The sequence below is a fragment of the Emydura macquarii genome, unplaced genomic scaffold, assembly GCF_026122565.2.
Source record: "Emydura macquarii macquarii isolate MOO-44397 ecotype Brisbane River unplaced genomic scaffold, CSIRO-AGI_Emac_v2 contig_3343, whole genome shotgun sequence".
NCBI classification, from domain to species: Eukaryota; Metazoa; Chordata; order Testudines; family Chelidae; genus Emydura; species Emydura macquarii.
Window position 1 is genome coordinate 5445001 of NW_027133480.1, and position 69803 is coordinate 5514803.

General features: G+C 39.5%; 2 long non-coding RNA genes across 2 annotated transcripts; one reads left to right on the forward strand and one right to left on the reverse strand.

Moving 5' to 3' along the window:
• Positions 1-19521: 19521 nt before the first annotated feature.
• Positions 19522-21524, reverse strand: LOC137143597 (uncharacterized). Its single transcript, XR_010917215.1, has 3 exons — positions 21392-21524; positions 20095-20328; positions 19522-19726 (listed from the first exon to the last, which is right to left on the reverse strand). It is a non-coding gene; the product is annotated as an uncharacterized lncRNA (long non-coding RNA).
• Positions 21525-21753: 229 nt separating this feature from the next.
• LOC137143585 (uncharacterized) lies at positions 21754-38808 on the forward strand. Its single transcript, XR_010917208.1, has 4 exons — positions 21754-21885; positions 24044-24239; positions 38161-38277; positions 38479-38808. It is a non-coding gene; the product is annotated as an uncharacterized lncRNA (long non-coding RNA).
• The last annotated feature ends 30995 nt before the right edge of the window (positions 38809-69803 follow it).

The window sequence follows — 69803 nt, forward strand, 5'->3', positions numbered from 1 at the left end:
AGCTTGTTTGTAGGGTGCGTATTGTCAAGAAGCAACCTCCCACAAAACCTGAGTTTCCCAGACTGATGTGAGGCAAGGAACAGCCTGTGAGAGAGATTCTTAAAATCTAGATTTATGTTTAGCATGGAGGGCAAGCATATTTAAAAGCACCCGTACAGCAGTCTGGAGTCTGAATAAAATAGTCAAAGTTCATTTTTGAAGAGGGGCAAATGTCCCTCCGTGCAATTCATAAATTATGATAGAGATGATCGTTGCCACATTAGAAACCTAGCTATGTGTCACTGCAGAGTGTAACGGTGGCAGGCGTCCTGCTCATTTGACGTTTAACTTGTATTTAGTGGTTTTAACTTTTGAAATCTCAGGCGGCGTCAGAGAGGCCAGAAGCGTCTTTAGCGAACAAAATCGGTCGGAAAACAAACAAACAAAACAAAACACATTTTCCTTCAGAACAGCTTGTCCTAATGAGAAGCTCCGAAGTGACTGGGTCTCATCTGAGCAGGTACATGACATGTCTAAATTCTGCCTGGGATCGTTCTGGGAAGCGTGGCGGTACCAAATTTTGACCTTAGAAAAGTTAGTCAGGCAGAAGGTGTGTGGATTTGAATGAGATTTGCATGCTGCAGCCAAGACCTCCCGAAGTAACGGCCCTCCTCCTTATAGTGTGTGAAGTATTCCTTTTGTGTGAATTTACGGGGTGAGGCTTCAATGATCCCCCACAAATTTGCATTTAAATAGCGACATCAAGCGATTCGCGTGCCACACACCAGTGGGCTCCCAGATGTCAAGCCGAAGTCAGTCAGATGGCCATTGCCCAGCTGTCCTCCTAAACATCATACCAGAGCATGCAATGACCTTAAAGGGACAGAGCCCTCCCTTGCTTTTCCACTCTCCCGGCTTCAGAATCAGAAAGCACTTTTGGTTTATTCCTTCAGCATAGCCCAGTGTACAGACATCGCCTTGTAAAAGCTTAAAAAGGAAATCTCAACCTCTACAATAAATCAAGTGTAAGATTCCTTTCCTCCTTCTCCCAATGTTCTAACAACACACAGCGTAATAACACATAATCACACACTGTACATGAATCTCACAGATTAAAATTGATAGCCTCATTTCCAGAGCTGTTATAGGATTCTCCTCAACTTTATTATTTTTTTCCTCGGGACAATTCTCTTGGGACTATTATCTTAATCATTTCAAATTTTTGTCCCGAAAGAAAACGTTGCATTCCGCTGTTTTAAATCATACCACTCTGAACACGTATGTACTTGCTAGTAAATTGCAACACTGGTCTGCATGGTGCTCACATCCCTTTCCCTTCTAGGAGTGTGTGAGAGCTTCCTTTACCAAAGAAACTTTTTCAGTTGAAAATTCGGATGGGAAACTGCAGAAGTGATGACCACACTAGTTTCAGTCTTGTCCTTGGCTAATTTACGATTGCTTTCTTAGAGGGGCAAGTACAGAATCAGATCAAACTTGCCAACATCCATTTTTCAATTTTATTGTTTTAAGGCGCCTTCATTATGACCGTGTTTTGGTTACAGTAGGTGTAATTTATGCCTGATTTAACCGAAACAAATCTGTACTAACTCTTGTTTCCTGTGTTTCAGAGGAGTTATAAATTTGCGTTGCAGGTATTTTGAATATAGCAGTGGAATTCCCATTTTGGGGTGGGGGGGAATTGGTTGATCGCTGACTATTTTAGAATGTAGTGCCCTGGACATTCGAGGGGAAATACTTAGCTAAGGTGTGAATTAATATAGCAGGTTGCAGTTTTTAAGAAATCGACATTGCAGAGAGAGGCTGAACTACTACTACTCCGGCAGCTCCGGCACAAGGTGTTAATGTCGCAAGCAACTAGGTTAGGCAGAGGGAATCATTCACCCAGCCACCAGAGCTGTTGGGCTCCGGGCTGCGGAAGACGTGTTCTCTTGCTGAGGGCGCAGAGGTTTGGCGGCCCCTCAGCCCACGGTTACCATCTCCTCTCCGGGAGAAGCGACAAGTACAGAGATGCTGAAAAGGTTTCAAGAAGTGGAACTGCATCCGACCTGCCCGTGTCTGTGTTTCTTCACTAAATCAAAGCCCACCACTTCCCCCCAACAGCTCACACAGCACCAGCACAAAGGGCAAAGTTACAGGGACAAACCAGGAGAACGGTTTAGAGTGGACATGGGGGGGGGGGGGTGTTAAAAAAATCCGTATGCTAAACCATCCCCGTAAAGCTGCCTGTGCTAGACAGGTTAAACGTGAGCACGGCTTTGAGAAACTCTCACTATTTGTTTTCTCTGATTAGCCTCGCAATTTATTTATTTATTTGTTTGTTTGTTTTAGTTGTTCAGATATTTGACTTGGATCCAGATTCTTAAACATCCAGAGCTCCAGGCAAAAGCCGAATGAAAATAGGTACGGACTGTGTATATACTTAATCAAATAAGCCTCTCCCTATGAAATCCGGAAATAATAATCATCATAATTAATAATAAGAGACAAAAATAGGTTTATCTAGCTACACTGTGTGTGTTCTAAGTGTCAAACATTTCTCTTTTCTTTTTGGTGTGCCAGATCGAAAAAAATAGAACTTCTTTATGTAACTAGTTTACTTAATTGTAACGTAAATTGTATCCGAAGGATGTTTAAGATCCATAAGAACACACGTTTGTTTGTTTGTCCCTCCCCTACCCGCCACCTTGGATCCGGAAAAAAGGGCCCGAGTTAATTGCGATGATGGGATATCAGCGAAAGGTAAAGAAAGGCAGGCACCTTTAAAAATATTAGGTAAGTTTCATTAAACAAAAAAGTCTGCACAAGGATATTTAATTCTGTAAGTAAAGAATTTCTAGTGCAGAGAAATCGTGAGAAGGTGGTGAAGTTTGATAAACAGCGCCTCCTGGGGTGGGGAGAAGAGATTTTCATCGCAAATAAGATCTAGATCGCAAGGAAAAACTATCGTACTTCAAACTGTCATATTAAGGATAATGAAATTATATGTTTATCTACCACTATTTCAGAAAATCTCATCTTTATTTGCCTGCAGTTTTGGCTTTCTTTTAATAGGTCTTCCTGATCATTTAACTCTACTTAACAAACGGGACATTTGAGAGACCTGTGTAAGCAAGATATGTAAAGTAATTGTAACATTTTTATATTTTCTTATATTGCACAAACACCTTTGCCAACAATATGATTATTCTTTTTCTTCTAGGTGTTAGTATAGCTGGGCTTTTAAAGTATTGTTCATACCTTTACCTACAACTCACCTACAACTAACGTCAAAATATATAAAAAGTCATTTTATTTGGCAGATAACTTGCATAGTATGAGAATACAGTTACTTATGAGTAAACAGACTGTTAATCTAGGTAATGATATTTTACATCAAATAACGTTTAGAAGTGGGCTTCTGGTGCCACGATTATATTGTCTGAAACCAGAACGTTTTTAAATTAAAAAACCCACCAATTTATTTTTTAAACTTAAACTTTTTCTATAGCTACATCGTGTGGATGACTCTGGCGGTTATGTGTCAAGGGGAGAGGGCTTTCTTTAAAGATGAAACTAATCATGTGCGTTGATTGCAAATAAAAATCAGTATGGTGAAACATCGACACAGAAGTCCGTAGCCTTTAAACTGGTTTTCACAATGAAGACTGAAAAGCAGAAATCAAATATAGAAAGGCAGATGAGAACGGCCGGGTTAGGAGGTGAACTCCTGAGAATGGAAAGATTGTTTCACCCGTGCTTATAGTAAAGTTTCGCAGCATTTTAAGACGTGAGAAACATTGCCTTGCTTGACACACTGCTGTGCCCCTGAAAGAAACAGCACCGAGGCAGTTCATCTGTATTTATTTTAAGGACCGTTTGTCATTTTCACCATATGAGCACTGCACGGTACATACCTATATATTTGTAAACCGAAAGAACTTTCATAAAAGAAGTTTGCAAATCGACCAGCTCTCCTTATGCTGCAATAAAAATATAAACTGACCCAAACTGAACAAACAAGGATCGATCAGACAATTTCAGATATTATAATTGGCTTTAATTAAACACACTTCGTTCTAATTAACTCTGAAATTTTAGCATGCTTTGGGACGTTGGTGTCTGATTTGATATTGTCAGTCCAGATGTCCTAATAAAATTCAATCCTCCACTCAAGACTTCAATATTCACTAAGAACAAAATGCAAATTAAATGTAAAACCTAAAGTATCGCCAAAGGTATAATCAAGAAAGATGTCTCAAAACTTCTCACTTTTTATTACGCAGTAGTTAGAAAATGCAGATTACATCCTAATAAGACCTCTCCTGAATAATATAAATCTTAACTCTTTCATGGTCGAGGATTTCTCTCGCTGATGTTCTAATCTAAGGGGGATTGGTAACATAATACCCCCAACACACAGTACAATTGTAATGGCACAATGATAACGTTTAATAAAAAGTATGTCCGTTTAATTCAGAAATGAATAAAAAGTCCTGCATAATCTGGCACCGTAATTTTTGGATTTGCTAATGTTGCACTGGGTTAACAAAAGTTTCAGCTATGAACAAGTACTTTGCAGCCAGAGCCAAATGCCCAATTGCTGTTCCAGACCATTATGTAGGACGTATACTATTTCCTTTTCCGTCCACCTAAAGGAAGTTGTGCAGTGGGCAAACTCCTGGCCCTATAGAGAGTTCAGCCAGCTCCAGTAATTAAATAAACTGGCAGGGGACACTAAAGTGATATGACAGTAAGTCAAAGAATGAAGATAGTACTCCTGCCCTTGAAAAAAAATGGGAAAAAGAACTCCCTTCTTTTAGTACCAGAGCTTTTCTTATACGTAGAATTTCTTTGTAAGCAATAGCTATCTTTTAAATAATTAAAACCTTAAAAGCAGGTCCATGATCTACAAAGTTACACGCCAGCCTCTCTTTGTAAAGCCTATTAGAGATACCATTTAATGGCTATTGGACAGTTTACCTTGGTAAATGTCACTTACTTGTTTTACTCCAGGTTCTTCCAAGATGAGATTCTGTATTAAATCAGAACCTCTGCTAAATTTACAGACCAGAATAAGTACTGCTAAAAAAGAAAGCTATTCCAACATTAAACATGTGTATGTTTTCCATACTAATGGAGTCACTTAAAGCTGTTGCTAATTTAACTTTTTAAAAAGGCCACACTGTGGTGATTTGCATTTTCTTTAGGATATTGAAATGAAGAGAAAACTGCTGGGCGGTTAGGCTGCCCAGAGCATAGCTGGGGGCCATGCAGAAATAAAAACAGATAAAGAAAAGAAGAAAGAAAGAAACTGGCTTCTCTTCTAGACTATTAATAAGCAATTTGTCCCGCTGAAATTTACATTGCTAAGAAAAACGTGTCCAAGCGTTTGTCTGCTGTTTGAGTTCTGTCAGCACTGTCCAGCCTGTGTGGAGGATGGATACATTTTACCACAAAGCTGATTTATGATAACGCTTGAACTTTCAGTGCTTATAACTGTTAGGCAGGTCCAGCTGCACCAGGCGACGCTGACCATTTATTTGCGTATACAGGATCACCTTGTGTTTTCCTGGTATCTTTCCTTTCAAAGTGGACTTCTAATTCCACTGTAAATGTTGGCTGGAAGCACAGATCGCACTTGATGACTAGCTGAACAGTTAGTTTTCAATTCAGCTCTGAATGCTAAACATGGAACTGGTTTCTGAAGTTTATTTAAAAATCAATTTAGAAGTTGTTGGGAAATAAATACGTTCTAGTTTAGGTAAACAACAAGTGCTGAGAGCGACGTTTCTCTCAACAAAATTTCCCTCTTGTAGCAGAGAAAGGAGTTTGTTAAACTCTAGAGTGGGGACGGTGTGCCATCTACAGGACACTTCCATTTGCATTTACAGCAGGGATGGTAAAACCTGGGTTTTCACATCATACCCTTCTTATATTTTGATTGCTATTTAAGTCACTTATAAAAATTACTTGAATGTTTCTTGGTGCCATTTTGCTTATGAAACATTGATTACTTGTTATTTGAACTTTTAAACACTATATTAAAACTTTAAAAATAATAAAGGCTTCAGCCCTGTCTGCAGTTTTGAGACATTAGATTAAAAGATATGAAATGTAAAGATAATGCAATTTGATTTGTTAGTCTAACTCTGCGATTTGAGAGTTGATGTCCCCACAGACTAGGCTAGCTTTTCCCCTTTATTTATTTTTATTAAAACATCAATCTACTCTGGAGCTGGGTGAACTCCGTTTCACCTAGAGAACATAAAATTCTCCATACCAAGGAAATAAGCACCTTTCATAAATCAACAGTATTCCTGACAGATCGATCAATTTTTGGTTGTTAATCCGAAAGGAGGAGTTTTAATTGCTTCTTGCGTTTTAGTTCTGGCACCTTGGCGTTTCAGCCCCTTCGGTACTTGACTCTGTGTTCTTTGCTTTTGTTTGGGGGAAAAAAGACAGATTATTCGGCTAAATAACCGAAACCACTGATCAACTGAGCGGCATTCCCGATTTTGTACACAGGATTCAAAACCGCTCTGGTTCATTATATCCCACCTATCCTCCGAAATCATCCAAACAAAGTAACAGACCGTGCGTAAGCGACTAATCGTGCAAAGACATCCGCACAGAAATGTGCACTTAAAATAATTGGAAAGTAACTGCGAGGTGAGACGTCCCATCTAAATATGCACGTATAACCTGTTTGATGTAGGTAACAAATGGACATCGAGTAGCATAACTCTGCTGCCCTGTTTGATCAACCTGCCCCCGCCTAATTGTGCTCAGCGCAGCCCAAGGAATGGCTCAAAGTCACTCGTTGCAGCGAGGATTTGGTGTGTCCTTTTACCCGTCCACGCGCACCGTCTTACCACGCGGAGAGTGCAACTTTCCCTGTGACTTCTGCAGAATCAGACCTGAATTTGAGACCCCGCGGCGACACCACACACAGACACACACACACACACACACCCGGTAGTAATGGGACTGGGAAACCCAATCGCTTACCTTGCACGGCTAATTAGGCAGTAGGCAGGTTTTCCTACCGAACGCCCCAAACTCAGACAGGAGGAGGACAGAGTTTATTGTGGCGGGAACTGGCTGGGATGAGAACGGTGTGTGATCTAGGCTATTTAATACATTACTTACCCTACGACAAGCTCGGGAAAGCTCTGTGGGGCAAAGTGATGTGCGGCGCGCAGCAGTGCGCAAGCGTCCCGCCCCCCCGCGGTTTAAACAGGAGGGAGGCGGGAGCGAGAGGCTAGAGGGATTGGGCATAAATGGGGGAGGCAGGAGGTTTGGAAAGGCGATAAAACAGCCCGAAAAAAAGTTTAGGGGAGCCTGCCCTGTTAGAGGGGAAAGAGAGAGAGAGAGATGCCTTGCAATTCCCGCCCTTGAGCTGTGTCAGCTGGGAGAGGCGCGGAGCGAGATCAGCACCAGGACAGCAGGTTATAGGGATGTGACAGCGGGACCTGTGCCTCTGATTCGTGCCGCTTCCCTGGGGAGACGCTTTCTCCCACTCTCCCCAATTGGAAGTGGCTGCTGTGAGGCGGCGAGGGGGAGCCCTGGGGAGCGGCACTCAGCACAGGCAGTCTGCAGTCCTCGCTCATGGAAGATCAGGCAGGCAACAGACAAGAGGCATCCTAGATGCCAGCGGCAAGCGGGGCGATGGCGGGACTTCCGATGGCAGGAAATGCCCGTTCACAAGTTTCCTAGATGAAACACTGAGACCAAAGGGGCAAATCCCGATCCCCGCTCCCGGCTCTGTCTCAAGATGTGACCATCTGAATGAGGAAGAGAGCGAGATGTCGAATGGCTCACTGAAACACATTGCAAAATCATTCAGCACCAGAGGTAGGGACCTCAAAACCTGTCTAAAATTCATATAAACTGAGGAGGTCTGGTCCTCCTCCCCCCAGAGGAGCAAAGCTCCACACGTCAGTCAAACCTCGACATCTGGGTCAGTTGGGCAGATTTCTTCGCTGAACTGGTTTAAATGCTATGCTCTAACTCGTTTTTAATAATAGTTAGAGAAGATATGTCTCGGTCACACGGCCCCGGTATGCTGGTTCCCTCCCAAATTTAATCTGCTGTCCGATGAGCGCTTCAATTTAAGGGCAACGTTTGCGGAATAATAGCATTTATTAACGTAACACGCGGGTTCATTCTTTCACATTTTCACACGTCTGCGTTGGTGGTTTGATTACGCTTACAAAATCCGTGCAGAAAATGTACTATCCTAGCAAGTTTACACTGGGTACACACAGTTATCCAAAGTTACCACTAAGCCACTTTCAATAAAAGCATTAGGAGACATTTGTATGAACGTAAATTGGGTCGTTGCATTGCACGATTAATTCAGACAGAACAATTGAAGTTTTATGGGCATGCACACAGACTAAAACTGTTTTTACTAATACTGGCCTCATTGAATAATCAACTAGTGGAATTTACCATATGGTTAATCATTAACATTTTACTAGCCCCCATATCGTTTAGCCCATAGGAGCATAATGGTGGCATACAAGGAACCTGCTGTATCCCACCATTTTCAGCTGCCTCTTGCTTCAAATATTCTCAATCCTCCAGTGCAACCAAACTGTTTTATTAATCAACAAGGTTAAGAAAAAATACCTGAAACGATTGTAAAAAGAAAGTGGAAGCTTGACGTCATGGCAATGTATTAGTTACTGTACTACAAGTGGAACACAAGTGTGACCTGACAGTAGACAGTGACCTGCTAGTTATTTGTGCTTTATAACCATTGTATGAACCCATGGGAAGGTTTACAAAAAATCACGCTAATCAGGGGTGTACCCAGGATTCCCGCGCGCCTGCTACTTACCTTCTTTTGTTGCCCTCTGCATATTTTGTTTACATTTCAACAAATTGCATCCCAGGGAGAAGAAGGAGTCTGTGCAGAGCTAGAAGCATCATTGTCTTGAAGACAATATTTTCTGAATCAATGGTGATGATAATCTAGATACAATATTATATTTTTATGGATTAGGTTCTAATCTAATCTAGCCCTGTACATCAGAAGACCTCCAACCTAAAGACATTTGCTGTACCCCTTTAGAATGTGGTTCTATTTCGGAGCTTGTGATGAAACTCGGTAGGATAAATGAAGTATGCAGCGGCATGGAAAGTTTTAAAAACCATAGTTACTTGTTCTTCATCTGCAAAGAAACCAGAAGTCTTTAGAACTAAAAGGGATCGATCCTTGAGATGTTACCATATGATTAGTGTCATGCTTCAGTGAAATTCGTCTCTCTGACTTAAGAGACAATTAAAGAGACAAGGAGGGTGAGGTGACATCTTTTGTTGGACCAACGTCTGTTGGTGAGAGACAAGCTTTCCAGCCACATAGATCTCTTCTTCAGGTCTGGGACAGAAGATCTCTGTGTGGCTGGCAAGCATGTCCCTCTCACCAACAGAAGTTGGTCCAATAAAAGATTTGCCTCACCCACCTTATATCTCTAACATCCTAGCCCCCAGGGGCATACAACTACACAGCATAAAACATTAAGAGACAATGCTTTTCCTCTCTTTTCATCTCCTAATCAAATGCTCAACAATTCATGAGTATATTTATCTTGTAATTGATTTATTAATAACTATTTTAAACTGTTTAACTACATTTTAATTATTGCGTTTAAGAAAAAATGCATAAAGACAGTTATTTTCCTTGTAAACATATTGTTTTTCCAGATGTAAATTTTCTTCCCAAAGTAAATATTAAAGGTGATGAATTCTCACATTCAAAATGTTTTAAAGAACAGCAAGTTTATTTTTACAACTTTTTCTTTAGTCAGTTAGCGTGTTTTCAGCTTTCAGTAACATTAAACACATGAATTTACCAGTCTTAACTTCCAACAAAACATAGGGGAAAGCAAAACAAAACATCACCAATAACAAGTAGATATTGGTAAAGCTCTGTTTTAACTATTTCATTTGATTTAGTTTACCACCTACTTCAAATGGAGTTGAAACTGAAAATTTTTGGGGCCATGAAAATGACAGAAAAGCAGTGTGGAGTTTGAAAGCATCTTTCTTTCACCAACAGAAGTTGGTTCAATAAAAATATCACTTCACCCCACTTGTCTCTCTCATAAAAAAGGATGATGTTCATAAGCATTGGAAAAACGAGAGTCCTGTGGCACTTTAAAGACTAACAAATTTAATTTCTGCAGGCATAAGCTTTCATGGGCTGCAACCCACTTAGTCAGATGCAAGAAATAGAAATCAGATAGAGGGTATATATATACATCCAAGGGTAAGGAACAACAATAGGGAGGGTAGGTGTTAGCAAAGTCCATTCAGTTAGAGTAGATGAGGCCTATTCACAACCATTGATTAGGAGGTGAGAATGTGTGAACAGTGACAATTATTTTTTGTAATGAGATAACCATTCCAGGTCCATATTCAGACCCAGTTTGAGTGTGTCAAGTTTGCATATGAATTCCAGCTCTGCAGTTTCTCGCTGAAGTCTGTTTTTGAAGTGTTTTTGTAGAAGTATGGCAACTTTCAAGTCAGCTACAGAGTGTCCTGGGAGATTGATGTGCTCTCCTACTGGTTTATGGATGTTACCATTTTTTATGTCTGATTTGTGTCCATTTATTCTTTTGCGCAGTGACAGTCCGGTTTGGCCAACGTACGTGGCAGAGGGGCATTGCTGGCACATGATGGCATATATTACATTAGTAGATGTGCAGGTGAATGAGCTCCTTATGGTGTGGCTGATGTGGTTAGGTCCTGTGATGGCATCATTAGAGTCGATGTGCGGGCAGAGCTGGCAATGGGGTTTATTGCAGGGATAGGTTCCTGGGCTAGTGTTCTTGTTCTTGTTGTATGGTGTATGGTTGCTGGTGAATATTTGCTTCAGGTTGGGGGGCTGTCTGTAAGCAAGGATAGGCTTGAGTGAGTGAGGGATCATCTGCTAGGATAGGTTGTAGATCCTTAATGATGTGTTGGAGAGATTTTAGCTAGGGGCTGTAGGTGATGGCCAGTGGTGTTCTGTTGTTTTCTTTGTTGGGTCTGTCCTGTAGTAGGTGACTTCTGGGTACCTGTCTGGCTCTGTCAATTTGTTTCTTCACCTCTCCAGGTGAGCATTGTAGTTTTAAGAATGGAGCTCTTTATGGAGATCTTGTACAAGATCTCCATAAAGATCTCCATTCTTAAAACTACAATGCTTTTTTTGTCTCTATCTGAGGGATCGGAGCAAATCCGGTTGTATCTTAAGGCTTGGCTGTAGACAATGGATCGTGTAAAATGTGTCCAGGGTGGAAGCTGGAGGCATGAAGATATGTATTGTGGTGGTTTTTGGTATCACTGTTCACACATTCTCACCTTCTAATCAATGGTTGTGAATAGGCCTCATCTACTCTAACTGAATGGACTTTGCTAACACCTACCCTCCCCATTGTTGTTCCTTACCATTGGATGTATATATATCCCCCCATCTGATTTCTATTTCTTGCATCTGACCAAGTGGGTTGCAGCCCACGAAAGCTTATGCCTGCAGAAATTAAATTTGTTAGTCATTAAAGTGCCACAGGACTCTCCTTGTTTTTGCTGTATACAGATTAACACGGCTACCCCTCTGGAGCATAAGTACTGGGTTTCCCAGACTTCTTAGATAAATTAATATCTGATGTTAAAACATATGATGATGTTATTAGCAATGCAGTGTATAAAGAGCATGACTACCCAGAGAAAATTTTGACTAATGTTTATTTATTTTTTCTTAAGTTGGTTGAAGATCTTTCTTGGTATTGGTTATTCTTTTATGATGGAATTGCTACTTTTAGCAAGCTCTCTGCTGTGACAGATATCTTAAACTACTATTATATGTTTGGAAGTGATGCACAATTATTTAATTTGAAGATATTTGGAACAAAAATATAGCTACAAAATTAGACTGATCATTTAAATAATGGAAAAGCCACAGTTTAGGAATGTAGTTAGATTTCAGACATTGAAACTTTTAAATGTTAACTTCTGTTATAAACTCTAATAACATTTCCTATGTTTATCATTATTTTAATGCCAGCTATTTATTGTTTTGCTTTTAAATTTAATAAAATTATTTAATTTAATGATCATGATAAGTGTCAGACTGACAGCCTTGGAAACAGAAGGTATCTGTTTGCAGCTCAGAAGGTACTGCAAGGGGAGCTGCAGAACAAGATTGTTGCACCAGCGTAACTCAAAGCTGACCTGAAGTGACCATCTGTATGATGAGAAACGTAATTCAGCCTAGATTGAAAATTTGTCAGGGCAGGATCTGTGGCTTCCTGCATGTTTGTCCCGCACCTCATAATATGAGGTCCTGATTCTGACAGGGACCTTTATGTGCTATTGTTATATATCTATGACATAATAATAACATGATTTGTTCCTTTGCCTTTCTACTAAGGGTGCCAGTTAATTCCAGTATGTGATGTTATTCTCTCCACTACTGACTGAACTGCAACCAGCTCATTTCAGATAGCCCACTGAACAGCCTTCAAATGGTATTGACTTTTGTATTAAGGCTGTCCTGGCTTGGCTTTGCAGCAGTCCAGACTCAGCAGGAGGGGGACTACAGTCTTTTAAAACATTGCTGCACATGTCTATCATTGCATTTTGTTTGAATGAAATTTCCAATGAATCAGATCAGTTCTTGGTACTTGTAACCTATTTGGTATCTTTGTTGTAGTATTGAACATGGACTTGTGCAGAGATGACAAATGTACAAAAATAACCTGGATAGTGCCATGATATTTGCACATGAAAATAACATGCCAACTAGTCTTTAGTTACCTGCATTTTGAGTGCAAGTTGGTAGCACTGAGCAGAGTAGATGAACATAACGCATCGACTTTTAATTACCATTTCCCTAAATATGTTTTCCTTTCTTAGAATGCTACCCAGTTTGTTTTCTCCTCTTAAAGATGTATCAAACAGCTAGAAGAAATGGTGAGGCTTTATCAGCATCTTTGATTAAGAGAGTATACCCGCGGCTTGCTATTGAGGTTTACAGTTTGGAGAACATGTTAAATCCTCAGAAGTGCTGGATGCTCAGGTACCAGCTATAACCAATATTGCTCTTTAAATCTGTGCTCAGTAAGAAGAGTGCAATCTTTTCATCTGAATGCATACCACACAAGTTTTGTATGCCTTTGTCATGTTAGAATTAGACTCTTGCAATGTGCTGTGCATGGGGCTACTTCTTGGGACCATTCAGAAACTTAAGCTAGTGTAGAATGCATAAAAATAACCATTACATCTATGCTCAACAGTCTGGTTAATCTCCAGGTGCAGTGTTGGTTTTGACCTATAAAGGTCCTACAGGGGTTGGGATCTGGCTCCCTGTGATACCCCTACAGTTGTGATCAGTGGAGGCACTTTGGCTAACAGTCTTCTATTTTAAAAAAGTGCTGGTGGCAGGACGTTTTCCATGAGAGGTTATAGAATCTAGAGTGCAGAGCCTGCATTTGGTGACCCTTATGGCATTATCTGAATGTTTCCTTAGGATGTTCCAGAACGGATGGGATTAGGGATTTGGAATGACTGGTTAGGTAGGGGGAAGTTATTATTATTTTATTTATTATTTTATGATGAATTGATTTCAAGGGTAGTTTATTAGTAGAAATGTGAGTGACTGTTTTTGTGTGTGGAGAGAATGGTTATGTTTATATACTTATTAGGGCTGGCCAGCAAGCAATTCCATTTTGTGAAACATTTCAAAGTTTTGAAATGTGATTTTGTTCCACATTGGAATGAAAATGAGATGTTTCAGACACTTGTGAAATATGCTTGGTTGGGGAGAAGCATCAGCAGTTACTTACTTGCCTGGTGGGTAGGGCACACCCTGGGATTTGGGAATACTAGGTTCAAGTCCTTGTACTGCCTGAGTTGAAAAATTTTGTTCTGTCTCTCTTGTTTTGACCAGAAATGACAGCCTGGACTTGAGAAACTTTCTTGGCAAACTTTTCATTAACATCGATACGTTTTCGTGAACCATTTTGGTTTAGACAGAAAAAATGTCCTTAGAAAATTTTGCAACCAGCTCTAACTCTGATATTGATTTGTAGTGTTATAACTTTTCATGTTTTGTACAAGCACATTACACTGACCCACACATGGGCGCTGGCAGCAGGGAAAAAATCTGGAACCTCTGGAGCTAAATGCATGAGCTTCTACTGCATGAACTAAAAGACACATCAATTTTAGCCAAGGCTGTAGCATGTTCATCATTCTCTATGGGGCCTAGTCACCACTAGAGGGACAGAGCACCACTCTGAGCAAGCATGGATTACATACTCCTCCTATTTTATATATTGTGATATAGCAAGGGCGGAGGGCAGCAGGAGAGTATGCCTATTTGCAAACCGGGAAGTGGGCGAGCCCGCTCACTGCTTAAGGCCCCACTCCCAGCCTAAGGGGAGGAGCCACCGGACCCAGAATGCAACTGAATGCTTGGAACAACAAATGACAAACCAGGAAGGGTGTGGGGGTCACAGGTGTAAACGAAGGAAAGCGGAAGGGGACACTGAGCAGAGAGCCCCAGACAGCATCCACTGCTCCTGGAAGGTGTCCAGGGCAGGGAAGCAGCGCCTCAACTTCAGAGGCTTTCCCAATAGAATTGCCTGAAATTCCCATACAGGCCACCATTTGTAACACAGACCGGTGACAGCAACAGGGATGAAACCTGTGATCTTTGGAGCTTGATGCATGAGCTTCAAAACACATCTCTGTTAGCCACCACTATAGGGAAACAGAATGCCACTTCCAGCAAGCCTGGGGTTTCATATACATAAATGTTTTAAATTAATTGTGCAAATCTTTTTATGCTGTGTGAAGCACTGCAAATTCATTTTTAACATTTTAAATGCAAACCCTTTATTTTTCACACACTCTTGTTGCTCAGAAAAGAATTTCTGGTTGTACTCGAAACTTTTAAACACACCAGAATGATAACATACAAGTACCTGGTCTGAATAATCTTAGATGGTTAAACCACTTACTAAATGCTAAGATTCTTTGGGCCAAATTAATCTGTAGACTTATTGAAGTCAGAAGAGTTGCATGCAGGATAAAACTGTTCCCTTTATTTTAAAAAAAATCAACTGATACAGTATATGTCCTCCTGGTCTCTCCCATTCATAAGTTAAATTATCTTGCTGTAGGACTTCTGTCTAAAGGTAGTCAGTTAAGATTTTAGAGTAGGTCTAAAGGAACACATTGATGTTCCCTGTCCATTTATTATTTGCTCATTTTTTAGTGCACCTCACCCTCTATCAGCAGTTTTCATTCCTCATTCTTTAATCTTAGCTCTACCTTGCAGTGTGTCTTTCAGTGCTGAGGCAGTGAAACTCCATATTCCAGCTCTGCAGGGATGCTATAGAAGTGTAGGTAAGTTTCCCCATGGTATAAGCATGTTACCTTTGCAGTTTCACTCTTCCATCATCCTGGAGCATCTTGTCTACTCCCAAATCAGTTTTCCTCATGACAGCACGTATTTGCTGCTCTCTTAGTAGTGGGCATGTGGCAAACATGTTTCAGCATATGTGAAATATATTGTTAGTACTTGAAAATTTAAATTCCATCTGGTAAGTGGGAGTTTGATTTCTCGGATAAAGGTTCTTGCATTTTGTCTGAGCAATAAGCATTTATAATTACAAGAACTATCCTACACCAGGCATACCACATGTTCTGTATTAACTCATATACCAGTTTGTCACTAGAAGTACATAGAATAACTGTTTGTTTACAATTAATACATTATTGGACTTAATTTGTAATGATAAAAGACTAATTATAATGCCTATTTTTAAAGGATTTTATAAAATGCATTTCTGATATTATTGTACAGTCCTTTCTACAGGACTTGCAATAGATTTGTAAGGATACTTGGTTAAAAAAGGGCTACTAATGAATCATAATTAGTGATTTTAAAAAGCTGCATAGAATTCTTTATCTTTAGTGAATCACGAAATTATTTTCTTTATTTGTTGAAATACTTTACAGTTATTCTTTTTCATACAGAATGGAAAGTGAGTAAAGCACCATGATAGAAAAGGTCATATTCTCAAAACCATAAAAAAAGTAATGTCATCTCCTCTAGTGTTGAAGGTTAAATATTTTAGTGAAAAGTGTCAGGGATATAAGAGGACATTGACTGAAACAGCGGCCCACTTCCTTAAGTAACTGTCTTTGTGCTACAGTCTTGAATCCCCTAGTTTAAAGACCTATTGGAAATGAGGTCATGAGGTGAAAGGTCATGTATCAGGTGACCAAGAGTTCAAGTTAAAATGTGGCAGCAGCATTCATCAGGGACAGAGCAAACCAAAATCACAAAAACTTCACCAACAGTCACAGAGTCCTGTCAGGCATACAGAAAATAAAATCTGTTCTCTTTGTGTTTCAAAAATTAAAACAAAAATGGGAGCTATAGTAAATGTTTGCCTCTAGGCTCATTTGCAAGTGGGAAAGTCTTATGACCTGCTGGTGGAGAAAATTAGGATGATGAAGGAAAATTTGTATGGTTTGATAAAAATAATAGAGAGAGAATAGAATTTAAATATTATTAGTAGAGGATAATATGAAAAAAGCATTTTTTAAAATAAAAAGCATTGTAATCAGATCATATTTACATGAATATGCACTAATAAGAACAGCAAATGTTGATAGCTTAATTAATTATGCTGTACTTAGTGTATTTTTTATTTCTAATACACAGAATGTATAATAGACATAAAATAGCTATTCTTTAAACTATATCTGAATTTAGTACATCATTTTCAGCTTTTAGCTAACATTTAGAGTTAACTTTCTGGTGCATGTAAAATATGAATACAAACAATAAAATAAGAAATGGTTACTGTTTATGACAGGTCAGCTACACTAAATACTTTCTTGGTGTGGTTGGGTGTATAAACCCTGCACTGGGATTGAAGGGATTAAAGAACAAAGATGGGCCCAGGTGACCCCACCCAGCTACACTTGAAATCATGCTTCAGATGGAGGTGGAGTTTAACAGGAAGCTAAAAGCTCAGAAGGGGGCTGACCAGGCAGGGAGAAGGACCTGCTCTGGAAGCTCCTAAGAAGGCACACTGCAGAGATTTCTCAGGGGAAAGCGGAGCCTACCTGCTGAGTCCAAACATACTAAAGGTGCAGTTAGTACCTTTTCTTCATTACTTTTTGCTATGGACTGCTAATCTTGGATTAAAGAGTTGGGGATAGGAAGTGGCCAGGGCAAACAGCCTTAAGGTGCTCTTGGGTGCCTGACTTTTGGTAACCCTCACAGGTTCCTGGGCCAGAGCCTGATGTATTGTGAGGGTCCGGGGTCCCCTACCAATCCCCCTCCACATTAAGAAGGAACCAACCCCCTAATAACTAAGCAATGCTTACATTAAGCACCAACTTTCATACTTGGTTAAATGGTAACCAGATGTGTAAAAGGATGTCTGCATATGCCTGCCCTGGTGAGATTCTGGCACATTGATCAGGTTCCCAATTAATAACAAGCTTCCAGACTATGACACAACAGGCCTGGGAGTAACATGCATGTCTGTTGGTGTACGAAAATTAAAACTAGAAAAGAGTCTGAGAAGTTAGGTACTTCAGAATTTGTACATTGCATCTCACTACAAAAATACTTAGGAATGATGGGACTGTGATGGAATCTTATAGATTCATCCATTCCATAGCTGTGTTAAACAGAGTAATAAGGGTATTTCACACAAAGATACAAAAGGTAAAGTGCTGCAGACTTCTGGAGAGATAAGAGAGCTGTGACCAGAGCTTACAAACTTAATGCTCCAGCCATGGATATGGAAGATATTCACTAGCATTGGCTCTCTTACAACAGGATGCTCCATGGATAATGTTGAAAAATCCAATTGATGGGAACCATTAAATGCACAATTTTCAGTGGCGTTATTTGGTTACTGAGGGAGCTCCGCAGGCAATATTAAATACAATCATGTGTCTAAAAGAGTCTGCTGTATGTCCAGCACTGTCCATTCCTCAGAGAACCTTCCAAGTCTATAGCCATCTGACAAGGCATCTACTAGCATACTGCTGGCATGATTCCTGCTAGTAGCCATAATCAATTAACTACTTGAATTGGATATTTTAAGTTTTTTATATTAGGTACTAAAGCCAGAGAATGACAGTTTCTGTCATATTGAATTAAAATAGTTCCAACTGCAAAAGCCACCATGAATACTGGATTCTGATTAATTTCAAATAATAAGTACATGCAGGTTTCACTCTTAGAATATAATAAAAGAAAATGATGCCCTCTCCCATGTTTTTCTACTAGTATAGGTTAAATATGCACTTCTCTTCAAGGCATATTTTGTCTACTCCTTACATTAAGAAAACTAACACTTCCAGTTTGAGGAATGAATATTTGTTGGGTGAAAGCAAGCCAACCTGCAAAGTAGAATATGAGGAAAATGAAATGTTGTAGCATCTCCTTTCACTTTAAGTAAAGCAACTGATTCCACATGTCAACAGGACATATGTATCATGGTCCAAGCTAGATTTTTTGAATTCAGTAAGTGATATTCTTTAGAGTACTGTCTTCTATAGAAGAACCCAGAGAGTAAGAGCCACTTCATTTTGGGTTGAATTATAACCACAGATCAGATAAAGTTGGGCTTTGTTTGTTGAGTCTGACATCTCTACAGTGCAAGAGATACACTTGGCATATAGATCGGGGTGGCCAAACTGTGGCTCATGAGCCACATGCGGCTCTTTTAGAGTTAAAGTACAGCTCACGGAGCCCCCTGTGCCCCCACCTCCCATTCTCTGCCTACCAGACTGGGGTGGGGAGCTCGGAGTTTCTGCCCTGTGGCACGGTGGTGGGGCTAGAGGAGGCTAAAGGAGCCCCACCACCCAGCAGGGAGTAGGGTTTTGTTTTCTTTTGGGGGGGGGGTGGTCAGTAAATTTGGCCACCCCAATGTAGATTATTCTGAATAAACCTTTTTTGTATCCCTAAAGTTGTTAGCTAAACTTCTATTTTCTATGTTACAACAGAAAGCATCATTCTGTCATCTCATAGGTAGTAGCAAAACTCATAGCAAGCTCATAGAAGGCCAGCTAAGTGCTATTTCTTATTCTGTGTACAGGTGATGCAAAAGCCACAGAATCTGGAGGCAGATTTGCATCTGAATCAGAATTTATCCATGTGTGAAGATATTCAGATTCAAGGTTCTGGTTTGACCCATTATAAGGATAGGCACAAGCTGTAAATATTATAACTTGATCAGCATCTAAACTTTACTAACCTTAGGGCAGAGAAGTGGATCTGCTGTTCCAGTTAAACCTGTCGTACTAATTTAGATGGAATATATGGGCCCAGGGATTTAAAGGTGTTAACGTGACCTAGTCACTGTTCAACATTAAACAGTTTTAAACAAAGCTCAGGGTTTGCTATACAGAGATCTCATCCTGCTTAATACCATGGCAAACACATGATTAAAATTCCTTTTAACTCTTTAATAAAGATACAGAAAAGAAAGAAAAGCAATTAAAATATATGAAATGTAAAGTATTAAGTAAGGCTTTGATTTTAACAACACCCTTTGTTCCCTTTCCCTTTAGCTGGAGAGAGGTTTTTAAGAAGGAAAAACTCCTTGTCTGATGATCTTTTTGCTAATATTACAGATGATCATAACTGTCCTTTTTGGGGAAAAGAGAACAAGTCAGTTGAGATGGGCTGGAGCTGCTGTTGTTAGTCCAATCCTGTTTCCTAGAAGACAAAACAAGACGAATGTAAAAGGGGGAGAGAAAAGAATAGTAAAGATATAGACAGTGTAGCTTCTGTTTCTGGTGTTGACTCTGACTGGCAACCTCACTGCTGGAAAAAACACAGGCATGCCACATGGTCTTATCAGCTACTCTGAGACCTGGCAAACTTGTACCAGCATCAGGTTGTTTAGGGCATTGCTTTTAGCTGCCTTTGTGGCCACAGGCTTACAGTAGGTTTGCAATATAGGCAGCCTTGGCTGGCTAAGCTAGACTCTTATTAAGCCAAAGGAGGGGGAGAGAGAGAGAGAAGAAATAAGGTAGGGAAAGAAAAGAACAAATGGAGGGAGGAAGGGGATGACAAAGTCTCACATCCTAGGTGTAGTGGTAGGGATTTAGCTGCAGCTGGTAGAGGAGGCAACAGCGATATCATCTGGGTTCCTTTGTCTGGTCTGGTTAGCCCATCTCTCAAGAAGGTCTGGGATCCCAGGATATGGTGGGGGTTTAGCCATGATGGTAAAGCTCACTCCTTCCCCTGCCTCACTTTTCAGTCAGCCAGCATTGTAGTAGCTTCCTTTTCTCCCCAAAGTCTCTTTTTGAGGACTCCTAACGGGGAGTAATGGGTGAAATAGCCCCATCTCCTCATTATTTTATGCACCAAATAGGCCTAACTTCCAGCACACCAATTTTGGTCCATTGATTTCCAGTCCCACACTTTTCTCGTTTACCAGGCCTGATTTTAACAAGACCTGAGTGATATCAGTAGGCCTTCTTGTTTGTACTAATTGCATAGTCTCTTTTGCATCTTTTCCCAAAATAATTTGTTACACGTTATTGTGACACTTTACAAAACTTTCTCACAGTTGAGCTCACAATTAAGGTAAATTTGCAGACTCACATCAAGCCCCACCTCCAATTCTATGGTATGGTTTAGGAAAGATCTTATTTTACAGGAATATTTGTTCACTGTAAAATAATAAACAAAATATACTTGTCAAAATCATGTCCTGTGCTGTTTTCTAGGGTATCAGAGCAGAGCTGGAGCTGGCCATCATGGAACTTAAAGAAAGTTTAAAAAATTATCATAACCATTTATTTGCACAATGCCTCTCTAATTCTTGCTAATAGAGGCATTCATTACTTTCTTATTAATTGTAGTTATTCCACTTTCAACAGAAACATCTGCAGGTATTAATTCAATTTCTCTATAAATTAAAATTTAATTTCTCTATATAATGTCAAAATATTTCTGGCAAACAAAATTTTCCAATGTATGCATTTTCTGATAGTGCTATTGTTTCGTACTCCTCTGTAGAAGTCTTGGGCAATTTATAGATGCCAATTGCATCTGTAAAATTCACCTGACATCATTCAACAACATAATATAGTGTTATGCAATTTGTCTCAAACACCTAATGCACAAAAAAAGGAGGAAATTAATTAGAGTTTATTAATAATTCTTTTACTTTGTCTTTATAAAATAAACACAGACCTCTCACAATTTACAAACTGCCTACATCTATGTAACTTTCAAACATTATTGTGAGGGAATAATATTAGTTTTTTTAATATGGACCCTCCCTCTATTCCAAAGACTCTTGTAATGTTTCAGAAACCAATTTACCCTTAAAATCAATCTACAGGTGTTCAGTGGGACTGGACTCCTAACCTCACATTCTTCTTAGATTCCTGTTTCAGCGTATTCTCTGGCCATTAATTCCAAGGAAGCAATATTATTTAGGTGTGCTTTTTGGTGTGGAAGCTCTCTATGCATCCCTCATTTCTTCCATGGCTTCAACACACCCTTCCCCTGCTGCTTTGAAATTGGAGGAGCTTTTACCCATTATATGCTCTGCTTCTCCAACCAACTTTATTGACATTCACTTTCTTATAATTAAAGCACAGCAGGAGAAGCGATCCCCAGGTGCTGGTTGTGAGATGCTGGGAAGAATAATCACCCTTGAGGTTTTGTAATTGTCTCCCTATGTATATGAAAGAAACCAGGGAAGAGCTTAGAGAAGTCACATTTTATTATGATAGGAAATATCCTTTTAGGAGTGATTAACACTCTTTTGAGTAGTGCATATGTAGTTTTTAAAATGCATATATTTTAACCTGACAGATAGATACAAATCAGGGAGGGAGAATCCACAACAGCCTTTGGTAAGTGCTTCCAATCGTTGGTTAACCTCACTGTTAAAAATGTGCACCTTATTTCTAGTCTAAATTTTATAGCTTCAACTCCCAGCCATTGTATCTTGTTATACATTTGTTTGCTAGATTGAAGAGCTGTCTATTATAAAAGTTCTGTTCCTCATGTAGGTACTTATAGATTATCATCAAGTAATACCTTAATATTCTCTTTGATAGGTTAAGGAAATTGCACTTCATAAGGCATGTTTTCCAACTCTTTAATTAGTATCAGGACGCTTCTCTGAATTCTTTCTAATTTTTCAACATCTTTCTTGAAGTGTGGACCACAGTACTGGGCTCAGTATTCCAGTATGATCATGTGACCAGGCTGAGAGCAAAGCAAAAAGCAGATCCTGGTTCTTAGCCTGGGAATGACCTCCTGGGGATCCAGGAGGACTACAGCTATTAGGTCCCTCTAGGTAAGGGCAGGCAAAAGGACCCTAAGGGAGGCTATGGCCAGGAATCAGTGGCTGGGCCTGGGACCGTCTGAGCGAAACTGTGGAGAGCTCCCTTAGCTGGGGTGGAGAGTTGGGTGCAACTGGATACAGGCAAGAAGAACTGCTGTCTTCATTGGAAAGGTTGGGGAAATCTGAGGGGAAGTCTTGAGGCTCTGGGAATTGAGAGAGCTGAGGTAGGGTGACCAGATAGCAAGTGTGAAAAATTGGGATGGGTGGGGTGTAAGAGACGCTTATATAAGACAAATACCTGAATATCAGGCCTGTCCCTACAAAATTGGGACATCTGATCACCCTAGGGGAAGGAGCTCAAAATGGGAAAGTCTCCCCCGCAAGAGTTGGACTGTAACTTCCATATTGATAAATGACACCCCAGCTGGGGAGACTTTAGTTTGAAATTTAAAATGTGTGTGTGTGTGTGATTGCACAGAAGGCTGGAATCTAAGGCAGCAGCCATACACTGACAGTGGAGTGGTGAAACACTCTGATAGTACAAGATCCTGAAATCTCTATATGGGAAAATCTCTCAGGGTATGTCTGCACTGCAGTTAAAAACCTGCGGCTGGCCTGTGCCAGCTGACTTGCACCAGCCACAGGTTTTTAATGGCAGTGTTGACATACCTTCTCTGACCTCAGGACTGGACTATATATGTATATTTGTTTAGTCAATGTTAAAGAAAATGGGCCAGACTTTCAGGTATGGTCACTTTGCACTGCACCAACAGAAAAATGTGACTAATGAGCTGGTGTATTTGGCTCTGAGAAGATCACTCCAGTAAAAGGGTGATTATCTAGTAAAAAAGAACCGCATGGGCTCCTACAGCTCATCCATGCCTGTTGTCAGGAAGACTAGGGGACTGGTAGTCTCAGGATTGCAAGAATGCAAATATGAGCATCATACAACCTTAGAATCCCACATAAATCCATAACATGGAGTGGTTATGGTATTAATATAATACCCAGTGGACCACATGTCAAAAGGAGCTGATCGTATGAAACTTTTATTGAAAACAATGAAAGTTGCTGGTGTTCAACACTTTTCAAGATTTGGCCCATTGTACTTATTAAAGCTGTGACTCTGTGTGTGCAAAACCAGTTTTCAAAAATCACCTACAGTGCTGTATTTTTTAACTGAGTTGTAAAAAGTTCTGAATCTCTCTTGAAAAATACTTTCTCGGTACATGCTATTTTGCATTCATTCATCCAAAGAAAAGTATGTTAACTTCTCACCCATTTCAAGGGCGAGACATTTTAACACAAGTTTCAGTTTCAGCAAATATTTACACCAAGAACAAATATAATCTGTGAAAATCATGGTCCTTCATTACAATATGGACTGTCTCCCAGCTACAAGGCATTTTGGGCACTACTAAATTGCATACTTGCTAGTATTTTTTTTGCTATATACTTCTTTGCATCCTTTTTGATGTGAGCTGCATACACCAACACATTTCCAGACACTTGGCTCTGTATAACCTCACTCAGAATTTTAATTTGAATTACTCTAAAGTGCTATCTATCTTCTCTGTATTGTTTCCCTATCTGAAAAAAAATCCCTGCCCAACTTTGTAAAGCACCTTGAGCCCTACAGATGAAGAGTTCTGACTCAGGATGACCTGGTCTTTTAAGGGGGTTCAAGTACTATCTCTGGTGCCTGCTTCCCCTCTCCCCAGATCATGTGACAGAAATCAGCTGACTATGAGCAATATAAAGAGCAGCTTGCTGGCTGGCTGGGACTGCAAGATTTTGGGAATAACATTTTGTTGGAAGGCACTGCAGCAATGGGGGCACAGTCTGTTGGTAGCTCTCTTCTGAAAGGAAGTTGGTGAAGAAGCAGCCCAGGAAGGCGTTAAGGAGGAGACCTAGAAGGTGAGCTACAGAAGAACCCTGGAGTCTGTATACTAGGGAGCCAGAGGTGAAGGCCTGATAGCCATGGGCACTACAGAAAGTGGCCCTGACAAACAGCAAATCAAGGCAGTTTAGGGTAGACTGCTGTTAAACAATGTAGGGGCCTGTACTAGAGGCAGGGGAGGCACCACCTTCCCTCTACATGGTGCCATGAGAGAACTAGCAACCGCTCTGTTGGGGGGGTCAGCACAGTTGAATCCAGAGTAGGCTGCTTAAGGGTTGTTTCAGTTTTGTTTGGACTCTCTTCTTTTGCCTGGAAGAGGATTTTTGCATTGGTTAGAGAGCCAAACTACCAACCTAATGAATCACCCAACTATCTGAGGGTGAAGGGAAACTGAGGCATAGGTAAGCTGATGTAGGACAGGAAAAATGATGTGATTACAAGACCCAAGGATGATTTATCAATACTTATCTATGGATATGTTGTAAATACTCCTTAGTAGCTCCTTCCTGTGCCCAACTCTCTTGTGTTACTCATGTAAGGGCTAGCCAGCATTGCAGCCCTGGCATTTGGAGAAGTACAGGGAATGCCACTGAGATATTTTCTCCATCCCCATGCAAGCAATTCTCTTGATAAGAGGTCCAGGGGGTAAGTGGAGCCTCTTCTATACACACCTGCTTGCGTGGTTGCTGAATACTCTCCCCTAAATGTCACTGAAGTGCTCTTAAAGGCATTCTACCTCTCAGAAAAAATGCCTCCATTGCAGCTCCCCTGCATTACTTATGCATTAGATGCCACCATCTAGCTCTTATAATGCACACTTTTTATAGGACTGTAACCTACTGTGTGGACAGGGAAGACTATACACTTTGGGCAATATACATAACTAATTATTACTTCAGTGATGTTACTTGGACTTGCACTGGTGTAACTGAGATGAGAAGCTGGCACAGGGGAGAGGGATGTTGCAGCCTACCTAGAGCTAGGTTGAGTCTCTTGGGCACATCTCCGCAATAAAGGGCAGTGTGGAGCCATATATCATGCAGGGAGCTTAAAGAAGTGTAATTCCTTCTTGAGCTCCCTGCTGCATGGTGGGTGTGCAGGCTGCACCATCCCTAAAGACTGCAGTCTTCCTGTCTGATGAGCCAATGGCCTTGCCTCCTTACTGTGCCCTTCAGGGTGATGTTCACCTCTGGGTGTGCATAGATGAAGGTCTCCCAACCTGAAGGACTATGATTGTTCCTGGTGGGGTGCTCAAGGGTTGGTCAACGGAAGAATCATCCCCTTCCTATGCTAATGATAGTGTCGTTTTTAAATGAAATATGGCCCTTTTGTGAAATAACTTGATTTTGAAACCCTTAATCCCACAAAGTAGTACTCACCCAATAAGTAGTCTCATTGAAGTTAATAGGGACTACTCATGTGAATATGGTTGGCTACTAGGGTTGCAGAATCAGATCTTGTGGCCTGATAACATCATGTAATAACGTAAAGATTTTGTTAGTATTAAAAAAAAAGTGATTGCCATCAAGAAAACCAAATGTGAGGATTACATAGTCAACTTGTTAGTTTAGGTTTTTTTAAAATAATATGGTCTACTCCCATATTTTTTGTGATTGTTTCTTTATGAAAATTAATAAAAAACAAACAAAAGTAGAAAAGGTAAATGATTTATAGTTTGTATAAGTTACCAAATACTGCACATTTCACAGAATAGCCAATAAAATTATGCAATTACACAATTTTACAACTTGTCAGAGCTGCAAGGCCAGACAATATTACATGGATGTAACTGTTCAGAGTGTGTATGGGGGGGGGGGGAGAGGGGAGAGGGGAGAGGGGTAACAATAATAACAACAAAAAATCTGCACAAACAAAAAAGGAAGGCGGGGACAGGTGGAAGAGGGAGGGAAAAAGCAGAGGTCTGTTGGAATAGAAGTCTGGCATTTTTGAGCTATCTCAGCATTCTTTATCCAATGCATCAGGAAATGGGGACCAATTTTTTTCAAATTAATATAATTGCTCTCTACTTTGATAAGGAATCCTTTCTTTGGCTGCTAACTCAGACAGGTCTAGTTACTACTGCTCTATTCTTGGAGTAAGCCTACTCCTCCATTTTTGTTAAATCATATGGTTGTTTATCATTATGACTCTCGAGAATAAATGTCTTTGTGGTGGAATTAAACCCAGAGTAACTAAATAACCTAAGATATAATTTTTCAGCTGAGTTTTGGTTGTGAAACCAAGTACTACTTTCACTCTTTCCATAGCTGTCTGAAGCTTGGACAGTCTCATAGCATATGCATCAGGGCTCCTTTTCTTTATTCCAGCACCAGCAAATACTAGGGGACAAGGTCCCCATCTTCTACATCTCTGTGGCTTCCAATACATTTTGAATAGAATCTTTTGCTATATCAGGCAGCCTGAGATCCAAAGAAGCATTTTTAACATTCCATAATATGCTCTATAACTAGGTTCTTTTATGGGCTGTGTTAACTCCCCTACTCATGCTTTCACAAAGAACTCCAAACCAATGGAGTTCCTCTTCATTAGTAAATCATACATAGTGGACATGGGGAGTCTGAGGCATTTCCAAGGTTCCCAGTAGCTTTCGGGCCTCTGGCAGTCCTAGGACATCTGGACCAAATTGATACATTAGCAAGTGTTTTAGTTGTAAATACTGCCACTCTACTGAAGGTGGCAGGTCATATATTGCTTTAGTATTAGAAAAGAGACAAAGTCCTCATTCTTGACTAATTGGGAAATCCATATGATGTCCTGGTTCAGCCAGTTCTTCCAAATAATAGCTTTCCCCTCCTCTCCCCCCCCGCCATTTATAAGTCTGGATTACCTGCAGATAGGTGGTTTAGAATGGTGAAGATGAAACTGGTACCTCTTAACTAGAATAGCCTAAACCCTTCATACAGACACCACTGCGGGTACGTTATTTTTCTCCATCAGGCAAAAAAGAGGAACCAAGGAGACCTGCAAGGAGAATTGGATGGATTAATACCCATTTCCATCTGTATGGGCAGAAAGATGTTCACATGCTGGAACCAATTTGATGTCTGTGACTTGATAAAAGCATAATAATAATTTTGTAGGTCTGGGAGCCCAAACTCTTCCATAGCTATAGGGTGCTGGATAAGTGATAGTTGTGGGTGTTGACCAGGACCCCATAGAAAGGCTCTAATAATCTTAATTTTTTGAAAATAAGACAGAGGGTATGTTTTAAATTTTAGTTTCAAGTAATTTTGAAAACTTCTGCAATAAATTTATGGAATAGATAAGTAGAAATCTTACTGCTAGGTGGCAAAAAGTAGTATTTCATAGCTATGCTTATTTATATAATCAGGAAAGTATTCCAGACAGGTTAGAGTTTTACAATCTAATAATAGTGTTCTTTATTGCATTGTTCTAATTTGTATCCACAAACATAGACTGGTATATGGTCATAACAGTTGGAATGCCTCAAATATGTAATCACAGGGCTATAATTTAATGGCTGTGAGGCCACAGACATGAAATATGACCTTTACGCAGAGTAAGAAAACCCAGACCAACTATTATGGTGTTTCAGCTAGTAGAATTCTGGTATGCAAATGACCTCATGACTTATATGACTGGTTGAGTAACCACTGATGTCACAATCTATCACAGCCTCTGTCAGCATAACTCTCTGACTACCTACAAAGCTGCTGCTTCTTCTTTTTTTTTTTTTTTTTTTTTTTTTTTTGGTAAGAAAGTAAGGTATTTCCTTCTGGCACACTAAACAATTGAGGATAAGGGGCTAAAATGTGATAACATTCAAATACTTAGCAGAGGAATTGAACCTTCCCCCCCCCACATGATTTCATATTGATATCAACATAAAAGTAGATACACATTGGTTTAAATATAGCTTTTATTATCCCTAGTGTCATTCCACTACCATTCAAAATGATTGATCTGATAGAGATCTCAAAATACAGCTTTAAGAGTAAAATATTAAAACAAACATGAGAACAGCCATACTGGGTCAAACCAATCTAGCCCAGAATCTTGTCTTCCAATGGTGACCAATGCCAGGTGCTTCAGAGGAAATGAATAGAACAGGTAATCATCAAGTGATCCACCCTGTCGGCCATTCCCAGCCTCTGGCAAACAGCAATTCCTGCCTATCCTGGCTAATTACCATTGATGGACATATCATCCATGAACCTATCTAGTTCTTTTTTAACCCAATTATACTCTTGAGCTTCACAACATCCTCTGGCAAGGAGTTCCACAGGTTGACTGTGCATTGTGTGAAGAAATGCTTCCTTTTGTTTGTTTGAAACTTGCTACCTATTAATTTCATATGGTGACCCCTAGTTTTTGTGTTTATGAGAAGGAGTAAATAACACTTCCTTGTTACTTACTTCACACCAATCATGATTTTACACACCTCTATCAATCCCCCCTACTCGTCTCTTTTCCAAGGTGAAAAGTCCATTTTATTAATCTCTCCTCATATAGAAGCTTTTCTATACCCCTAATCATTTTAGTTGCCCTTTTCTGTATCTTTTCCAATTCCAATATATCTTTTTTGAGATGGGGCGACCAAATCTGCATGCAGAATTTAAGATGTGGGGGTACTATGGATTTATAAAGAGGCAATATAGTATTTTTTGTCTTATTATCTATCCCTTTTCTAACGATTCCCAACATTTTGTTAGCTTTTTTGACTGCCGCTGCACTTTGAGGATAGTTCTTTGAAAACCTCCCATTCAATGACTCCAAGATCTTTCTTGAGTAGTAACAGCTAACTTAGACACAATCATTTTGTGAGTATATTTGGGATTATGTTTATTACACTGAGTATTACTTTGCATTTATCAACATTGGGCAACAAAACAGCAGATGAAATTCAATCACCCAGTTCTGTGAGATCCCTTTGTAACTCTTTGCAGTCTGCTTTGTACTGGACTATCCTGAGTAGTTTTGTATCATCTGCAAATTTTGCCATTTCACTTTTTACCCCTTTTTACAGATCATTTATGAATATGTTGAACTGTAGTGGTCCCAGTACAGATCCCTGGCAGACACCACTATTTACCTCTCTCCATTCTGAAAACTAACCATTTATTCCTATCCTTTGGTTCCTATTTTTTAACCAATTACTGATCCAGGAGAGCACCTTCTTTCTTATCCCATGACCGTTTACTTTGCTTAAGAGCCTTTGGTGAGGGACCTTGTCAAAGGCTTTCTGAAGATCTAAGTAGACTATATCCACTGGATCACCCTTGTCCACATGTTTGTTGACCCCCTCAAATAATTCTAGTAGATTGGTGGCACATGATTTCCCTTTACAAAACCATGTTGACTCTTCTCCAACAAATCATATTAATCTATGTATCTGATAATTCTGCTCTTTACTATAGTTTCAACTGATTTGCCTGGTACTGAAGTTAGGCTTACTGGCCTGTAATTGCCGGGATTGCCTCTGGAGCCTTTTAAAAAAAAAAATTGGCATCACATTAGCTATCTTCCAGGCATTTGATACAAAAGCTGATTTAAATGATAGGTTACATACCACAGTTAGTAGTTCTGCAATTTCACATTTGAGTTCCTTCAGAACTCTTGAGTGGATACCATATGGTCCTGGTGACTTATTACTGTTTAATTTATCAATTTGTTCCAAAACCACCTCTAATGACATCTCAATCTGGAACAGTTCCTCAGATTTGTCACCTAAAAAGAATGGCTCAGGTTTGGGAGTCTCTCTCACATCCTTAGCCATGAAGACCAATGCAAAGAATTCATTTATTTTCTCCGCAATAACCTTGTCTTCCTTGAGTGCTCCTTTAGCATCTTGATTGTTCAGTGGCCCCACTGTTTGCTTTAAAAATAAAATAAAATAAAATCTTCCTGCTTCTGATGTACTTAAAATTTTTTTGCTGTTACTTTTTGAGTCTTTGGCTTGCTGTTCTTCAAATTCTTTTTGGGCCTTCCGAATTGTATTTTTACAATTCACTTGCCAGAATTCATGCTCCTCTCTATTTTCCTCAATAGGATTTAACTTCCACTTTTTAAAGGATGCTTTTTTTCCCCTTTAACTGCTTCTTTTACTTGGTTGTTTAGCCATGGTAGCACTTTTTTGGTCTTCTTATGTTTTTTAATTTGGGATATACATTTAAACTGAGCCTCTATTATGGTGTCTGTAAAAAGTTTCCATGCAGTTTGCAGGAATTTCACTTTTGGCACTGTACCTTTTAATTTCTGTTTAACTAACTTCTTCATTTTTGTGTCGTTCCCCTTTCTGAAATTAAATGCCTCTGTGGTGGGCTGCTTTGGTGTTCCCCTCCCACAGGGATGTTAAATTTTATTATGTTATGGTCACTATTACCAAGTTGTTCAGTTATATTCACCTCTTGGACCAGATCCTATGCTCCACTTAGGACTAAATCAAGAATTGCCTCTCCTCTTGTGGGTTTCAGGACTAGCTGCTCCAAGAAGCAGCTATTTAAGATGTCAAGAAATTTTATTTCTGTATCCCGTCCTGAGGTGATGTACCCAGTCAATATGGGGATAGTTGAAATCTCTACTATTATTGAGTTTTTTATTTTTATAGCCTTTCTAATCTGCCTGAGCATATCACAGTCACTATCACCATCCTGGTCAGGTGGTCGGTAGTATGTCCTTACTGCTATATACTTATCAGTCAAGCATAGAATTATTATCCATAGAGATTCTATACACAGGACACCTCATGATAAAAATGTGTCACTAAAGTCCTAAAGTTAAGTGCTTATAAGCTTTCTTCTTCAGTAGTCCATATTAAGTAGAATGTTCTCCTCATCATCATAAGTTCCCTTGATAAAGACAGGGATAAATCTTGTTTGCCTTACTCACACAACTGTTTTATGAGTCTACTCACATAGTGAAGGTGAGCAGGATTTGGTCCACAAATAATATTAAGTTCTGTTTGTTCCTTGTAGAAATTGATATTTCAGATCAAATTATGGATTTTTACATGGGACATTTTCTTCCCTATTATTACGAAGCACTAAGACCCAGACATAGTCATAATCAATAAAACTGTTACAATGGTGTATTACATTTACATATACTGTGTATAATTCTAATTTCTGGAAGAATAATCAAAGGAATAGATAAAATACACAGTTTATTTTCCTTGCAAGCCAAACTTAGATACAGGAAATGGTTTTCTCGCTGGTCCATCTCTTACCTTGTAAAGAATATGCTGGTAGTAATGAATTGTGACTTGGGGAATGTCTTAGACAAGCTGAATATTGCTATAGCGGAAATTATCTGTACTTTTTTATATTCTGCTTTAACTTTTGAAAAGCAGACGTTTTGGCTTGAATGGATCTAATCTGGGTTGTTTGAGACACTAACTGTGTTTTTTTGCATCCATAACTCTTTCAAATGTCCCTAAATGTGTACAAATAGATCCTGTTAGGGTAGTTAAAATACAAAAACCAATTGGCTTTAAAATGAAATAATTTTGAATGAAAATATTGTTCTGTGTCTCTTACTAAAATAAAATGTATTTGAACAATTTTATCAGGCTTTGCAGGCCTGCCATCTACTGGTTATTTTAAATAACATTTTAACCAGCAGGAGTCCATGGTGCCTAAAATGTAAGCCTGAGTGGAAATGTCTCAAACTTTCTTTATAGAGCTATAGGAGCTGAGACTAGGGATAAAGTATTCTGCTGTACTGGGCAGCATATGTACATGACAGTACCTTGCTCCAGATCTGCTTTTGATTCAGGTCCGCTTCCTACTTCCCCCTTGTGAAGCAGCATAGTACAGTTGCTGTGTTTGAGTGTTTTTAAACTATGAATAGAGTGGGATTAATGAACATCGCTTTATATCTCAACAACGTATTTGCTTTTAATTCACAACTGATCCATCTGTTAAATGTACTCGTGACAGATAATATCCAAACACACTCAGCTCTAGAAATAAAACAGTAAAGGGTATATTTCTAACTATATCATTGATAGTTTATTAGATATGTACAATAGCTTATATTTACTTTCATTAGCTGCTTTTTATCTAAGGATTTGGGAATTCCAATCCTTTTCCCCAGCTTCCTATTTTATGGGCCCAAACTGCAGTCCTTATTAAGTCCTAGAGAAATTAATGGATATTTTGTCAAATACAGATTATGGTAGGACTGCAGGATTTATGTAATCTGATTAGATGAGAAGTAGAGAATTTCAAAGTGCAGGAAAATCTAAAACATCCACTCCTTAGTGGCATCCTGCAACATCTGAACAATCCCATTACCTCATCTTCCCAGGCTCTCTTCTTGAATATATTTTCATTTTTTAAACTAGGTCCTGCTCAATTTTTCATTTTTGGTGAGACAACATGGCTATATTCACAAAACAGGTGGCCTAACACTTGACTCCTTAGTAATAAAGGGAGCAGTACTTTTTTCTTTAAAGATGCAATAAAAAAACAGTATGAATGGATCCCTTTATTTGAGCATACAGCTAATAGATCAGTGAGTACTTAGTGACCACTGGGAAGACTTGGGCTGCATGCTATGCCAGTAGCAGAGCTAGAACTCCTATCCGACGTCTTCAAAAACAAAAACCACTATCTCTTGCGCTAAATGAGAACATCACTCTTTGGTTTCAGTACAGGGTCTATGAAATATAATTAAGCTGTTTTGATTCTATCCAGCAGAGGGCAGTAGTTTACACACAAACCAGTTCATTACAGCAGAAACAACACTCACAGGTAGGAGGTTGTCAAATGTTGCCTTGGAGTCAGACATCCATAGGGGGAAGGGGGAGATAAGTAACAAGAAGGTGGACTTCAGTCATGACCTGAGCCATACTGTTGGTACAGGGATGAATGTCCCAGAGTAAGCCAGCATGATTCTCACTCCTCTAAGCAAGAGCAATGGGTGTGCCCTTATTGCTGTTGGCTAGTGCTTGTAGCTGATGACAGTGGGTTTAACAGCTGGATATGCTCCTCCTACTAGAGATCATGCCTCTGTGGAGATGTGGCATATGCTTTGCTGTAAAGTGTGCATACTTCCCAGAGTGCATTTGTGTGCTTTGGTAGGACCGTACCCTTACTCTCAAGGGGGCAGGGGGAGGATTTAAAAGCTCCCTACGTATTCTCCTGTTGTACACCAGCAAAGCACAGGGCAGGATTTTTCCATAGGCTTGCTATACATGGCTTTTTAAATTTTCTAATACCTCAGCCTTGCTGCACCAAATCAGCTCTTCTGCACAATAACTCCTGTTAGAAAAAAGTGTGAGTTCTACATGAGAAGGGCTACAGAAATAGGGGAGATCAGCTATTGAAACTGTTCACTGTTTTGTGTGCTCCAGTGCTATTAATACTTATTTATCCTTTAATTATTCCTGTCTCTCATGTTATGAATCATCTTTAAAGTTTTAAAATTCTCAAGCATTCTGGATTTCAGTAAAATAAAATGAGTACATTAACGATACTGCAGTGCATGCTTTTTTTTTTTTTTTTTTTGTGCTCGTGGTCTTGATCTTCCAAACACTTATGCATGTTTTGTACTTCCAGTATGTTACTGGTTCCCAACCATTTTGAGTGAAAGCCCCACTAGTTAACACTAAGTAAAACATGCGCCTCCCCACCTCCTCATTGGCCATAAACACATATAACCTCTATAAGCACAGATAATAACAATTAATTTTACTTGAGTAAGAAGCTAAGCCTTCCCTGGTGCAGCTGCCACTGCACGCTCTGTGTGGCCCGGCTCTTTCTGTCCCTCATGGACTGAGTGTAATGAAGGCGGGCCCTGGTGGGTTGGCTGGGGCTGCTCCAGGTCCCCACTGGCTTGGGGCTGCTCCCCTCCAGCCAGTCACTTCGCCCATATGGGGCTCCAGGGGGCTGTTCCTCTGCTACAGCCAGCACGGAGCTGGAGGCTGCTGTGCAGAGCATGGAGCTTGGGTAGCTAAATGACCTCAATATTACTGAAGTCTCATGGACCCCATGTAATCTTTGGCACCCCAGGTTGGGAACCGTTGATGTATGTGACTACTCCCATTAATTTAAATGGGATTACTCACAGATACAAAGATTTGAAAGATTGAGGCCTATTACTGAAAAGTTTTATCAATCAAACTGGACAAAGTGAAATCAGATTACTGTACAAATCATTATACTTTGTGGTCATACTTTCTCCTGTCTAAATTATAGCTATTATTTTAGTTTATTTTAGGAGCAGCTTTGTTATCCTTTGTTCTGATTCTTTCAAGACTTTTGTTAATTTTAGTTGTATGCTATCTGCTAGGGTTTTTGTTGTTTTTTTCTTATAATTGCTTGTTTTGGAATTGCTCAGGAATTGGAATAAAGAATTAAAATGCCTAAATAACAAATATTAAAATGAAGACTGTTCAAGTCCTCTCTTTGTCTGAACAGTGTTGTCTTCATTTGGCTCTAGGGAGGAAGGCTTAGTTAGAGAACTGTTGGAACCAACATATTTCAAGTAATGTTATCCTTACTGAAAGAAGAGTTTAAAACTTCTGGAGTGAAACTGTGGGCCTGCTGACGTAAATGGGAGTTTTGCCACAGACTTCAAAACCTGAACTGATGTAAGGAATCAATGATGAACACACACAGAGCTACCGCAACCTTAATTCCTGCCTGGGCCAAATTCTTACTATTCAAACTTGCTGTCTGCCAAATTCTGCCTTCAGACACGTATCCAGGGGAGGAAATAAAATTCAGGGGAGCTGAAACCTAGATGAGTTGTGTACATGTATGGAAGGGCAAATTCTGACCCTGTGAGAATACTGTGAAGGAAGGACAAATATTTGCTTAGTGTGGATTATATGTCAGCATTTCACCAGACCCTAAACATAGTTTCCCAGATCCTAAGCTCTGAGTAAGGAGAGATCAGCATGGGCAAATACAAAAGCGATTTTGACTGGGGCTTTCTGGATGTTGGTCTGATACTTGATGCAGATCACAGCCTGAAAACTGCTCCAATTCATGCTAGTTGCCAACAGCCTGAAGGATTGTTTTTTGGCATCCTGAGTATAGGGATGCCCTGGCTGCCTCCTTTCCCCAACCCCGGTTCCCTACCACAGCTGCCAGAGGAGTGCTGGTGCAGGAGCTATTATGGCTGTCCATCACCAGAGGATCCCCTTACAGCGGGAGAATCCCCTTGTGGCTCAATTAGCCAGGGCAGGATCTCAGCCAATGAATGTAATCCTTGCACTGAGCTTTACAAACCTTTATCAATGAAATATAGAATCTGTTTAAGCTTGTGTCTCCTGTAGTCTAGCTGCGTTAAGGGGTTGGGGTGGTAGTGGTGAGGATGGGTTGTTTATAGCCCACTCGTTGGCAACAGTTGTTTCCTTGGTCTGACTCTGTGTGAAAATGTACCCAAATAATTTGCTGAAAGGTGCAAAACAACTAAGGACTCAGGTTTTCATTTAGGTATTTAGTTAAATTGTGAAGAGAAGCACTGTACATGATCTAAAGGGTCAGTCAAAATCCTACTGAAGTCAATAGCAATTTTGCCACTGAATTCAGTGGGTTCAGGATCAGGCATGTGTTTTCAGGACTATAACCCTAGTATTTAAATCAGAAACTTAGCAGTTTGACTGTGAAAGATTATATAAATTGCAGAGTTATTTGAAACAAAATTTATGATGCAGCTGGTTTGAAAATACTGTTTGCTCACACCTCTTTTCCTGCATAGCCAGTGGTTACACTAACATACATTACCAGAACAGGTGCATATAATCATAAATATACATTTGGAAATGAGACGGCCACCTAAAACACATTATAAAAGTATTAGATGAGGTGCATCTTTATGTTCATGTCTGCTGTGTATGGTCAGTGAATGAATTGGGAAGAGGGGAGCTGGTATTATTAGAGAGAGAGAGATGTAGGGTGAAATTCTGGCCCCACTGAAGTCAATGGCAAAACTCCCATAACATTTGGATGGACATGGAGAAGAAAAAGGGGAAACAATGTTGAGGGAATGCATCTTGGGGAAAAATAGTTTCTGTTTTAACTGATACCACAACATGCCTTCAGTGTGTTGGAAAACAATTTTTCTCCAATAGATGACATCATCCAGACTATTCGCATCCAGTATATTTAGAGTGCACTGCATATCATGTAACATAGCCTAAGAAGATTAGAGAATTTATTAGCTACAAGAGTTAAACAAGGCCTGGGACTGACACTGTGCTTTCTGCCTGAAGTGCATGATACAAAATCATTCTTATAAGGGAAAGACTGTAACGAACGGGCAAGTTCTATACTGGTTAGTTAGAAGTCTCAGGCTATGTCTTCACTGATGGTGGCAAATTTGCCGCCATCAGATCGACTTTTCTGGATCAACTGAGCGGTCAGTGAAGACCTGCTCAGTCGATCCAGAAATCGACATATTAAGACCACCTCCTCAAGTAGCATAGCGCTGCATCAACAGAAACGTGGTTCCCGTCGGCACAGTGCAGTGAAGATGGCGCGCAGAACAAAAGCAGAGACGTCGACGGGAATTACACAAGTTTTTTGCGTAGCTTGCGTAATTCTGGTCAACTGCTGCCGAATCTCGGAGGTAAGTGAAGACAAGCCCTCAGTTTGCTGTCAAATTAGGAGGATGGATCAAGTGGGATCCTAGCTGTCCTGGGTCTGCTACTAGTCAATATATTCATTAATGTCTTGGATAATGGAATGGAGAGAGAGCTTGGTGTCATCTCCAAGTTTTATAAGCAGAATGGGATTGAAGGCATGTTGGAGGACAGGATTAGAATTCAAAATGACCTTGATAAATTGGATAATTGGTCTGAATTCAACAAGATGAAATTCAATAAAGACAAGTGCAAAGCACTACAGTTAGGAAGGACAAATCAAATGTACAAATATAAATTGGAGGCAACTGGCTAGGAAGTAATATTGCAGAAAAGGTTCTGTGGGTTATAGTGGATCACAAATTGAATATGAGCCAACAAAGCAATGAAGTTGCAAAAAATGTTTAATATCATTCTGGGGTGTATTAACATGACTGTCATACGTAAACCATGGGATGTAATAGTTTCATTCTACTCTGCTCTGGTGAGGCCTCATCTGGTGTACTGTGTCCAGTTAAGGAAGCCACAATTTTAAGAAAGAGGTGAACAAACTGGATAGAGTCAAGAGGAGAACACCAAAAGGTTTAGGAAACCTGACTTATGAGGAAAGGTTTAAAAAAAAAATCTGGGCATATGTAGTCTTGAGTAAAGAAGACTGAGGAAAGACCTGATAGCAGTCTTCAAATATGTTAAGGCTATTATAAAGAGAATGGTTATTAGTCATTCTCCATGTCCACTGAAGGTAGGACAAATAAGTAATTGGCTTAATTTGCAGCAAGGAAGATTTAAGTTAGATATTAGGAAATCCTTTCTAACGATACGGATAGCTAAGTACTGGAATATGGGGGAGACTGTGGAATCCTCATCATTGGAGGGTTTTAAGAAGAGGTTAGATAAACATCTCTCAGGGATGATCTATGTATATTTGGTCCTGCCTCAGCACAGTGGGATGGACCCGATGACTTCCTGAGATCCCTTTCAGCCCTATATTTCTATGATTCTGTGAAATACAGTTGACAAATGCTGACGTTTGTGTGCATGACCTCAAATAATTTAGCAATAATATTTGTAAACCTTTTTATCTTTTATCAGTATTATTCATGTTTGCTGGATTTTTAAAATTGATCTTGTTTCCTTGTTATGTAAGATGTTTTTGCAGGGATTTACCATAATAATGTCTTCTAATAAAGCTGATTAGATAGCCCATATGGGACATTAATATATGAATAAATTGTTCTTAAGGTACATCTGTTTATCAAATGAACTGTAATAAGCATAATACAGTGTTCCATAGAGCACAGTATACATTGTAATATATATATATATGCTGCATTTCTAATATTTTTACTCTTTTTAACTTCTAGATTCATTCTTTGAACAATGAAAAACTAAAGTGATTGGTATGAGAAGGAGAAAAAAGAACTGAAAGATCTGGAGATGACTGCTGGGGTCTATGCTGCGGACAAATTCTCACTGATAAGGTATACCAATATGCAGCTATCACAAAATCAGTTTGCCTTTATGCTTATTATTGAATACAGTGATTCAGAAGGAGCACTGGTGTTGATTCAAAGCTGTAAGGGGAAAACTGATTATAGGTGGTATTTAAAAAGCAACTGAGACATCTAATGCGGACTGTGCCACATGCCGACAAGCAACAGTTATTGCTGTTTCTCTTACAGGTCAAAAGAGACGTGTTCTATTCCTATATTTTCTCTGCCAAAGGATTGAATAACATACTTTTCTGTTCTCAAACCATCAAAACCTCTATACAACTGCCTGTATATTATTTTTTAATTTTAAATCCACAATATCAGGTTAATGTTTCTGTCTCAATGTGTTAACAATTCCTTCTGTCTGTATAGTAATGTGAAATGCAAATTACAGCTTCCGTAGTACAGTTTAATACAAAATTCATTAAAATGCATAACCCAAAAACCCTCTACTCTCATTATGAAGCTCTGTGCTATATCTGTCATACAATAAAGCAGCTGCATGTTGGCTCTTTGATATTGGAAACCCTATTGTCATTAGCCTCATTATGACAGTACTTCTTTATAACATTCAAAATGTGCCTTTCCAGAAGGATGCTATAAAGAGGATACAGTGTATTTGTCTCTGTGTTACACATTAGAAAGGGAAAATAAAGCAGGGAGTATATGTAGTGGGGGTAGGGGGGATTCAAATCCTTTTATTAGAGCTACCATGGTTCTTGGGGATGCTAAGAGTAAAAACTTTTTAGCCACCAGTGTATTTGTTTGACAGTGATGTCTGTTAACAGATGGAAAAAGTGGCTCACCAACAGAGTGTTTGCCCTTAAACTCTTTAGATGCCTTATTTAACTACATAACATTACCTCAGTATTTGCATTTCTCTGTAGGTATTCCCTGTAATAAGTACAGGGGATAAAGTAAGTACTGAGTTAACATAATCTAGTTATCTCAGACAATTGGGAGGTTTTTAAGGGTGACTACTGTACATGCTGTTTGAGTACAGTGAGTGAAATTAGTGCTCTGAAAGATGGTTGTGGCAAAACAGCTTAAAAATTACAGTAAAGAGCGCATTTTAGTCAAATCGGGAAACAACAGAAAATGACCTGTGATACCTGTTGTCATAAATAGTAGGGCACTGGAAAAACCGAGTTAACTTTTGTCCTGAACTGGCAAGCTTTGAGAGGGTTTTTTTTGTCAGGAATTGCAGACAAATTCCAAAGGGCTAGACTGAGCAAAAGACCTATTTACCTGTTTTAGGGAGTAAGAACTCCTCTATATAAGCTACCTGGACAGGCAGGAACAAATGGGGCTATGGACCTGCTTACGCCCTCTTCAAAGCAAGAGGGATCAGGAAGAGCAGGGAATGGGCAGAACCATGGCTTTGCCTGTCACTCATTGCCCAGCACAGCTTAGCTGGCCTCGGGGAAGGGGGAGGTAGTGATTTGCGGCTAGTGTAGGTCAGCAGTGGTAAATTAATATATCCAGGAGGAATGGTGTCTGAGCTACAATGCCTCCTGGGATGATGCAGTTTACATGCCACCTCTTGCTCAGGTCTCTGCCTAAAGGCATAATCTAGCCCATAATAACTTTCTTGTTTTTCTGCAAAATCTGCATCAGGTAGGAGGGTGGCAGCAAGCTATTTTTTGGTTGCCTGGATTTCAAAAGCCCCCTCTAACCCTACATTTCTTGGAATCTAAAATGGGCCAGGTGTAACTAAATATGGACATGGAATGGGGCTTTGGTGAGTTCATTATATAAATAGCTCTGCCCGCCTAGGTGAACATATGTGACTGGAGCTCTACAACAAATATAAAATATGCCTCTAGTACCCCAAGGGTAAAAGGCTACTAACTCATATTGTGCTATTTTGTATTATTTCTATAGTTAGTGTTGTTTCTATTTTACACTGTCCCCTTGCTCAGAATTTCATTCCCCCTCTCTCTGTATTTGGCCAAAATGTAAAATGTTTAACTGGTGTATGAGTTTCTCAAGGGACCTGAGAAATCTCACATAGAGATAAGCCAATTTTTATTGTCGGTAGGAGTGAGCTGGTACATCGGTAGAACAAAGTGTGTTTGGCACACGTTCGTGTGGTAGCTCTCCATTGTTTTTCAGGGGGAAGGCAGGTTAGAGAATGCTTGAGTTTGAGGTCAGCAACAAGATGAACATGAGGCAGTTGGGGTAAACATCCACCAGTGTGATTTTGAGACTTCAGAGAACTTGCATCCACAGGATCCACACTGGTTGCTGTTTTTATATGTATGTGGAGATCTCATGATATGTGGCTGAAGTAAAAGTTGCCACCATGATATCTCCTGCAATGGCTGATAGATATTGGGTAGGGGACCACTGCACCAGAGGCATAATTTTTTAAATGGATGAGGAATCGCTTAGTTTCTGTACGCAAACCATAGGAATGACAGGCAACACACGGAACAAGCCCCTATTCCTAGGACCATTTTCTTTTGTAAGCGCCTTGTCGTTACTACGTCTCTATAGTGTAGGGTTGTTGTCTTATATAAACCTTTTCCCCCAGCATGTCTTTCTGAGACTGGCCCTTTACATATGATGGAGCCAAGCAGCTGCAGTCCTATAGTGTTCATTTTGCAAATGGCTTCTGTTTGCTACATCTCCCTCTCTTCCACATGTTAAATATTAACTCTTGTTATATTTTCTCCTTCTCATCCCTATGGAGATGACACATTCAGAAGATCTGGTTCCATTATCTTGCAGAGAATGTAGTTTTACAGTCCCTTTTCCAGTTCACATTAGGATTAAATAATTTTGGGGCTGGGTAAATCAATTCTGGAATAAATGTTCTGGGAGAGGGGAAATAAGGTAATATGGAGGCTGGAGGGATGTAATGAGCAGGGCTTGAAGGATGATTGAAGCTTGCTTCTGGAAGAGTAAATATTACTGTACAGAATGCTGCATACATGCTGTCTGTTATCTTGCCTTTTGTGATCTAAATTATCAAACCAAATGTAAGGGGGTATTAATGGGAGTTTTACTTCAACAAGATTACAGGAGTGTGGCCTTAGTTAGGCTAACATTGGAGCATGTTCCTACAGGAGTCTTATAACTGTGGGTTATGGAAAGGATAGCAAAACCCTACAGAAATTGCCAATGCGTATTTTAGCTTGCACGTGTCATAGGCATAGCTCTCACATTGCAACTTTTGTAATTCTCAGTGTTTTGTTTATACTGCATAAGTAATTCATCATCTGCATGTCTAATTGGGAATACCTTTTTTCATCTGAGTGCACTCCATTTTGGTTGCGTACCTCTTGGGTGTATAACAAAGAGGATGCCAGTTGTGCAGAGAGGAAGAGGTTTGCTGAATCACAAAAGAGCACACTATCAGAAAATCTAATAATGTGAAATACTCTTATAAACTAAACCCTGTGTGACCAGCTGGAACTTTGAAAATTTTACCATAACCCACTGGGACAATTAATCATAATAGAACTTACTTGATATGCAGTTTTCTGAAATAACACATGATTACGTAATTATTACAAGAAAAATATGTTGGATGTGATTTGGGGTGGATTTTAAATAAAAAGCTGTTGTATATATTTCTATAGGTATAGAGACAAGTATTCTTAGGGTTCTCTAGTGCTTCATTCTTGTATGAGAAAACAAGCTGCTCAGTTGCTATAGCACATCACTGATATGTAAAGATACAATGGCTCTTTTTAGAGCTTTTTTGCAAATTGTCATACGGTGAGGTAATGACAAACATTAATAATCTTTAAGTTGAAGATACAACTGTAGGAAGTCAAGATAGGGCTTCATTTTATTCGTACGTGAGCACTGATTGTAATAACTTTTTTAAAAAGTATTCATTATAATGTTTTTAAATTCAGCATGTATTTTATGGGATTGGCTGAATCTGTGGATTTGTAATGGGATACGTGATTTGTAACAGTGAAGGAAAGCCTAGTGGATAGAGTGCTAGACTGGGATTCAGGAATCTTTGGTTTAATTCCTGGCTTAGCCATAGATTTCCTGTTTGACCTTGGACATGTCTCTTAATATACGCTGTGCCTGAGTTCTTACAGAGAGCAATAATACTTCCGTACTTTTGGGGATGATTGCAGGATAAAATCCATTAAGGATGAAGCGCCCAAATACTATGGTGATGAGCGCTATATAAGTAACAAGATAGCAATAACTTTTGATGACAATCTCTATTTGCTGGTTATTTAGTGGTCTACCAATTTGTAGAAGGAGTTGGGGGTATCAGTCTAGTTCCTAGTGGGAAATTATCTAAATCACAAAATACCATTACATTTAGCACTGATCGGTAATCTCAGCAGAGAAACCAAAGACAAAAAGAAGGAATTACTCATTATGTGCCCTGGCCCTTGACGATTCTAGAAAGGGTTGAGGTACGCAGACTGGGCCTTCACTGTTCTGCCCATGGTGGTATTTATCTGGAGATAAACAAAGATCATTACTCTCCTTTCATGAGCTCCAAATTAATTTTACAAAATTTTAACTTAACACTATTCAAATTAATAGAGTCTCATCCATAGACATCTCCTCACTGCCTTGCATTATAACTGGTTTTCCATGGTCAAACGATTGATAATATTATATGCAGAATCTAGCATTAACACAGACTTAAGGTCAAAAAATCAAGCATTTTAAAATAAGGATTTTCCAGAACTTACAATGTTAATATGCCGATATTGCACATCTTCCATTTTTATATGGATTAAATAACAAATATTAAAATGTACATTTAATAAAGAAAATATGCATAAAAAACCCCTAGACTGTGGCAGAAATCTTAGCTTCTGTAATTCTGACACATGAGTAAACAATTTCTAAACCATGGTGTTGGATCACATGGAGCTCTTTAATTTCCTTCCTTGTTTTTTAAGAAAAAATGGAGACAGCCCTACTAAATGTCAGTGCAGCCTAATCAAAATGGGTCTTAACTGAGACGCAATTAATTGAAGAGTTCTAAATTCAATAGACCTTTATTGAGAGTAGCTGGCAGCTGGGGGATATTATTGCCACAACCCATGGTCTGTAGCAGTTGCTGAGGCCTAGCCACCGCAGGTGTCCTGCACTCTCGCCAAAGTTGGTTGGAGAAGTTCATTCCTCCAGCTTCCACAGAGATTTCCTGTGCAAATTCTGTTTACTCATGCAATGATCGTATTGAGAAGGAGAAGAATTTTTTACTGTATAATTTTATAAGACCTTTTGAAATAAACTTGATCCACGTGGCCCCAGTGTTTATGGAATCTTATATTAAGATATACTTGAACAGTAAACCATAGTATAAATATCAGCTCATTCACTGAAAAGCATTAGTCTTCTAATAAAAATCTGTTGTGTAAAATTCTATTATACTTGCTTTAAAGCAATCCAGTGTTTTTCTTTCTCCAAAACTTCTGGCATTGGGTAAAATGTTCTCAGATTATTTTCAAAAGTGAGGTTAGCAGACCACTTGTATTCCAACTAGTAAAAGACAGCTGCCTAAGGTAGCAGTAAATGCATTTTTTAATTCACATGTGAAGGTTAAAATGCAACATCTCAACATTTATTCTTTCATTTTTCTTTTTAGCAAAAATCTGCTTAGATTTTGAAATAGGTTCTCAAACAAGTCAAAAGATCTTCCCTGGTGAATTTCACTATCATTAAGCTTGCTCTTTACTGATGTTTCCCATTCATTTCAGTGGAATGAAATGGCATCCCCTCTCTTACATGATGGGTAAAAGTAGCAGTAAACTGAAACAAGTACAATCCACAAGGGAAGTTCTACTACAGGTTTAGTATATTCCCATCAGAAATCACAAAAGTCTTTCAGGGTCTTATGCGACTAAAGGCACTTGTATATTTTATATTTTGTTGTTGCATGTAAACATTTTATAAATGAATGCAGAAATTGCAAGTAACTATTCTTTGTTTTTACAAGCTCTAAAAATATGAGTGTAAAAATATGAGTCTTACTGAAGAGTGGCTTTGGCATGTTTTTAATTATGCGGGCAGACTTTTGTATTGATTTGTATTGTTAATTACTAATGTATCAATAGTGAAGTACATTTAAGTAATGATAAAATGCTATGTGCCACAGTAGAAGTGGCAGTATGCTTATACCTTCATGAACACTTCATTACACAAAACAATTACTTATTTCAATCCATGTATTTCTCAGAATCCTCTTTCCAATAAATAAACTTGTTAGCTGTGTTTTAAACTAGCTCTTTTTACAGCCCTTGTAAGTGTATCAGCAACACATACACACTGAAAACACTTCTCTCCTTTTCTTTGAAATGCAATTAGACATAGTTATGTTTGTGAATCTATTGGGATTCCATGTTTTCCCAATTACCAAAGAATTTTTCCTTATTTGAATTTTTTTTCCTTTTGACAGCCCTAAAGAATCTTTATAAAATAGCCAAGTGTTTAACTTTGAACTAGAATGCAAGGAAATAACTAATTGCATGAAGGCAACGAGTTGGTAATTTAGACACAATATTAAGAGGAGATTAAAAAAAATCAAAATAAATAAGAAAGGAAATAGCAACAACAGTACCACAAGCAAGAAGACATTTTACAGTAGAGCCTGGCGATAGGGGTGGGGGATGGGGAGAGGGAGCGGGAGAACCTGCTTTCATAGCTATAAGTTATCAGAGGGTGATAAAGGGGTGGAGAAGGGCACAGGCTTTCAAATTTACCAAAGTGATCTTTATGCATTTACTACAGTTTATTTGTTGTCTAGCACTTAAAATTTGTCATTGAGTCTGCAATGGAAACACTTTTGTAATTGCCCATATTATATGGATCACTGATGTTCAACAGTGGAACAGGGAAGCAACTGTCCATTTATCTGAAAAATTACCACATGGGAAGTTCATGTTAGACAGTTTTACAAGGGCCACTCTAGCAAGTGCCTATGTATTATTAGATACTGGATATCTAATACCGGATATTATTAGATGAGATACTATTATTAGATGTATTATTAGATACTGGACCACACAAATCTCTTTGCATTTAGTTATCAGGTGTACCTTTAATTACTAAATATAGAAGAAAAAAAGGCACCAGACTGCCAACTTGCCTTGTTAGCAATTTCTATGTAGTTATATTTTCTGTTTTCTTTCTAATAATTAATTGTGAACTTATAAAAACATAGCCTTTTTTAGCATTGAAGTTAAAAAAAATACTGATCATTACTGCAAGAAAATATACACACCAAACTTACAATTCAATGGAAAGGTTAAAAGGATAATCAACTCATTTCTGCTCTACTTTATATTACTTGAAATATAGTGAAAACAATATTTTAGACATTTAATTTTTTATAAAACAGCATAAAGCATTGGACTTGCAAAGAGAAACCTAGACCGCATTTTTGGGGAATAAAGCATTGAGAAAATTGTTGCAAAAACAGTAATTGTTGACTAAAGATTACATTTACCTGTACTATAATCTCTTCAAAGCAGTCAAATAGATGTGAACAATAACAATGAAACTTTTCTGTATGGTATGGCTTTAATAGAAAAATATAGGAGCTCATCTGCAGACCTGAGATGACTGGAGATGAATTGGCACTAGAGTGTGTGATATTCTTTACAACTGTGTCAAAGTGCTATAGTTAGCAATCCTCATGGGGCTTTTTACTTAAAATACTGCGTATGTTAGCAGCAATGATTACGTGCTGATGTGCATGTTTGCATATATGTGTTTTAACTTTATGAGCAGTCTGCATATTGTAGTTACAAAAGCTATATGAACAGAAATGATGGTAATTTGCATTGATGGTAATTTGCATTATTACTTCAGCAAGACTGGCTGTCTTTCTAAATGAGATGCTCTATTTCAACCACAAGTTATTGGGCTTCATGCAGAAATAACTGGGTAAAATCCTAGGCCCAGTTATGCAGGAGCTCAGATTAAATGTTCATAATGGTTCCCTTTCACAGATTTTAAGGCAAGAATCAATTAAAAAAACATACAGGCTTCAGTCAATTCTTCTAATATCAACATCCTTGGTTTTACAACTAAAATAGCACTGAAGTACATTCCTGGCTAGGTCCCTCATTTTGCAAATGTGATCAACCAGTATGAAGTCAGCCTTGTGCCCAGGCAGATTTCTGCTGCTCTCAGTGAGACTCTTGCTAGCATAGAAAAACTTACTCAAATTAAAATCCTATGGGTGCACCCACTTAGTTTGGAATGTGAACTCTTGAATCTAGATTAACCTGGGCACCTGTCTGATCTATAAACACTCAGACACTTAATTATTTCCTCAGGAGCTGATAGAGATGCTCTCTGAAGTTCACCAGACTCATTGTTTTGGGAATCTTCAATATCTGTATGGGCAATGTCTTTGATAGGACAGACCAAAACCTAAAAAATTCCATTTTATGTTTCTCATTGGCAATCTCCATCCAGCCCCCCATATTGAGCCAGCTATATCCCAGACTGAGTCTGTGGACTGCATGTGGGGCAAGGACCACATCCCTCTTGCCTGCTCAGACCAGGAAATAAAAACCAACTCCATTGCAAGGCAAGAAGAAACCACTATGGCTGACTTCCCAAAAACTCCTGGACCCTACCATGTTCCAAAACTCCATCCAACTAAAAGACCAAGGGCTAGAATGACTGAAGCCTGGTCTACACTAGAAAATTAAGGGGTATGAAAAATCTACACTCCTGCATGCCGTTGTTAAGCTGACCTATGCCCTCAAGTGGAAGGCACTAGGTTGACAGAAGAATTCTTCCATTGATCTCGGGGAGGTGGATTACCTATGTTGACAGGAGAGCCCCCTCCCATTGGTATAGGTAATGTCTATACTGAAGCACTACAGTGGCTGTGCCACTGTAGCATTTTAAATGTAGGCATATCCTGAGGTACTGCAACCTCCCTGACTGTTACTATATATATCCTAGCACCAATGTGCCCTGTCCAACTCCATTACCCATGCAGACTGCTGTGGTTCTCAGATGATCTGGGGTGAAGGGGAACCGGGGAAACAAACTGGAGCGCTAATGACAGAAAACATAATTTGGTGCTGACAGAGTCAGGAACAAAGGAGAGTTGATCTGTCTTAGGCCACAGAAGTAGCAAAGTCATACCCCAAAGAACGTTTCTGAACTATAAATGGCTTTGTAAACCCAGATCTATGGGAGGGAGCTTGTGAGCATCAGAGACTGGACTTTCATAAAAACCTGATCTAAGCTATAGAACTCATTCCTGCAAAAGTTCAGTATGATCTTGGAATTAATTTCAGAACTAAATGCAAAAATAATTCCTTCATCTTAACTTTCCTTCAATAATTTTTTCACACATAACGACACCGAATAAATCCACACAAAGCATAAGCAGGTGGGAAAAAACAAACAAACAAACCGCTCCAAAAAACCCCAATAACAACACACCAAAAAACAGCCTCTGAATTAAGATATTTATTAAAGGCTGGGAAGGGAGACATACACACACACACAGAGAAATTGTTATTGTTCTATTTTAAAATTACTGAGATGCACTTCAAATACTGGTGGGGCCATATATATATAGCAGGGAACAAAGCAAGAGTACATTATTTTTCCCTTTTGAAATTAAACTGAACAAATGCAACCTCTGATTTAGTATACAAATATACTATAGGTATTATGTAGTGGGTGCTTCAGATATTATTTTATGTTAGTACTGAGTGGATTATTTTTCAACTTTTCAACAGCTCCAAAAAAGCTAAAATTTGTTAGATTTGCTTTTAGGACAAAGCTATTTGTACAGCTCTGTTTCTTTATAAAACGTTAGATAGGAAGAGAAACAAAACCCAGCACTTTTCAGTGCTTACCTATATAAAAAAAGGTCAAAAAATGTAAATTAAGGAAAAAACATTCACAAAAGTCATACTAAACCCCTAATAATGTTTAGGACTAAATTCTGATCTCTACTCCACTTTATAGATCTCCTTTCTAATGTTCTCCTCTCCCACTGCATACAACTCCCAACTCCTTACATGTCAAGGTCCACCATGTTGGTTTGAGAGCAGAATTTTGGTTTTAATATTTGTGGTCCATTAACTTTAATTAAACTCACAATAGGCATGTACACCTGGTGCATGTGGAGACTTTTAGGATATAGAAAAATAAGTCATGAGCTCAGTTGCCAGTGGGGAATTGCATTATCTAAATGCTTTTGTTCTTAGGTTAACAATCATTGTTCTACTTTGTATAGTTCCTGTAAAGAAACTGAACTTGAATGGTACAAAAGGTCCTAGAGTCACAGGAGTTAAAAGTGGAGAAGACTTACTGGACCAACCAGTCCAAAACTCTACCAATACTGGATCGTTTCTTCCAGAATGCTTTCTAGTATTTGTCCAGTTTTAAAAGTACCGGTGGTGGAGCGTTCACCACTTACCTTGAAAGACTTTTCTATAGTTGAATACATCTCAATGTCAGGAAACTTTTCCTGCTATTCAGCCAGATTTTTACTTTATTCCTTTTATCCCATTACATCAACTAAAAAATCTTCTTCCTTTCATGGTATTCAGACCTTTACATTTTTGCATGCTGTAACCATGTTATGTTGTATTTGACAGATGATAGTCATGTCACTTAATATATTGCTGTAAGGTGCTCTGATATTATGGTGATGAAAGTGATATCGGTAAATAGGATTTTTTCTGCTCAGAATTTTGACTTCTTGGCAAAAAATAAAAACAAAAATTTGGACCAACAATTAAAAAAAATTGTTTCATAAATGCTGCCTCATAGGAGTTGCAGTTTGGGTTCCTCTGTGGAACAGATTCATTAGCTAGACTATATCTCCCATTGTGCACCATGGTCTCCTCTCTTGCTGAGCCCCATGCATTATGGGAGTCCCTGGTTTTCTTGCATCCTCGGAGATGTAGTCTGAATGCAGAATATAGCCCACAGAGAAGAATGGGGCATGAGGCTCACAGCTACAATCCCCGTAGGAACCACAGCAGCATTTCCAAATCAAGACTGTTTTTTGGTTTTGGCCAAAACTTTTAGTTTTTTGAAGTGTTCAGTTTTTTCAACAATAAGTTGCATTTTCCACAGAAAGCCGATATTTTTGTGAAAAATCTTGAGTCAAAAGCCCTATTTTCTGTCAAAAAATATTTTAATCAGAAAATTTTCAACCACAACTAATCAGAATTTTATATAAAATAGAACATCCCTTCTAATAGGTGTCACTTAGCTAATTTTTCTGTAATTAGCTTTGTTAATCTTTCCCCTAAGTAAATGCCTCTAGCACCATTTTTGTTACTCTTCTTTCAGTTCTCATCCATTTATCTATTATTCTGTTAATTTGAATTAGGTGCAGAGCAGTAGTAGCAATTCAGATATTTATGGAGGGAAGCAAATTCCAGTCCTCCTCCTCTCCCAGCCCCCCAGACAGGACCCCATTCCAGTCCCTGCTTGTCCCTCCTCTTTTCCTCTCCAAAGGGACTCTGAGTCTCCCTTCTCTCTCACTCACACAGTGCATGAGCTGGTGCCACCAAGAGTAGAGTATTCAGAGGACTCCTTTTGCTTCACCATATAGGAACACACTCCCCCTGCAGCAGGTTACAACACCATTTGGCCTGGCCACCCTTTCAACTGTACAGAGGGCCAATCAGGTAAAATTTCAATGGTGTTGTGACCACACAGCCAGAGCTATGCTCTGGCAGCAGCTGCACTGATTTAATATGGGACCACTGCTTTAAAGTGGTCAGACCATGGTTGTCCCCCCACCCCCCCAAAGCTCTGTGGTGTATGGAAGTTTGAGCAAGCGCAAAAACCTTGTGAGAGAGAGGGGGGCAGATGCCCCCCCCCCCCCAATCCCTTAATTGGTGCCATTGGTGCAGAGCTACAAAGAGAGGGCCTATTACCTCCTTCCCCCACTGTGGCATGTTTATGCAACTCACTATAGGCATTGGCTTTTTTTATGCTGCCATATCACATGGGACACTCAGGTTTAATATATTGTCCACTATTATCCCTAGGTCTCTTTCAGCATTATCGCTTCCTAAGATTTCCCTTCCCATTGTTTGGGGTTATTTTTCCGCTGCTGCATTAGCTCAAATTTTTCGAGGTTGAATCTCATGTAACTAATCTTTCCTAGATCTTCTGGTATTATTCCTCCATGTCCCAGATATATTACATTCAAATAGGAATGAAAAGGAACTGGAGTATTTTAAATATTTAAAGGCAAATTTTTGTCCCTAGCAAACAGCTGGGTTGTATGTTTGGGAAGTCGAGGGGGCGAGAGAAGAAAGAGAAAATTCTACATAGGGCATGGAGTAACACCGGGCCAGCTCTGTCATTGCTATTGCAACTTCCAATTATTCCCCTCTATGGGGACCAATCCAAAGCATATCAAAGTCAATGGAAAGACTTAACTAGTTTCAACGAGCTTTCAATCAGGCTGATGGGCCTGAGTAGTTGCAGCCCCCCTCTTTTCTTAGCCCACACTCATCCCAAATCTTTCCTCCATAGTGTTATGTTGTGGTCTCCTGTGGAATTGTGCTGTGCAGCCCTCCTGCATGTTCTCTCCAAATCCTGCTTCCTATGAACAGTGAGGCCACATCAATTCCGCTTCATCCAGAGTCTTCTGCACTATGGAAGTAGAGCAGGATTTGCCTTTAGTGTGCACAGGTCAATGAAGATTTACACTCCTATTTCTCTCTCGCATTCAGACACACAAAAGAGTAGCCACACTAACAGTGTTCTTTCACCTAAATAGTGTGCATCTTGCTCCATCATTGTGGGGTTGACGCAGGATGAATCATAGCATGACTTAAAGCTGACATTGTATCTTCCCTATTTTGATATTCCAGGGATGTGATGTCATTGTCAGTGACACTGATAGAATTATGTTGACATAATTTATTTTTAAAATGCAGCGCTTGTCTTTGAGATTATATGGAAAACTGCAATTTATATATAAATATGTAATCTCTAAATATTTGCATTTTATAATGTGACTATATCTGCAGAAAATGAGGAGAGCAGGATCAAGCTGAAGATAGGTTCTTTATTTTGTTAGGAAGAGCAGTTTTTAACAGGCTTCATTTTCACTGCATAAGTCACTCTGTGATCTTTCTTATGCATCTATTTTCCCTTGATCTTACTGTGTGAGTGACACTTACTTTACACTAGCATTATGTGTCAAAATATTAACTGGAATATACCATCTGAAGCACACTTTTTATTATTAAAAATAAAAATGCAGGGATAATTGAATCCCTTTATATTCTCTATATAACGTAAGGAGAGTAAGACAGTGTTCAGACCTAAGGGGAAAATACATGTGGATTTCCTCTTTGCCCTAAGATCATGTACTCTCCCTTGCACTGTAACAACTTTGATTCACTATACCTTAGAGGGAGATAAAATTTGCAATATGTGCATATCATCTAAGGAAAACAACAGCATACGTATTGCTATAAGACTCACATTAAATAAATATATAACAAGCTGCGATGTCACAACAAGTAGATGTACAATTATGAGGACAAAATACCCAAAGGAAATCAACACAAGACTTATTAATATCCAGACCTGTAGAAGACAACTGTCAGACAATTGGTCAACAAGGTACATTGTATCTGTTAGATACTGACTAACCCATTATGATCTTTATGAAGTGTCCTTTTGGGGGTCTAGATCTTCAAATATGAGTTGGAAGACCCTTTTCTTTTATTAGTTGCTAAGCTCTTTATACTTTTACCATATTGCGGCAGGTTAGAAGTCTGAGCTTTATTGTCTTATGTTATTGAAAATCCAGATTCCCGCAGCCTTCTCCCTCAGGTCAAGATTTGTCTGAGAATACATTCTCATTTCTCCATGTACAAAGGCTGTCTGGAGAGAGGCAGAAAAGATTATGACTGTAATATACTTAAATCCAATTTATTTGCCTGACTAGAAACTTCCACACTTCACAATTGCTTCCTACAGAAGATTTTGTATTTAATTCTTTCGTGGCAGTAAGAAGCAAGAGTGATCCTAGTCCTCCAACAGGTATATATATTCAGCACACACCTGAGCCATACGAAATGTAACAGAAAAGACAGTGGTGAAAATAGCAAATTTATAGATTTATTTTTCTATTTTCAGTTTATTTCCACTTAAGAATGATGCATTTGTTTATTAGAAACAGATATTTAAATCTCATGTGCAAAGCTGGAGTTATATATCTGTGCACGAGGAATGGATTTTTAACTAGATAATCAGATGTCTAACATTTAAAGCTATGTGATACACGTGTGTATTGGTTTGTATGGTAACATTATGCTAACCCCTTTCATGTCTGTTATAATTCAGGAGTCTGTTGTTTTATCCCGCATGTTCACTGGTGATGGTATACAAGGGTTGTGTCATTGCTTCCATTTTAAATCCTCACTTGAGAGAAAGGGTGAGAGAAATGTTGGTGTGGATGGTCTTTTGTTTGGCATGCAGGATTGTGTGTCAGGAGATCCGAGTTATTTGCACCCCATTTTTCAAGCAGTGGGTGAATCAAATCCTTCCTGTGTAATTTTAAGACAGTCAATCTGGCTCTGTGTGTCAATTTTCTCGTGCATAATGTGGGGCCAATAACACTTAGCTATCCTGCAGGGGTGACATAGTGCTTATATTGTTCCTGTTTGAAATCACTTTGAGAGCCTCAGAGGGAAGGTGCGATAGAAGGACAAAGTATTAATTATTACTGTTATTACTTTCAGGGTTGTATTAGTATGTGATTGTCATCAGACAAGCCACATCTGGAGCCTCCTCTTTTAGTAGTTTGCAGCACAACAGGCGCAATTGTCTCAGTTTTCCTACATCAGCAATCTCAATAATTTCAGGTTTTCTTGTCTCATTACCATCCTTTCTTGCAGGTGATTTATTACAAGAACATAGTCTATAACAGAAGTCCCAAACATGTAGTCCATTTCTCACACTAGTGCAAGCAGTCATTAAAACTCAAGACAACTCATCCTTCCATGCCCCCATACCACACACCAACGTCTCCAACCATGCCCGGACACTGTCAGTCCTCTTCTGTCCTTGTATCAGCACAGCCACCCAGCCCTTCCAGTTGGGATGCACCCACACTTTCCCCAGTAGGAACCCCTACAGCCTCTCTTCTGGGAACATCCTTGCCAGGGGAGCATCCCTCACTTTCCCTGGCCCTCTCACAGTTCCTCTGGGTCCAGCTCTTTGGCCGTGAGATTTCAGTAGGTAAGCTCCTCTGCCTTTAGCACTCTGACACTAGCTCTGGACTGGGGACACCGGCCAGCAAACTCCTTGTGATGCTGGCTGGAATTAGGGGGACCATTTATGATATTATTTAACAGTAGTATTTTAAGATTTACAATAATTCATATGAGATATGCCATGTCAGGTACTGTTAGGTTATAACTAGCTAAGATTATATTGTTTATGTGTGTGTCATATTTGTATTGAAAGTTATGGATATGTGTGATGTATCTGTACTTCAACTTGTGGTGTGTTTCTGGGTGACACCCCAGACAGGATGGCTGCAGCACTAGACTGTTTAATGGCCCATTAAGGAAACTCACAAGTACAATGGGCCCAGGAAGAGAAGAAGCCAGGGCTATATCTGATGAGTCGGCAGGACATGTAAGAACATGCCCTATGGACAGAGGACTCTCTCTGACCCTGAGGCTTTTCCATGCCATGTGCGGAGGACTTGTGTTTGAAACAAGCTATATGGCAATCCACTATGAAAGACAGCTGCACCACATCCAGATTGTCTTCACCTACTCTGGATTGACTTGTCTGCAACTGAAGCTGTGAATCAAAGGACTGTACACCAGAGGGACTATACAAGCCTGCAAACTCCACAACTCTACAGAAAACCTGATATAGATAGACTTTTGAATAATTAGCATGCATCTGAATCCTTTGACCAATTTAACATTTATCTTATAGATTTTTCTTTCCTTTTATAATAAACCTTTAGTTTTAGTTACTAAAGGATTGGCTTGGAGCGTGGTATTTTGGGTAAGAGCCAAACTCATATTGATCTGGTACTGTGGCTGACCCTTTGGGGTCAGGAGGAACCTTTTTAGTAAAGAGCATAGAGTTTAAATAACTGGTCTCTTTACTGGATCTTGTGGCTGTTTGGGAGCCAGAGACTGAAATGCAGTAAAGGGGGCTGGGTATATTTTGTTTTAGCTTCTTGATAACCAGTGTGGGGAATCAGAAGCATTTTTTGTGGCTGGCTGGGGAGTCTGACTTCAGTGTCACCCATCAGTACTGGGAGAATCTGGTCTCCTTTTGCAGCCTGCCCTGACCTTGGCGTTTTCAGGTTGTCTACCCTAGGCACGGACAGGTCACACTCCTTTTGCTATGGTCCTGCTTTCACCTTTCTCCTTTCTTAATACTCCAAATGTAGATAGTGTTTGTCAGTGAGAGGTTGGGGCCAGGGCATTCTCCTAACACTGTGTGCTGGTGAAACAGAGATTAAAACTGCCTCCTCCTGTCTGAATTAGAGTTATCACCTGGCTGGTTTTTTGTTTGTTTGTTTGTTTTTTTAATAGATTGGTCAGTTGCCAGAAAAATAATTTAATCTTCTGGATTTTTTTTTACATGGCCTAAAGATTTGCATTATTATCACAATACACTTGGATACCTAATGTTAAAAGTTTCTGTGTCCAGCTAAAGGTGCTGCGACGTTGCCATTAAAGATAAGAAATTGCTGGAAATGGCAAAATCAAATGGCAAATACAAATTCAAAAAATAGACTCAATGGATTTTCTTTACGTATAAAGTTCCAAAATGTTCACAGTCAAGTATATAATTAAAATATGTAGGTATATAATTAAAATATTATAGACTGTAAACGAGTCACTCCTTAACCTTTTTTTAGACTCAAGGAGCTCAGTCTATTCGTCTTATCACTACATGGCAGGTTTTCTAATCCTTTAATCATTTCTGTGGCTCTTCTCTGAACTGTTTCCAATATATCAACATCCTTCTTGAATTATGGACACCAGAACTCAACACAGCATTCCAGAAGTGGTCGCACCAGTGCCAAGTACAGAGGTAAAATAAACTCTCTACTCCTATTCAAGATTCCTTTGTCTATGCATCCAAAGACTGGATTAACCCTTTTGCCACAGCATTACACTGAGAGCTCATGTTCAGCTGATTCTCTACCATGACCCCAAATCTTTTTCAGTCACTGCTTCCCAGGATAGAGTCCCCCATCCTGTAAGTATGGCCTACATTTAACCATTTTAAAACACATATTGTTTTCTTGTGCTCAGTTTATGAAGTGGTCCAGATTGTTCTGTGTGGGAGTGTATTATTTGTACCCTGACCTGATGGCTACCTAAGTGGACACTTACAGCAGGCCTGGTGCTGGACACTGGGTCAAGTGAGGCTGCCTACAAGGAGCTGGAAGTTGGCCACTTTCACTCAGGGGCCTCACTGGCGGCGAGTTCCTAGGACTTGGCCGCCATCCACTAGATAGTAGAAAGTGTTCAAGGTCGTAAACAAGATAGTTGTGTGAGCTAAGAAGCTACCAATAATATGTAAGCTGTTCCCGTGTGAAGTAGGTGAAATCATATAATAGCCAATTAGCAACTGTGTGAATTTTGTAGGCAAAGATGATTAAAAAAGGTATATAAGCTGGGAGGTAAGAGGGAATAAATGATTCTGCTTGCAATCATACTAGTTGTTGTGCTTTATCCGTCCTGCATCCTCTGTCATCAGCAGTGGAGCTCTCCCTCATCCTCTGCCATCAGCAGTGGAACCCGACAGTTCTGTATCAGTGGCCTGTCTTCTTCATTATTTACCATTTACCCAATTTCTGTGTCATCTGCAAACTTTATCAGTGAGGATTTTATGTTGTCTTCCAGCTCATTAATAACAATGTAACTTAACATTAGGACAAAAACCAATTCTGCAGGACCCCACTAGAAACATATGTTTGATGATGATACCCCAGTTACAATTACAATTACATTTTGAGACCTATCAGTTAGCTAGTTTTTAATCCATTTAATGGGTACCATGTTAATTTTATAAAATTCTAGTTTTTTAATCAAAATGTTGTGTGGAACCAAGTCAAATGCCTTACATATTACATCAACACTATTATCTTTATCAACCAAACTTGTAATCTCACCAAAGAAAAATATGAAGTTAGTTTGGCAGGATGTATTTTTCATAAACCCATGTTGATTGGTATGAATTATATTACCCTCCTTTAATTCTTTATTAATTGAATCTTTTATGAACAGCTCCATTATCTTGCCTGGGATTGATGTCAAACTGACAGGTCCATAACTGTCCCGGTCATCCCATTTACCCTCTTTAAATATTGGCACAACACTAGCTTTCTTCCAGTCTTTTGCAACTTCCCTGATGGTATCATGAGTACAGCCTAAACACCTAGACATCAGAGTATAGATGCCAGTGACAGTGAACTGGGGTTGCTGACTGGGCTTCAGTGGTCTCTCTTTGAGGTCCCGCACTGGAGTGTGCTGGGGACCTGCACAGGGGTCTCTCACTGAGGTGTACTAGAGTCCCTTGCTTGAGCATAGAGTCCTGCATTGACTTGGCCAGGGGCAGATTCCTTTTCTTATGTAGCTGCTAATTTTCCCAGATGTAGGCATTGAGCAGGAATATGTCATCAACAATAGCTCTTTTGACTTGCTCCTGTTGTTACCCCTACAGCATCAGAGAAGGGACTCTGGTGGCAGCGGTGCTCCTGCAGCTCCCCAGCAATGGGTGGCTCCAGGCCCAGAAGTGGGGAAGTAGCTGCTGGTGGGGAAGGAGCTGCCTGAACTGGATCTCTTTTGTCAGTCTCAGGAGGTTGCACTTTTGAATTTCTGCACCACTGGTTCTGACTGGCCTGTAGCTCCACCGAGGTAAGAAGGGGCCATGACAAGATGGAGATCAGTTTAAGTATTTCAAGCATAGGATGAGAGGGCTGACCTTAGAGTTTTTCAGAACTCAGGAATTTCTGTTAAGATATAAATAAAAAATTGCTCCAAAATCCAAAAGTTGATTTATTGTGGTTGTCAGGACTTTGGTTTTTTTTATTTTTTCTATAGCCTGAAGAGGACTATTTTGGGAGAGTAGGAAGGTAGGAGCAGTGACACCTATTCTGTTTCAAAGGCATCTAGCACATGGTATCTAAATGGCGCACACAGCAATTTATATAGCAGTCAATATATCCTTATTTGAGTTCATCTGTGTTTCTCCACAAGTGCAGAATTTTTTCTTCTCTCTGGCTCTGTCTTTTTCTATTAACATTTAATTATTGTATCAATTAGTACTGGTTTCTGTGTCCCTTTGCTAACTTGTGTTGCTTTGCTTTTTGTCTCCCCTCCCCTGTATGTGTGCGTGTGTGTACACACACACACACACACACACACACACACACTCCCTCTCCCTCTTCCTCTCTCTCTCTCTGGGGTTTACAAACCTCATGAAAAGGCAAGGGAAAGGCTGGAGCAGTCCTGGGCCAGGAAAACTCCAACCCTCAGACATTGTTGAGCGTGCTTCTGTGGCCAGTAGCAGTATAAAGAGAGCTTCAGCAGCCCAGATAAGGGGAGGTGAGAAATCATTTTCTGGAGGAGCACTGCCCTGCAACAGTAGGAGAAACAGCTGTTATTCAGGCAATCTGCCTGTAATTCTTTCCTTCCCTCCTTTTAGACATCACCCAAAAGGTAGGGAAAGCTGTGGGCAGGGGCACCAGAAGGTCACCTGCAGCTGCCCTGAGACTCTGAAGTCTGAAGCAAAGGGCTATAAATAAACAGAGCCATGCCCCAAACTGAGACATTGGGTGTGGTAGGAAGTGGCCTAGAGGAAGGTGAGCAGGAGATGGGATGAATGCAGGGCATCCTGTGCTATCACACTTTCAGGGTCCTGGGCTGGGATCTGCTGGTGCGGAATGGCCCAGATCCCAGATTCTCCCAGGCCAAGCCCTGGGATGGGCAGAACTACAGAGTTACTCACACAGAAGCTGACTAGCTGAACCCCATTCAGGGGGTTCAGGACACAGTGAATGAAAAGAGAGACTGCAGCAGCAAGCCCTGACCACTAGACCTACTGATCAAACTGACAGCCCCTCTACAACACACCACTATGCATGGCACTCCCTACCTCAGCCTGCAAATGTGCCAGGGCAAGACCACTCTGTGCTGAACACTTGCCAAGCAATCCCCTGGTTGGCCTGCCAGGCGCTGGAAGGAGATCAAGGATTCCAGGGGCGTCTCTATGTTAGAGCCTTTTATTACCCCTTGTTGACAACAGGTGCTGAGACTGTGCTGAGCGTGGCTTGTCCCTGACCTACACCTGCAGCTAAACTGTGTTGAGCGCTGGTTCAGCTGCACTCTCTGTCAACATCTATTGACAGTATAATTTCCATAGGGCAGAGAAAGTTATAGAGGGATTGAGAAAGAATTGGGGTTAAAACAGCAGCTGCTTGAGGAAGGCTAAGGGAGGGCCAGCTCTCTGTAGCTCTGCAGCAGTCGATCCTCTGTGAATCCATGGCTTTATCCCCTAAACTTCAGGATAGGAAAGCATTCTAATAGCAGGAATTGGTGAGTTTCCTGGTGATGGTACACCAGTCTAGATTCTAGAGTCTAGGTGCTGGTACTCCATGTCCTGCACTTGACTGGCTACTGCTTTAGAAAGCTTTTCTCTTCCTTCACTGTCAAGCAGCCACTGTAAACATTCACCCCTGTACTCCACCCCTTTTCTGATGCCCTCCAATCCTCTTTGCATCTCTGATCCCCACCCTCTGATAGCAGCCCTTGATGCACAGTGTAAGGGTGACAGAGAGACAGGAGTTGGGAAATGGAGTGAAAACAGATACGGATAAGCTGAAGAAGAGAGACAGGAAAGAACAAAAACACAGGTCATACACAGCAAGTTAAACATTTATTGTCCCAAGAAAATCTGCTTCCAAAATATTATGATAATACATATTTATAAATGTATGTGCTTACACAAACATAGGTACATACTCTACATACACACACCACGCTACATAGTGTCTGAGTAGTCAGTCTCCACTGGAAACAGTACCTAGATACTATGGTTGAGAAAAAGAATGACAGAAAAATTAAGTCCAATATATTGTCTAGAAAAATCGCTTCAGCCACTACTGAAATGCATGGAACACAGCAGTTGTTCATCAACATAAAGCAACAGTATGTCTGAATGCAAGATGGTAAGTGAATAATGCTATATTCAGTTTTACTGTCTTTTAGTATTGGGATCCTTTAGCATCACCAAAGCTGAGGACATTCTGACAAGTTCTTCTGCAGGTCACTTTTAAAATTATGCACATATTTGACTTTACTAATGAGCATGTGCAACTAGTAAATCTAAACATTAATTTCTTTTAAGTATGTGGATTCATTGAACACGGGCTCAGCAGAGACTTTAGAGTGCACATTACACTTTAGTCTATGCACTAAAAATATTTTATTCTAACCCATGTATACAACTCAGAACAAAAAGAGAAAAGAAGTGTCCTGGGGAAAACCCAAACGATAGGAATAGTGGAGTATTTCCTTAATGCTTTTTTAGTGCAAGTGCTTCATCTGTAACTCCGCATTTTCTTAATTTTTATCACAACCGTAGGGCCAAATTCTCCATTCCAAAGGCTCCACACCTTGGGGCTCCAAAATCATCACATTTAATACTGGAAAAGACTCCTGCCAGTGCAGGATTGTTCCAATATGTAAATAAATTAATGGGGGGGGGGGAGGGGGGAAGAGGGGGGAGATTAACCAGTGACCCACTCTGCAGCAAAAATTCCTGAAGTTGAAAGTATTTGAAATGAACATTTACAAGGAAGACACCAATATTACCTTTTTGCACTCAACTCTATGTTTTACTCTGGCAACAGCTTTAATCAGTAGCCCCATCACATTTGATTCCCCTTCCAACCTTTTACTTGATTTTTATTAAAAGATTTAGCCCATGTCCTCCGCCCTCAAACAAGCAGTTTAATGGATTTGTGACAATATTTGTGCCATGTCTAGAGAAGTTAAAAAGCTTTAAATGCAAATCAAACTTTGCTGGGTTCTTGTCCTATTAAAGTAATGTTCTAAATTGCAGCTTCTTAGCAGGAAAAATAAGAGGCAATAGCAGGAATTTGTATACCTAGTCCCTGCACAGATGCCCAGAACTGCTAGATACTGGATGGCACTCCTGAGGGGGAAAGAAAACACATCAAAGACAATTAGACAACTTGGGGATCTTGGCCTAAAGGAAATGTGCTCAAAGATAGCAATCATGCTCTTTATTGAAGCTTCCCCCATTTCTAATTGGAAGGGGAAGTTATTGCCCCAATATAATGCTGACCAATCTTTGCTCTTAAATATGCAAAAAACAAAAACAAAAAGAAAAAAACTAAACTTTGATGTGGTATAATCTGGGATGTTTGTCTTATATATAACCATATTTCCTTGTTAAGTTAAACTCCATTATTATTTTTTCTACCCCTTCTTGTTTTTCAACTACACTTTCTTCTTTTCATTTGCTCTCCCTTCAAAACAAACACATAAAATCTTCCTCTCCTACCTGCTGTTTAGCAGCTCTCCTGCTACTGTGCTTACACCAATGACCTGTCTGGCTTATGAGGGTAAGAGATATCACATGCTAATATATTATGTGAATAAGAGGCTGTCAGCAGCCTCCATGAGTAAGTTCTGCTCCGCTGGTATTTTACTGTTCTCTGCAGTGTGGTGTGGAATGTCAGATCTTTTGCTTTAATGATGATGGTTTTCCAAAAGGAAGTGCGGTTTGGGTAAGGAAGGTTTTCATGAATCATGTAATTTATTCTTACGCTACTTTAAGAAAAAAGGAGGATCAGGAGTCCATTTAGTGAGCATAAATTACAACTCACTCTGGAAAGAATAACATTTGTTCTGGTAGCTCTTCTCCTCAGCTTCCTCTGTACTCAGCTTTGCAGTAAACCAAAGGGGCATATACAATCTGCAGATAGCTATGAATTTTAGGTAACCATACATTAGATAATTGAAGTTGAACTATGTTACGTTTCTATATCATGCATATGTTGGAGAAGCAACTGGCAAATTTTAGATTCAATCAAAGATGGTTTAATTCTTATATAATGCAGCTACTCTGTTACACTAAAGGTCTTTATTATGTTAGCTTGGAAATGGACAGGACAACCATTTCTGGACTGGACATTAGAAATGAAGATCATGGTAGATATGTAATAAATTCATAAGTAGTGAAAGTATGGATTATATCTGGCAAAAATGAAGATGTGGAAACCTTGCCTACAGTCAAATCCATACCCATAGATTTGTAGATTAATCAATTCCAAGGCCAGAAGGGACTACTGTGATCATCACAGGCCATAGACCTTCCCCAACATAATTCCTAGACCAAATCTTAGAAAAACATCCAATCTTGATTTAAACATTTTTGAGTTATGGAGAATACTTCATGACCCTTAGTAAATTGTTCCAATGGTTAATGCCCCTCACTCTTAAAAATGTATGCCTTATTTCCAGTCTGAGTTTGTCTAGCTTCAACTTCCAGTCACTGGATTGTGTTATACCTTCCCCTGCCAGACAGAAAATGCCATTATTAAATATTTGTTCCTCATGCAGATACTTATAGACAGTCATGAAGTCACCCCTTAACCTTCTCTTTGTTAACTGTGAAATAGTCTCAAGGAGCTCAATTTCTCTAAGACAGGTTTACTAATCCTACAGTCATTCTTGTGGTTCTCTGAATGCTCTCCAGTTTGTCAACATCCTTCTTGAACTGTGGACACCAGCACTGGACACAGTATTCCAGAAGCGGTCACACCAATGCCATATATAGAGGCAAAATAACAACTCTACTCCTACTTGAGATTTCCCTGTTGATGTATACAATCCAAGGATTACATTATCTGTGTTGGCCACAGCGTCCGTACTGGGAGATCATATTCAGCTGATTATCCATCACAACCCCCAAATCTTTTTCAGAGTCACTGTTTCATAGAATCATTGAATCATAGAATATTAGAGTTGGAAGGGACCTCAGGAGGTCATCTAGTCCAACCCCCCGTTCAAAGCAGGACTAACCTCAGCTAAATCATCCCAGCCAGGGCTTTGTCAAGCCGCAGCTTAAACACCTCTAAAGATGGAGATTCCACCACCACCCTAGATAACCCATTCCAGTGCTTCACCACCCTCCTAGTGAAAAACTTTTTCCTAATATCCAACCTAGACCTCCTCCACTGCAACTTGACATTGCTCCTTGTTCTGTCATCTGCCACCACTGAAAGCAGCCTAGCTCCATCCTCCCTGGAACCCCCTTTCAGGTAGTTAAAGGCTGCTATCAAATCCCCCCTCATTCTTCTCTTTTGCAGACTAACAAACCTAGTTCCCTCAGCCTCTTCTCATAAATCTTGTGCTCCAGCTCCCTATCTTCCTAGATTCATACATTCACAGTTAGCTGGACTCTCTCCAACTTGTCCACATCCTTTTTGTAATGGGGGGCCCAAAACTGGACACAGTACTCCAAATGTGGCCTCACCAATGCTGAATAGAGGGGAATAATCATTTTCCTCCATCAGCTAGCAATGTTCCTATTAATGCAGCCCAATATGCTACTAACCTTCTTGGCAACCAGGCACACTGCTGATTCATATCCTGCTTCTTATCCACTGTAACCCTCAGGTCCTTTTCTGCAGAACTGCTGCCCAGCAGTCCACAGTCTGTAGCTGTGCATGGGATTCTTCCATCCTAAGTGGAGGACTCTGCACTTATCCTTGTTGAACCTCATCAGATTTCTTTTGGCTCAATCCTCCAATTTGTCTAAGCCCCTCTGTATCCTATTCCTACCTTCCAGGATATCTACACTCCGCCTAGCTTAGTGTCATCTGCAAATTTGCTGAGGGTGCAATCTAATCTATCTTCCAGATCATTAATGAAGATGTTGAACAAAACCGGCCCCAGGACCAACCTCTGGGGCACTCCGCTTGTGACCAACTGCCAGTTAGACGTGGAGCCACTGATCACTACCCATTGAGTCCGATGATCTAGCCAGTTCTCTATCCATTTTATAGACCATTCATCCAACCTATACTTCTTTAACTTGCTGATAAGAATACTGTGGGAGACTGTATCAAAAGCTTTGCTAAAGTCAAGGTATATCATGTCCACCGCTTTCCCCACATCCACAGAGCCAGTCACCTCTTCAGAGAAGGCAATCAGGTTGGTCAGGCATGACTTGCCATCGGTGAATCCTTGTTGACTGTTCCTGATCACCTTCCTCTCTTCCAAGTGCCTTCAAATGGATTCCTTGAGGACCTGCTCCATAATTTTTCCAGGGATTGAGGTGAGGCTGACTGGTCTGTAGTTCCTTGGGTTCTTTTTCTTCCCTTTCTTGAAGATGGGCACTATATTTGCCTTTTTCCAATCATCAGGGACATCCCCCAATTGCCATGAGCTTTCAAAGATAATAGCTATTGGCTCTGAAATCACATCAGCTAACTCCCTCAGCACCCTAGGCATTGCATCTGGCCTCATAGACTTGTGTATGTCCAATCTTTCTAATGTTTTCCAGGGTTGAATCAGTCATTCTGTAAGTATGGCCTGAATTCTATCTTCCTAGATTCATACATTCACAGTTAGCCATATTAAAATGCATATTGTTTGCTTGCATCCAATTTACCAAGTGATCCTAATCACTCTGTATTAATGACCTGTTTTCTTCATTATTTACCACTCCTCCAAATTTTGTGTCATCAGTAAACTTTATCAGTGATGACTTTATGTTCCCTTCCATGTTAATGATTAAAACTGTCAAATAGCATAGGGCCAAGAATCCCTGGGACCGCACTGGAAACACACCCGCTCCTTGATGATGCCCCATTTACAATTACATTTTGAGACCTATCAGTTAGCCAGCTTTTAGATATGATACACATGACTCTAAAGACAGAATATGATATTATTTCTTCTGTTCTGGACACTTATGGAAATTTGCAATAATTTGCAAGTTATGCATGCAGAACTTCAAAAGAACAGTATTTGGCCCTTAGTCTTCTTTTGATGTGGTTTTTTGTGTGTATGTAATGAAGGTTCAATTTCTGAACTTTCAACAGTTTGCAGATTAGTTGATAAAAGTGTTGTATCATTAAGTTTTATACCCTGGGGTCACAGCAAGGCATTAGGAAACCTCAGTGAACATTATTTATATTGTGAAACAAAGTCAAGAACTTCAGACATCTGGTATTCACCACAAAAGCAGACAATGAAAACAAGGACACATTTGTAATCATACTTGGTAGTCTTTTTATGTGAAGTAATTACTAAAATAATCTAAAGACATGGATCAGATTATTAATGAAAATGGTAGCTTGCAAATGACTGTAATATATATCTCTACCTTTCATAAGACAGATTGGAAACTGTATAATGTAATGAATAGCCCTGGGGTTTTGCAATGCCAGAATTCACACTTTGAAATCTGTTGTCTCAGCTGATGAGCTCTAAAGGGAGTATTACTAGACGTAGCACTGATTTGGTTGTAGATAGTAATTGTGAACTCTACATTTTCCATCTGATGTCCTGATTTTGCTCTTTTTATATTTATACTGAAGAAGCTACATTCAGAAATGATGTTTTATTAATCTGTTCTTTTTATATAATCATTTACATGAGTACAGCAGAATAAAATTCAAAACAAAGTGGAACACAGTCAGGCTATTTTGTCTCTACTAGTGTATGAGTGAAAAGAGGAGGCTAAGCAGAACACAGCAGTTGCATCCCGCTCTAGACTTCTTCCACACCCATGGAATTCATACTCCACAGGTTCCGTGGAGCAGCATGGACCATGGAGAGGGCATTCCTGGTCTGGTTCTTGTGCTATACCAGTAGTTTTCAACCTTTTTTCATTTGAGGACCCCTAAAATGTTGAATGGATGTGTGGAATCCCTCTGGAAATCTTAGACATAGTCTGTGAACCCCCAAGGGTCCACGGACTACAGGTTAAAAAGCACTGTGCTATACAAACACAGGATCTGGCCTAGGAAGTAGTCATATCATAAGGTGGTGTAAATTGCTATAGCTCCACTGAAATCAATGCAGCTACAACAATGTACACCAGCTGAGGATTTGGCCCTATGTTTCCAAGCAGATTACTTCTGCACTCAGGATTCTGCGTTTTATTACATCAAGGTCAGAATAGAGTTTAAACAGATTAAACAGAGCCAGAACTTGGCCCCTTATGAATTTATTGAAACAAAGAACTATAACTTATCAGCAATAGTAAATGTATCATACGTTTTCTTTCCCTAGTCTTTATACTGCAACATATTACTAGCTTTCCACAGATATAATAGTAATAGAAATCTGAGCATTTAACTACTATTTAAGGTTCTGGTCTGTAAAACAACAATAATAGGATCTGATCCTGCCATCTACTGACTTACTGACTTCAGTGGGAATCCTGCAGGCAAAAGAACTACAGGATTATTATGTTTATAACCCTAATTTATTTGTTCTCTCCTGACAAGATTTTTGGTCAGCGTCATAGTCATCTGCTAGCTATCCTGATATTTAACTAGGTGACAAGGTCAACATTATACTTTTTTTTTAAATGAAATTAGCTACTCAAAGCTTACAGTCATCTTAAACTGTTTTGCCATTTTGTGGGGTGACTTCTAAAGTTTTAACAATTACATAGTTGTGAATTAAGTAAAAATGAGTGAACTGGAGACAAGTCTTTCCAAAGATGGAAACATAATTACACATTCAGCTTGTCTTCTAGTTGTGGTTCATATTGCAGCCTACCCTCCTGCTTCGTCAAAATTTGCATAGCTAGGAGGCAAGTCTAATATTCCATGGCCTCCAGCCCCACTCCAAACCTCACTACCCTTTGTAGACTTTTCCTTCCTATCCAAATCAAGTTGTCAGTTATTCATAAGAAATGACGGTATCAACTTAATGTTCCACTGATGAATGTCACTATTCACCTTAACCATTGATGCTATTCTAAGAGAACACTAAACTAAATTCTATATTTGAAGTGTTTCAAATTGCAGCAGGAGATGAAATCCAAACAAATTATTTTATTCTGACCTGATTATTCTTAAATTCCATAAAATTTCCAATGTCTGGCTTTCCATTTTATTTTACATTTTTGGTGCACAAACACTTGGGCAGGTGGAACATGATGTCCATTAAAGTCTCTGAATTATTAAAGAAGAGTGAATGATAGCAAAAACAGACACTTGCTATTTTTAATGTAAAATAACAACGTATCAGTTGATTTTTACTATATTGTATTAACACTATTGTCAAGGATCTGTTATTAATGTGAACTAATGCCTTGCTTATTTTGAGAGCTAATCACAATTCTATTTAAAGCAAATTATCATTTGGCATTAAATTTTTATCCCCACAAAATTCAGAAGCTAAATGTTATGGTTAGCTAAATACAAATATATGTGATGTTTGATTAAGGAGAATTTTCCTCTTATTTTTGATTAGCAATCATCATAATATTATAGTAGCAACAATGCCTACTCATTATAACTAAGGTTAAAATGACACTCAAGGCCTCTATTCAGAGTCCTTTTTAAAAATAATCCTACTCTTTAGTCTGAAGTTTTTCAAACTTGGTCTTAGCTCAGAAGTGTATATTTTTAGACAGTCTCGTAAAATCAGTTAAGCCATATTTGAGTTATCCAAGCATGAAATAAACAACTTTCACCTGGTCAGACATAGCTCAGATAACTCATAGTGGCTTTATTTTCATCAGATTAAATTATGTAGTCCTGAATGAGAACTAATACTTTTGACATGTTTGAAGAAATTTAATTTAGAAATAAACTCATATGGGTTTTTTTCAGATGGCACACTGAATGTGCACACTGCATTTATTCCCACTAATTTCACAGACTCACTAGACTGTGATGCTCTGAATGTGTAGATGCTTGAGTACAGGGTAATTCTCATAGTCACAAACCCTTCTCTTAGGAAGAGCAATAGCTTGATACTAGTAATTTTATAAATTTATGATACACAGAAAAGCTTTCAGTGGCGCTATGTGGATTTACACCAGATGAGCGTCTGGCCCAGCAAGTCTGCTTACCTTCATTACAGATTAGACTGTCAACTCAGGGTGAATACTGCTCTTTTCCTACAATAACCCTCTTTAACTTTCCAAAATGTGTCCTTCCCAGTGGCATATATAATTTTTAAGCTAAATGTACAACAGAATCAAATAACGAGGGAAGCTCACCATCCACAGCACAGACTACTGCTGTGAGCATCATCCAGGCAGGAATCACTAAAAACAGTACTTGTTAACATGGAGAACTCTTGGCAGCTGTTCACCGTCCAGCTAGAGGAGAGATTAATAGGACAGGCCTTACTTCAGAGTAGAAGACTCATCAGAGCTCCTCATCGATGAGGCAGTCTGCTGCTGCTGGCATCATGCAGCTGGGGGTAGGTGGAAGTGAGAAAATAAAATATCTCACACACAAACCCCCAGGACGGGGAGGAAAGGGGGAAGGGGGCTTCCTTATCTCACATTTTAGGGGGAAACTGGTTTTGCACAGTTTATTATGTCAAAAAGTTTGGGAGACTCTAATGACCCAATTCTGCTCAGTTGCACCAGTATAATTCTATAATGTCTGTGTTAACAATGATGTGATATAGCCAAATCAGGCCCCAGGGTTGTGTCAGGCACTGTCTTGGCCCAATGTGTATGTCACTTCCTTTGTTGCAAATTCCAGTTTGAAGGATTATAGTCTTATTTTAGGAGATGCAGTGGATTTTGTGTTAATTGGATATTAGAGATATGGAGATGAGTGATAGTGAGGGAAAGTGTGATATCGTGGGGGCATATTCTGCTGGGGAAAAGGAACTTGATTTTGTGTGAATTAGAACGTAATGATGGATGTTGGCTGTAGGTGGGTTTTCTAGATAGTGGCATTTTATATTGTGCAGGTGGCTTTCCATGTGCAGTGAGATGCATGTCTATATTTCACTAGTGTTTTTTCCTCATTTTCCCCTTGGTTCAATCCACACTGGGCTGACGCCTTACAGAGGAAGGGACAAACTGTGGGGGCATTACAGGATTTCCACCCTCCTGTCTTACGTGGAAACACCTTTATTTATTAAATAAGGCCCCACTCTGGCATGGTTCTTAAGCACATGCCTAACTTGAAGCACATGAGTACTGCATCTGCCTGTTCATGAGACTCAAGTCCCATGAGTAGCCATGTGCCTATGTACCTTGCTGAATCAGGGCCTTAATTATTAACATTACTTTCTTTTGTTCTTCAAGATGGAAGGTTCTTATTTGGGTATCCAATTACCATGGCTTCCCCCTCCCACATAGTCACTATTTTTTTAACCGTTAGAGAAAATATATTTATATAGGCATTTCTATGTCACTGTACTACCTGTGCACACAGTGGATTTGAGCAATGTTATCATGACCTTGAAACATGGGGGTATTAGGTAGGAGATGGTTTCTGAAGGCTTGGAGTCTCAAATTTTTCTGACAGTGGGCAAGGACAAGGTGGGAAGTATTGATATTGATCTGCAGGTTCTGGAAATATTAGAGATAGTGTCTTTTGGCTGTGTGCAGTAGGAGTCCAAGACAACATGGTGCATTGGTTGGCTTTATCGCTCACACTAATCCCAAGCACAGGGATGAGAGTAAGTGGGTCACTAATGCAGTGTGAGAACAGAAGCATGGAGGGATGCTAGTTTTGTGCACAGTCAGGCTACGTCATTTGTGGGCATTATTCCCCTGCAGGTAAAATGGCCGATCAGGATGTTGTGGCCCGAGGGGGTGACTTCCAAATAACTGAGTGCATGGTGTTGCTTCATCATATATGGGCTTGATAGACCATGATTTGAACAGTAAGGGGCTTTGTTGGTTGTGCATCACCATTCTAAGATTTTGACAGACACTTTGAGTGCTTCCTAAGAGTTGCCCTAATGCTTAATCATCACATCTGTTTGCAGCCTTTATTTGCAATCACTTTGTAGCAACACCAATACTGTGTGGTATATTATGAACATATACACCAGAAAATCTCAGATTGGCTTTTCACTACTAGTTCTATTGATTAGGAAAACACTGTTGCTTCTGCAGGTCAATATTCCATCTGCAGTCTTGCCTGCAACTTCATAGATTTTTATTATACGTTAAAAATAACACTTGCTAGAAAGAAACCTTCCCATACTCAAAGATCAGAGATTTTCTTTTATGTTTTATTACAATAAGTTTCCTATTGCTTTTACAAAGGTTTTACAGAATATTTTACATGATATAGAATTGCATTATGTATCTTTTTATTAGACAAAGAGTTTAGCTATGTTTATTCACATTACGTCTTTTACTTGAAGCTCACATTTTTGGAAATATGTCATAAAAGTTTTAATTAAAGTAAAATGGAATGCATAGTCACAAATCAGTGTTATGGATAGTGTTGCTGTGACTAAGGATCAAAACCAAATATAAAAATAAATATGACATTTTGTCCTTCAGGTGTGTGAAAATGTGAATGC